The following is a 60,948-nucleotide window of genomic DNA, read 5'->3' on the forward strand; positions in this document are numbered from 1 at the left end:
TCCTGTAGCTGGACCTGGCATCCTGCAGGGAGCGCACACATGACATAAAATCACAAATCACATTCAGTGAGCCTTGCCATGACACTGTGTGAAAGCTAGGGCTTTGACAATAAGACAAGTGAACAGCCTTTCAGTGTACAAACATTGTGACTGCGACACAAACAACTTCCTCACATCCAGCTGCAGCTCCAGCTTGTTGATCATTTCACTGGCCTGGTTGAGATGCTCCAGCTCCTCCTGGAAACACAGGGGGCAGATGATCTGAACTAAGCAGAATACAAACAGAATGGCTGGAAAGATGCTGGAAATAAAGCACTGATAGTGTTCAGAGGGGGTAACAATTGCTTCTCAGAGATGCAGGCTTAAGGCAGATCTCATGACAGATACCAGTCTGTGGAAGGAGCAGCCTAGTGCTTGTATATTTCCATGTATACACAGCTTTGCTTAGTACATATGCCATATGTAATAATATCAAATTGGATTATTTGTGTAAAAAATACAACACAGGCTTAATCTATCTGACTTATTAAGTAAAACTGATAATGTTTAAACATGCCTGAATTCTTGGGTCTAGTTCCTCTTCGTGTTTGCCAGCATCTTCCTCCTCTCCAGTTTTCATCTGGCTTTCAGCATCATCACCGTCATCCTCACGCTGCGCTTTTACCTCCTCCGCGGGGTCTTCATCCACTCCTCTTCGCCTCAACATTACGGTGCGCCCCTCTCCACCTTTCGACTCTTCCCCCGGGGTCTCCTCCCGCACACCGGCCGGCTTAGGGCACTCCTCGTCGGTCGACATTTCACGCGAGCTCCCTGGGTCCATTCGCGGCCTGTTGTTCAGCTAACGTCTTACACGTTAGTCTCAGGGACAACACGGTGGCAGCGTCCACCCTGGAGGAAAGCTGCTGTTAGAAAACACTTCACACCTCAAGCGTTCAAATGCGTCGCTGTGGCTGCAGGACCACCCGGGCGCTGTGACCAGCTCTGGCCGCGACGTAGCCCGGCTGTTCCGCTCATTTACGCTGCACATGACCCTAGTGGCACTCCGCTCCACTCTTCTTCGCTCTGGTTTTGATTTGTATGTTTTACAAATTTAGAGATTTGTTCATTTTATGTCCTGGTGTTTTTATCTACTTATTTGCAATGTATCCAGTAAAAATGAAGCCTGTGGCCAGGACTTAATAAGGAAAAGTCCATGATTTGCACGAGTGGCTGAGGACCAGACCCTGTTCAGAATTAAATTCCACATGGGATCAAACAAGGAGCCAACAAACATTTAGGAAAGAAGGGCAAGACAAGGAGGAACATTTAAAAGGCACTGGACCACAATAAAAGTGAGTAGCAAGGAAAGAAAACATGAAAGGCATTATTTCCATCAAAGATTAAAAAGCATAAAAAAAATTCAGTCCCTAATGGCCATGAATCTTTGTTTAAAATAAGTGATTTTTTTAAATCAAGATCTGCATACACAGGGAACTTCTGTGACCACTGGCTGCACTTTCATTTTCATGCTATAAATACATATGAATAGGTATTGGATATCCCCATAAATTAAGGAATAATTGGGAATGGATGATGGTGATATTAAAAAAGAAAAAAAAACATTGGGTGTGCAATGTCTTCAGGCTGCAGCACAACAGTCTGGACCCTGTGCCTAGGCATTCTCTATGGGCTCTGTGTCCTTTAATTATACAACTGCCAGGTGAAATCACTCATTCACTCACTAACTCACTCAATACCTCACTCATTTCCAAAAAAAAAAAAAAACAAGAAGACCTTCCTACTGCTTTACTGCTTTTTTAAAAAGAACACAAGTAGAACATACCAATCACAACAGAGAGCAGATTTACTGTACGTTAAAGATCCCCTCCAGGCATGATTAAGACATGAGTACGCTCATCTTTGAATACTAATCTGTCTCAGTTTTTCCATGGAAGGTTTAATAAACTGCTTTTAAATTATTAAAAGTATGACCGCTCAGCCTGCCACTCAAGCATTGACCACTCCCTCCAAGGTTATAAAACCCCACCTTGTAGGCCTGTCTTGCCCTTTTTCCCTCCAAACCACTGAGACAGGACAAAGGAGCACCTGAATACCTGCCAGATTGGTGATGCATTACTGATGCAAGTCATTGAAGTTGACCTAAGTTATTTGACTATTATTTATGTTCTTGTTATTGTTTGTATCACTGGTGATACTTTTCATTGAATACTTGAGACTAAATCATCCACCAATCATCTGATGGCAAATAAATAAGTGAAATGGCAAATAAATAAGTGAAACGGCTTTCTGGATCCTGTGTTTGAATGTGCACACCACATCTGATGTTCAATGAGCCACTGAGAACACAAACAAGACACTTTTACACTATCCATGAACCTTCATAAATACAAAATACAAAATAAAAACTTATATGTACATTTTATACACAAAGGACTATATAAAAGAAAAAATACTTGTAAAATACTTCTTACAGAGTGGATGCAGCAGTCTGTTACTGAAGAAGCTGCTGAGGGCCCCCACTGTGTCATGCAGGGGGTGAGAGGGATTGTCAATGATGGCCAAGCCAAGCTGACATCCTCCTCTCACCTACATCCTCAGTGGTGTCCAGAGGGCAGTCCAGGACAGAGCCAGCTCTCCTGACCAGTTTGTTCAGTCTCCTTCTGTTCCTCTCAGAGCATCCACAGCCCTAGCACAGAGTCATAAAAGTTTTCAGTAATGTCCTAAAGGACCTCAGTCTTTTCAGTAGATGGAGACGACTTTGGCCCTTCCTGTGCAGGGCATCAGTGTTGGTGGTCCAGTCCAGTTTGTTGTCGAGGTGTACACCCAGGTATTTGTACTCCTCCACGATCTTAATGTCTAGACCCTGAATGCACACTGGGGCAGTCAGTGGTGCTTGCAGGTGACGGAGGTGGTTTAGTATAATCCTGTCCAGGGTCTTCATCAGGTGGGAAGTTAAGGCTACTGGCCTGAAGTAGTTGGCCTGGTTACACCTGGTTACAGCCTGATTTAAAACACCAATGTTACCTTTTAGCAATATGACAATTTTACTCTACTGAGAAAAATTTAATTAAATTCATCCAATATATGAAGCATACCTGTAGCAGTAAATATACTTCACAGTACAAAGACAGTATAAAGATTAAGTTGTACAACAAATAACAAAATGTAAGTTTCATCTGCCAAGATAGTGTGATTGTTAAAAATCAGTACTATATCAATATTTGTGAGTATGATATCGTTTTCGATAGGTTCTTGTGTAAATGAAGCCAGAAGGGAGCATGAAAACAGACAAACACATGTTCAAAAGTTTCCACCTTACATCAGTGCATCTGTTATAGTTTGTAAGAAATGACAGATTTTGTCTTTAAGGTGGTAGTACCTGTGTACAATGTTGAATAGAACTTCTTGATTTCATTTGGAATTATATGTGAGGGAACAGAAAGATAGTGTTGCATTGTTTGCTATTTAAAAATAAGCTCCAATACTTACATGTGATACAGTAAGATGATTTCTAATAAAAGTGTTTCACTTTCTATCAGATATAGACCCCATTAATAGTAAGGGGACATTCGCGTAAAGATTAAACTTCTCCTCTAGGCCACGGCTGCCCAATCATCAAATGATGAATCTGCAGTAATATTCAATATCTTACTATAATTTGTACTACATGCACAACATTTTTTATTTCATCAAATCTTTAAACAGGGAGGGAGTGGAACTGGAACCTGCAACATCACAATGACCCTAAACATACCAGTAAATCCACCAAGGACTGGCTGAAAACTAAGAATTGGAGAGTCCTGGAAGGGCCCAGTCAAAGCCCAGATCTTAATGCCATTGAGATGCTGGGGGGGCCTGAAACGGGCTGTGCATTCAAGAAACCCCTCAAACATCATACGGGTTAAAGCATTCTGCATTGAGGAGTGGGGAAAACTTTCCTCAGACAGATTTCAGTGACTGGTAGATGGTTACAAGAAGCGTCTCATTGAAGTTATTTCAGCCAAAGGGGGTAACACTGGGTATTAGGTGGTAGGGTGCCCTAACATTTTCCTCAGTTAGAATCTGCTTTGCTTAATGAGAAAAACAGTGTTATTTTATGTTGCCTGTAATTAGATCACTTTCTTTTCCAGAGAGTAATAAAAACAAGATTAGACATCGATGTGTGAACATTTCTTAATGAATAACTGAATATGTAATAGGGTGTCCTAATTTTTGTTTTTATTGGAAATAACACCTGTACTCACATCAGTGTTCAACTTTACTACCTATGCTTCCTAATGTCTTCTCCCTTTCCACACCAGCCTCCACCAGCCTCCAGTAACTATATGGACTATTTGTATACTGTGTGTTATCATTTCAGCTACTTATATTTGTGCATGTTAAAATTGCTCATGTAGCACTGAAACCCTACTACCTCGTTTCAGTATGTAAATGTGTCTTAGGATATTTAAGCCCCCGTTGACTTTGGGCCACGTGTGCATTGATAGACCCGAAAATATTTCTGCTAATATTTTTAATGTGAAATACAGTCATTCAGCAGATTGCTGCTCTTAGTCAGTTGATGTCTCATATGGTACACATCAGGAAGAGAGGAATAGCATATTTGTCAGAATATAGATTTTCATTAAAAGGCAATATTCAGTGTTGTCTTATACATCTTGCATACACAAAAAACAATAAATAAAGTTGTCCCTGATAAATTGTCCCTTAACATTAACAACCAAGGACCAGAAGAGAGACAAGGTTTGTTTTTCTAACTTGTGTCACATGTACGTGCCAAGTATATTGAACCAGGAAACAACTCACTGAAGTCTTTTACATTTAACATGGTAAATGGCCAACCATCTGCAAAACCAGATTAAGAGTGGACAGTAGCATATAGAAAATGTGCTTTCTGTTTAATCTCACTACATTTAGGTTATTCATGATGAGAAAAAAAAAAAACATTTCATGTTTATCGCATTTTTCAACAAAATAGAATTTTTATGCATCATGAGAGAGGAAGGATTTAGATGGTTACAGGAGATAAAGTGCTCCCAGGTGAACATCTAGTTGTTGGCCAGTTTCCTAATCTTGACACTGTTAATCTCAAACTAAAAAGTACTTTTCACTTGTGTGAACTCGTTTACTGGAGTTGTGTCATCCTTGAACTCCAGCCTGCAGTTCTTTAAAGTGTATTTATTAAAATACGTAATGACTATCTGACCATCATGTGTACAGACTTATACATTTAATTGCCAAACCTTGAAATGAGCACATTTTCTCTTAACACTATGGCTGAGTGAATGACACAGTTGTCACATTTAACTTGATTATATGAATAATCATACAGAAAACATTTCTTTTCAGTGTTTTATGAATTTACTGACATCAAGCATTGGCATGAGCACAGGCCTCAGACTTGATCTGTCTACCAAGGTTGTTGCAGAGTGAAGAGGGAGTTCACTTCCTTCTCCTCATATTCAACACGTACTGATTCAACCTGGTTTCCTCACCTACATACAACAAATCAAAAGCCTCCCTAAAACAAGACCACAATATACAGCTGCAGAACTACAGCATTGTGAGCCGCTGACCGGTACAGACTCAGCAAACAGAGACACAAGGTCTCATATTCCACAACAACTGTTTCATGCCAACAAAGCCATGTCAGATGAAAAATTTGGATATGCTGAGGTGAATATAACAGTTTGTATAATCAATCTGTTTCTACTTTAATGAATGAATGAATTATGGTGAGAGAAACAAGCTGAGACGTTGAATGACATTTTACCAGTGAGCTGTGTGTTGGCCACACTTTTAAAACGCAAAGCTTTATAGTCCTCTTACCTGAACGTCAGGCAATCAGGCTCAAGGGCCTTGTCGTTGCATCATCTGAGCACCCTGCAGCACTTGTTCACTACATGGTGGAGGAGTTTAAGTCACAGGTCCTGAAAATGTGTTTTTTTAGAAGAACATCACACACTGAAAGAGCAGCAATTAATTCAAAACAAGAACATTACTCCTTGTTTTTTAAGCTAAAATAACTATCAAAGTAAAAATGTAAAGTAATAACAATGAGTGGTGACATCTTTGCACAGCCATCACCTCCAGCTCCTTGAGGTGTTGGGTCATGGTGCCAGCAGGTGTAGACTCTCTTCATACAGGATGGAGGCACATTTCCTTACATTCCACCCGGAGTGGTGTTGCGAAGCTCAGTGGTACAAAGTCTGTCTACAAACTATCGACTGCTGGTGGCTCTGTGGCATCTTGGGTGTCGTGAACTCTTTCATCAACACCTTTGACAGGCAAAAACTTGATACATGGATGTCCTGTCAGTCCATAAAAGAAAACACAAGATAAGTTCCTAGTCATTTACAACACTGATGCAACTGCTGAAGTCAATACAAAATGCTAACAAAATAAAAAATATATAGTGTATCATAAATATTGGTGGGTGCATGATATGTATCAACATCACTGCATTATTTCTGATTGCAAACAACACATATTGTTAAATGCCTTAATTGGGACATATCCCAAGCTTCCTCTCACTCCTTTTCCTTTACTTGTACTATGAATTATGAACTGATTGGATTAACCAACTAAATAGTAAACAGTAAAAAAAAAAGGATGAATCTACAAGCTTCCTTTGACACTTGCAAAAGCTACTTGGAATATTGTTCACAATACTCACTGTTGTGGTGAAAGTGAACAAACAACACTGGAATCAAGTGGCCCTTTTTTCCACTTGCTGCGTTTGGAGATTGGTGGGTCATGTGGATTATCCCTAACCCATTATCATCACTAAAATATACTAAGCAAGTGACTAGTGGCATTTACCGATTCAGGAGTAAGGGAGAAGGCAGTGCCATGCCCTTACCCTCCTCCAGAGAACACATGTGCCAGCTCTGGTATTGTAGAGCAGCATAGTGTTTACATAGTGTAGACCCTATGAAATTGATATAATGTTTTAATCTTTTCCAGATTCTGCTCTGGTTTTTTCCCCAAATTCCATGTTTTCCATTTTAATTTTTCTGAATACAATTTCAATAATTCAATAACAAAATATTCAAAATTTAATGAATATCAATGAATCTGATTTAACAAAACATTACACAATTTTTTATCAAACTGATCCTCTGCAGGACAGCCTCCAAATGCAGCTCGAATACACACAGTGGGTCTGACGGAGGCTACTCTCACGTTCAGGCCACGCTCCTCCTTGCTTGAACAGACGTAGCTTTTTCATTTTTTCCCAATAGAATATCTGACTCATATACAGCCACCAAGTCTTAAGTGGACTTTCGTCTTGATGTGGTTGTACTTCTGTGAGTTTGTTGAGGTGATGATGAGCTCTTGTTAGTGTGTCGCCTCTCTCGCTCTCGCTCTTGTTATGCATTGTCTTTACATTCATCCTTATTCAATCTCATTTTGACTATTATTATCAAGTGGGTTTTATCTTCCTCTTATTTTACATTGTCTATCCCTGTTTTTATGTTTTAGTCTTGTTTATGTGAAGCACTTGTGCATGTGATTTCTTTGTTGTTAAGCATTGTGTGATGCAATTCTTGTATGAAAGGTGCTATACAAATAAAATGTATTATTAATATTAATATTAAATTATGCTAAGTTACTTTGCTAAAATTAGCTAAAGTTATTAGCAATTAACCTGTAGCCCTTCAGCATGGGGATGTAGATAAACACCAAATGCCAACAGCAGCCTTACTGTAATACAGTATATTAATGGTAAACTCTACGCTGAACATATGGACATTATCTGAGGTAGAAAGCAACCTACAGATCAAGAACAGTGTCAGTGTGGTCGAAGTGAAGTGCTGGCCATTACCCACTTTGAATGAGGAATTGACATCCTAACTGAATACCCGCCTTGATGAGAGGACTGAGACATGCTGTATTTCCATCTGAATTTTGCCAGCTGTCACACACATTCTCATCACAGCGACACATCTGCAACAAAGCCTTTCTAACTTGTGGTTAATATTGTGAAATGGTCACAGTTTGGTTAGGTTTAAGCCTCTAAACTGCTTAGTTTTGTTTTGGAAAAGATTGCTGATGTTTTGGTTTCTCACAGGACAAAAACCCTTGTCTCCCCTGTGAAAGATGTTTGACCCATCCATCACCCCACCTTCCTCCATTTGTGGGCTTTCTTGCTCTTTGTATTAAATCACCCTGCTCTGAGCATCTAATTTTGACACAGATGGGTTTACAGTGGAGTTAGTTGAAAGCCTGGCATGTCTCACGGACCCAGAGCACTGATAGCTCACCTATCGGAGCATCCCAGTGTTGTCCACTTGATATAGTGGAATATAATGTACGTAGAATTAGTGGGTGCTCTCTAGCACCACGTACTGTAGCGGACACAAGAAGTGACATTCAACTCCATTGTGTAGCGTCTAAAACATATGAAAATTCAGAGCTGTGTCAAGCAGTCAATGTCCAGTAATGAGGCCGTGGTTACCACAAACCCTAACGGTGCAAGGACCCATTCATCGTTGCTGCCCGTTGACATTTATCTAATTGAGGGGGAAGATTATCTCTCATCATCACTTGATGTGATGTCTGAAATACATTTGATTAAAATACATTATATTTTTCCCCAATTCCTTGCTAAATTGAATTGCAAATTTCCTAATTTAGTGTTTGAGCTGTTCCCAATACCTCCCAAAGCCATTGTGAGAAAATGTATTATTCCAGTACTGTTCAATAAGGTGTTTTATCACTTCTGTAAATTTCTGATTACATAATAATGTAATAATAATTTTTATATTTTGATTTTTTAGATTCAGTTTGAGTATGATTCTTTTATAATTAATTATTATAGAAGGAAGGATTTCTACTGTCCCTCTCGGAGCTTCCACAGCCCCAGCAGACCACTGTGTAGAAGAGTGCAGATGCATAGTCATAAAATGTCCAAACCCTGAATGCTCACCGGTGTGATCTGTGACACTTTCCTGCGTAAGTCAGTCACCATCTCCTTAGTCTTGCTGTGCAGGTGGTTCAGTCCACACCAGTCAACAAAGTTGGTGATGACTTCTGTATGTGTTCCAGTTCGTTCCCCTGTGATACAAGTCCAACGATGGCTGTATCATCAAAGAACTTCTGGAGGTGGCAGCTGTCAGTGTTGTGTCTGAAGTCTGCTGTGTAAGGGCACAGTACCCTGCAGAGCCTCACATACTGTGGTCTGTTATTATTATTATTATAAATAATAAGAATAATAAAACTACCACATTTGTTAACAGAAAGCAAATTTTTCAAAAATTCAACATTCCCCCTGCAAAAATTACAGGAAATTCCAGCCATGGTCACAGAGACCCCGAAATGATAAAAATTGATGTTAAACAAAGAGCTTAGTCAAATATAGGAAAGAGGTGCTTCCCAAATATGCATGGACCAATTTCAAAAATAATATGGTTCAGAATGAATGAAAACAAACTGCACTAATACTTGTGCGAGAGGAGCCTGTCTTTGATTTAACTTCTTAATACACAGCAGCACAGCAGGATTCTTTTCCAAATATGCTTTAGCCCCAACACCAAAGTGAAGCTTGTTCTTTGCCTTTCTCCAGATTTCTCTAACCACGCGATAGGCAAAGACAATAATGATCCTTCGGGTTTTGTTGCTTTTGTCTCATCTTCCTAGTCCCTGTGCCACATTGATTCCATCAGCAGCTCCTGTTCCCAAGTGCAGGGCCACATTCTGACAAATCCCAGAGTCTGTTTCACATCCTCGTTGTCACATTCAGGCACACCTCAAAGTTGAGGGCTCCATCTCCGTTTAGAATCATCCTGCTTCTGCAATTCACTCCTGTAGTGATTCTATTTCTATGCTTGTTTCTCACATTGTCTTTTCAGCATACAGTTTTCTGTCATTGATAGCTCCATGGGCATATTCAAAAGATTCTTTAAGATATTTGATATCTGATGAGTTGCTATTGATCATGTGTGCCAATTCATCATCTCTGTCATTTATCATTTTCAGGATGGTCATTCATAGGTCATACAATCAGGGCTCTGGTTTGCTAATGTTTTATATTCTTAGCAGCCGGGCTGTTGATGGGAGTGTCTGGTAGAGGCTCCTGTGCACAATCCATGCTTACAAGATACCAGTCTTCTGCTTCACTGCCTTTGTTGGTTTATTTCTCAGTTTCTTGGCACATTACCACCACCAGCTATCAATCAGCAGAATAGTGTGAAACCAACACAGGAATATGTACTAAACTGTCCACCTGCACACACATCCTCGTTCATGTTAGTGTCGTACTAACAAAACAGGGATCCACTTAAAACATTGTTCTATCATGCTACTAGTGGTAAAAAATAGGGTACCTTTAACTAATGTGGGTAGCAATATTATGATCCAAACACATATGTAGACATTGCTTTATGTGTTGTATAAAGGACAGTACTTAGACTGGCTTATTTGCAAATGACATCACTTCTCAAAGAGGAAAGAGGAATGAGCAGACATGATTTTTTTCTTCTTATTACCATTTAATCCAAATACATGGAGGTCAACATTTTATAAAACATACAAAATAATTAAATCATCTCCACTTTCTTACAGTACTGACAACAATGAACAACTGTGGCAGCAAGAAAATCCACCAGCACCACAGGAATAACTGTCATCGGGTAGGATATGAATGCACCTTGTTTGTCTTCCTCCAGTCACATGTGAGACTTCTGTTGTTTCCAGAACCTCTTGACCTCGCTGTGTCCCTGCGGTGTCACCACCATCACCCTGTGAGCAACGTCTTGCCACACCAGACAGCCCAGGCCCTGCACCAAAACAACTCCATTAACCAGCAGCAGGCGACTGGAGTAACAGTCTCAGCACATCACTACCAGGGAATTCATTAAAGAGGTAGGTACAAAGATCATCAACAGGAACTGCTGTAACTGCAAGAGTTGGTGATTGTGCCATTAAATAGAGATAGAGCAGCAGTGAGTTGGAATGGTCAAGGAGATGGAGGGGGTGAATCATTTTCTAGAGCTAGTGTTAAAGGCCAACAACATGCCGTTCACATTAGATGATTTCAGGAATCCCTGTAGGGATTAGTGGACCATCATAACAGAAGAAAGTAACAGCATACATAAAAGAACAAGATCTAACTACGAACAAAGTGATAAGGGTTACCCATTGAAAAGGAATGCAATGAAACTGAAAATACCTAACTCAGCCAAATCACAAAGGTCCTCCACCACTTTTAAAATGTTTTAAATGTTTTTATGTGTCCCATGAAAACACTAAACAGTTTAACTCACTGCCTCAAGATATTACAATGTCAAGATCTCTCTGTATTTTTAAATGAAATTAAAGATAAATACTTAAAAACCAGATTAATGGTTTTTAATTCAGATGAACAGTTTTTAAATTTTAATAGTAGGTTTTTTTACATTATTTTTATCATTATTTTGCATTTTACTGACTTTTATTGTTTTAAGTCTTGCAAAATTATTCATTGTTTATTTTTATTTTTTGTCTGTGTTTTTCCATTTTGCAAAGCAAAGCACTTTGGACTACATGTTTGTATGAAAGGTGTGATATAAGTAAAGCTTTTGTGATGGTATATTTTGACTGTGGTGGTTTTTGTTATTTATGTAGAATTTTGTTGTGTGTGGTCATCTATGAATCTAGTTTCATTAGATAATGGATAAAACTATATGCTGCCAGTGCTGGTAACAAGCTAGCAAGCTTATCTTAATGTTGGCTGACATGTTATTTGTTGTTAAGTTACAGACAAAAGTGTATGTTATGTTGCTTGCTAAATTGAGGTAGCAGAGGAGGTTTGTTTGTCTTGGGGTTTTTTGGCGGATTAGGCAACAGTCTGTAAGTGCTGCCTACATGTTCATTGGCTTAGGTGCTACACAGCTAGGAAGTTACAGTATTGCCTCAACACAGGACTCCCATGCTCTCCTATATAAGTTGGCACAAACACAAACAAATGTATGCACATTTACTTCAGCCCTGCAAGCAAATCCACAAATTAAGTTGATTTTGCTGCAAAATTTGCTGCTGTGACCTGGCCTTAAAGGATAACTTTCGTTTTTTACAACCTGGACTTTATTTGTAGCATTAAATACGACCATTTAAACACCCAGACAACTTTGGTGGCATTTGGAGTAGTTTTGAAGAAATTAGCCCCAGAAGAGCGGCGCGTATATCCGTATAATGCGAGTAATTGGGGCACCCATGAGTAGCCTCTATAAACGCATAATCTGCGGCGAAACTCGTTCATATTCCAATATTTTGTCATGATATGCTGGCACTATTCCCCTCTGAGCCCGTGGTGGCATGTTACCAACGTCCAGTGTCTGTAGACAACTACTTCTGACGTGGATGACATCATTTTCGAGCGCCGCGCGCTGCGAGCAACCAGCCACAACACGGCTAACTCTGCGGCGGTCGGCTAGTTTAGCTGTAGTTTGCGACTGTTATTTTTCACAAAATGGATGAATATTTTTCCGACTCTGAGGTGGTGGACGATGACTTTGTTTACGATGGACGTCCTCACCGTTTTGAGCCAGAGTACACGGACGAGGAGCTCGTTGAAAGGAGGACGAGGAGGCAGAGAGAGGAACAGCTGGCCAAACAACAACAAACTGCTGCGCGTCCACGAGTAGACGGTAACTGGTGGTGCTCTTGTGGACAATGTTCATCGATGATAACAGAGGAGGAATGCCTCTGTTGCTCAGAGCAGGACTTGCGGCCAGGAGATACGCGTCTGGATGTGTCAATAAATGTCTGTGTCACAACACTGGAGGATTTCCGCGCAATGATAAACTTCTGTCAAACAAAACCAAGGCAAATAAACTATAATCTATACGTGTGTAAGCTACTTACTCAATCGAAAGTTGCCCATTTGGTCCAGCAGGCTTTGGCTGGGTCTTCCAGTTCACTTTAGGGACACGAAAAAACGTCTCCACCACAGCCCGGTTTATCATTGCGCGGAAATCCTCCAGTGTTGTGATACAGACGTTTATTGTCACATCCTCCTCTGTTGTCATCGATGGACATTGTCCACAAGAACACCACCAGTTACCGTCTACTCGTGGACGCGCAGCAGTTTGTTGTTGTTTGGCCAGCTGTTCCTCTCTCTGCCTCCGCGTCCTCCCTTCAACGAGCTCCTCTTCCGCGTACTCAGGCTCAAAACGGTAAGGACGTCCATCGTAAACAAAGTCATCGTCCACCACCTCAGAGTCGGAAAAATATTCATCCATTTTGTGAAAAATAACAGTCGCAAACTACAGCTAAACTAGCCGACCGCCGCAGAGTTAGCCGTGTTGTGGCTGGTTGCTCGCAGTGCGCGGCGCTCGAAAATGACGTCATCCACGTCAGAACGTGGTAGTTGTCTAGAGGCGCTGGATGTTGATAACATGCCACCACGGGCTCAGAGGGGAATAGCACCAGCATATCATAACAAAATATTGGAATATGAACGAGTTTCGCCGCAGATTATGCGTTTATAGAGGCTACGCACGGGTGCCCCAATTACTCGCATTATACGGATATACGCGCCGCTCTTCTGGGGCTAATTTCTTCAAAACGACTCCAAATGCCACCAAAGTTGTCTGGGTGTCTAAATGGTCGTATTTAATGCTACAAATAAAGTCCAGGTTGTAAAAAAACGAAAGTTATCCTTTAAGCCTCCATCATCTCATGGTAAGGGTGCTTTGATTACTGGAAAGCAGAGGTCTAGCATAGGTAGTAAGTGCCCCAGAAGCTGATGTTAGGCAAACAGTGTTGGCTTGCTTTACACGAACACACTGCTGAGCCTTCTCAGTGTCATAGGCCCAACAGTGAAATACCCTGTAGACTTGCCTGCACGCTTACACTCACACACAACTTCATTATGAAACCATGTACTTTTCTTTGCAAAGACAGAAAAAGACAGAATAATACATAGATGAGTAAGACAGTGGCGATATAGTTTAGTTTAAGCAGATGCAATGTAGATATAAGGCTGGGTCTGACCAAAAACAAACACATTTTGGTGTGAGATTTAGTGACTTTAGTGACTTTTGGGATAAAAAATTACTTTTTGTGGGACACACTCTTCAATATCTACAAATAATGAAACTGCATACTTATTTGAAATATTGAGTGTAGCTGCTAGAAATGGCTTAAGCCAGAGACCCCGTCTATAGAGGAGTGGTATGATGTCATTCATGAAATCTTGGAATGGAAAAAAAAAACCTCTGTGAGATGTCAGAAATCTAATTTTGAAGAAATTGGGAGAAGTGGAAAATGCATTTTCCCCCAAAAGGCCCTGCTTTTGTTTAGTATTGTTTATTTATCTGTTATTTTTATCTATTCATTTACTGCAAACAGCAAACATCCCATGTTCTATTTTTATGCTCTATGATTATCAAGTTGAAAGGATGGATCACTACAGATGATTGTGTGAACTGCTGCTGTTATGTGATTCCAAATAAAGGGAAACATTGTCTTAAAAAAAATAAATCAATATAATATTGATTATGAAATTTTACAGTATTCAGTCATAGAGATAAGAAACAAACTCCAACCTGAGCTCTGTCTCGCAGCACCTCAAAGTCCGCCTGGGAGAGGAACTGGTTATAGAGCACTCCTGAAGGAGACATGGACATGAGCAAAACAGGCAGAAATGTGAATGAAATGTGAATGAAGCTGAAAATACAGTAAATTCTCAAATAAAAGCCAGTTCTTAAACAATGGTTGAGTCTGGCCATGGCCTACACAAACAAATAAGGCCTGGGTAAAAACTATGGTGAGGGGGTGGAATAACCTCTATTATAACTGCTCATATTGTAAATTTAGGACAGTGTACTTTCCCACAGCACTAATTCCATCAATACAACACCACACTCACCGTTCTGCTGCTCTCACACACTCGTTTTTACTCAAATAATCATTCATCAGTTATTATCAGTCACTTCTATGTGCATTTTCTTCTAATTACCTTTAAGCTACTGTCAATAAAACTTACTTCCAGCAAATGTTTTACATTAAATGTCTACCAGGAAATGGAGAGATTACACCCTTTACACTCCTGGAAGGCCTTTAATGTGAAGCATCTACAATACATGTTGACTTTAACAAATGGTGGCCTAATAATGATAAAAAAGACGGCAATGTAGAACAAACTGCTATTAAACAGTGAATATACATTATAGACTGCAATGTATGACAGCATGTAAAGAACATTAATGAAGTCCTTCAGTTTTATTGCAGATGTCAATGACAGAACTCTGATCTGGAACACTCTCTTGTTTTCTGTTCCTCAAAAAAGATTTTCGAGGACCTGTTACAAGGATGCTGTGGTTTGAACTCATTCAGACGATGTTTTTCATTTAGGCAGGTGGTCTTCCATGGTACGTGTCCTGGTAATATTTGACAATGTCTCTTTCTGTCTGTTCATACAGACCATAACAAGTGAAAAATAAGCATGCTCACCCTCTGTGAACTGCAGTCGATCTCTCTCTAGCTCCCACAGTCTGATCTGATCTGTTATGGTTGGAGGCAGGATTGGGGTCTGAAGCACAGAGATGGAGGATGAAGACGCTGTGCAGACCAGTTAAAGGTCAACCAGTCATTATCATTAGAAGTGTGAGACGAACAGAACAGTGTGATGTACCTGTTTGAGCATGACAGGGTGAGCTCTGGTCCTTAGAAAGTGGATAATCTGGACAGTAAAAGAGACTTTGATTACACATATTGAGGTGGATTAGACAATGTTTACAGGACAATGTGATCTACACACACATGAGTGATAGCATAACACAGATATTAGGTTTGATATGTGCAAGTTCAGTTAAACACATATTGCCCTGGTACCTGCATTGGTACCAACAGTTTGGAGCACTGAGGTACTCTAACTCTCACAGCTGATTAACTGAAATATTGATGATAAACTGGAAATCACATGCATCTTGCTCAGTATAATTGCTGATTTACAACAGTATATTCTCATCAGTATAATTAGGAATTCTGAAGACACACACACAGGGAAAACTGGTTGACCTTTGTGTTGTGTTGTGTTGTGTTGTGTTGCATAATTAACAGGTTACAACTAAAGCAAAAGTAGTGGCTTCACAGTGCAAAATACAGGCCTTGTCATACCTATCATTTGATTGCTGGTGTTGAAATGATTCATTGAATTTGATGTAAAATACTGCATTCAGGATTTCCCCCCTGAATATCCTAAACTTCCCCTGTAGTAGTAGAGTGTGTGCAGTAGTTGAGTACCTGTTGTGCAGTGATGCCATTGGCAATGGCCTGTTGCACTGACTCCCTTGTAACCTGAGCCACAACCACATTGGGGAAGCGATACAACATTTCACTGAAGAGAGCCACCAGGGCGATCTGAAGTTCTGAGTCTGGGAGGGACACACAAACAAGTCAGAACAGGCCAAGCTGGGCATCCTTTCAAAAGCTGCAATGTGAAGCATTTTTTAAACAGCGAAGCTAGTCATTCTCCATTGCATCCAGTCTTTATGCTAAGCTAGGCTAACCGTGTCCTGACTCCAGATCTGTATTTAGCACACAGACATTAGATTGATATCCTTCTGAACATCTCACTCTCAGAGAGAACATAAAATAAGGATCTTTCCAAAAATGTTGAACGCTTCCTTGAAGTCTAGTCGCTGACTATTTCAGAGCTGGGCAGTCTTCATGATTTAACTTTCACTTGTATCAAGTTATGAGCAATGCATCAGAGCAGAAAACACAGCCAGCTGGTGTTGCCGAAGTCCAATATAGAATAAGAACAACACTAAAAGCTTCCAGTCTTCACACTTACTTGTGTAGGCGTAGATACGATAATTGGTTTCTACCACAATGAAGCCTGCAGTTCCAGTACCAGGAGTGGAAGCCAAGTTAGAGGAGGAGGAGGAGGAGGAGGAGCTGGTAGTCACTCCTGCAGCCAGAGTGATGGCCAGTCTGGTGGGGTAGTACCGTCTAGACTTCCTCTGGTGACAAAGAAAGACTGTAAAAATATCTGTTACCTCTGCCCAGCTCCAGTCCATCACCAGAAGAACCTGTAGACTCACCTCACCTACCTGCCCACTCTCTGGATCTACTCGGTACATCTCCCCATGAACATTATCCACCTTTTGTGGCAATAAATCCTTTTTACTATTCAAATCCTCCATTGTCTGTGTTCTGCATTTGGAGTTCAGCCAATATTTCGGACCATAACAGTTTATGCATACATGGTATTCTCTCTTAAGTGGTACTTTTCATTTGTTACTTACTGCCTCAGTCACTTCTGTTGCTATTGTGATGTACAACCTGTTATTGCTACAATCTACCTGAATAAATCTTTCATATTTTCATTTTAACATGTTGTAGATTTGAATGTTGATTATATATATTTATAACTACTATATATACTACTGTGCCTGCTTTCAAGGCAAATATTTAAATTGAATTTCACTTGATGTTTTTTTATTCATACAATACAAGCACAGCTTGGTTTATAACATATGGGTCCTCTTTCTTCATCTCAAAGCCTCACCTTCCTCTGGAAGACCAGTCCAAACTCCCGCAGGTGCTGCAGGAAGGTGAGTAATGACTCACTCATGCCCTCCACTGAGTAATCCTGAAGCACACAGGTGACACACAACCAATAACATCAAAGAAACTGAAATTAAGCAGAATTCATTAAAACCTCAAACCACTGACATTGTTATGTTGCACAAAACACATAAAACACACAAAGTCAAACAGAAGCAAAGTGCAGTGCACTCACTCTGCCGAGAGTAGAGAAACTGAGCTGGAATAAGAATGACAGGATCTCCACCAGGTCCATCCCTCTGGACTGCAAGAGACAAAGTAAGAAACATATGAAGGATAAGATTTTCTCAGTTCAAATCAGGTATTCAAATAATAGCAGCATGAGCAAATACATTTACAAATAAATCTAAGATAAAACCACTGAGGGGGGGTGGAGTTACTCATACTTTAACAGTGCAAATGGTAAATTCTATTTTTTGTACAGCACTAATTACATCAATACAACCATACTGTCATACTCATTATTAACCCACATCACCCTCAGTGTTGGTTGGATTCTCTTCATACACAATTCATTCCAGGTATTTTTTTTTTTTTTCGTTTATATCAGTCATTTCTATTAAAAACATCTCAGTGCAGGTTTTCCTTAAATATTAACATCTTCCCCCTCTTTTTGTCAAAGATGCCAGAGTACTATTCTGGTTGAAAATAATAAAAGCTATTCTAAGCATGAAGATCACAGGCAGTGAACTGAGCATTTCATCTTGCTCATAGCTATTGTTAAGTTCAAGCTACATGTGTGTTTATATTATGTTCAGCCTAATGTTGATTAACATAAATTGTGTTGTTTTGCCTTGATAATTATTCATACCAAATCATACACTAAATCAGTCTGGTTGGGAACCCATGTAGTTATGCATATTTCTCCTTGTTGCATTTATTGTTGGTTAAAATATGACCAGTGCATTTTGACTATAGTTGAAGTTATACCTTTAAAAAAAAGTGCAGTTCCTGGAGATTCCAAGGATAGTGTGCTTCTGTTCCCAGCACAGAAAAAATACTAATCCCTAATATTGATCATTTTCAACTCTTTATTATGAGTCCAGCACCATTAGAGACGTGCAATGCTAAATCTCTGGAATAATCAGTTTTTGCATTAAAATCGTCCTCTGTCAGCCTGCTTTTCACATCACTATCTGATGTCCCCACTCATGTTAATAAAACCCCCTAAAACCACAGTAAATGGTAAATGGACTGTGGCAGACTAGAAAAGCCCGCCAACCACTCAAAGCGCTGTACAACATGAGCCTGCATTCACTCATTGACACGTGGTAGCAAGGCCACCTGCTCATTACGAGCATTAACACACTCACACACCGATGTTGACATTCACAGCAAGATACTGAACTTGAGGTTCTTATGCCATGGCTCAAGGTGCCATGAGCTCAGATGAGCTGGAAACATGAAACCTGGCCCAATAACTTGCATGTGCACATGTTTCCCAAGAAATATGAACTTGGAGTTCAGTATCTGACTGAACTTGGGGTTCAGTATCTGACTGAACTTGGGGTTCAGTATCTTGCCCAAGGATACTTCGACATGTAGACTGCCGAGGGATCAAACCACCAACCTTCTGATAAGTGGACGACCGCTCTACCTCCTGAGCCTAATTTGCCCCATTAAGTAAAAAAGTAAAGTAAAAAAAATGTAGTAAAATATAGAATATACCCTCAATAGTTCTAACTCTGAGAAAATGGTTGGTGAATAAACACCTCTGTAGTACAGTCTCTGAACGTTTAAGGTTAACAAAGCTATAGCAATACTAAAAGGTAATAACAAATATAGCAGCAGCAGTTCCAGGTTCAAGCCCTTTTGTGCTGAACAGAAGGAAACAGCTCAATGAGCCAAAATTAATGCTACAAGCAGCAGTGAGCAGGTTTCAGGCCTCACAAAGGTTCATTCATAGCTTCCTCATTCATAATAGGTATCTCCTGCAATGCTGTTTACCAATTTTGTTGTTCATACAATCAAAGTTCCATTCATATTACTGTTTTTCAAAAAATTCTAAATGGCGGAAACTCAATCACACTTTAATTGTCTTAGAGGCTTTATTGCAGAACACACTGGGCTGGTGTGTACAATGTCAAGTGAATTGGACTTGCAGTGTGAGGGCTATAGCCTTTGCAAAGATGAATTTTTGGGCTTAAATTACAGTGCCACAATCTGGCTGATTGGGCTCATATTTCGTGGGAAACACGTGCACATGCAACTTCAGTTATGGGGCCAGGTTTCATGTTTGTAGCTCATCTGAGCTCATGGCAACTTGAGCCATGGCATACGAAAACAAACAATCAACTAGCACAAAGACAAGTGGGTTCTGCTCTATCAGGGCCTGAACCCTGGCTTGAATAACAATGATGATGATACACTCTGCTCTTTGATGGAATTGGACCATAACATGATTATAGTGATTATATTTAAATGGGTCTGATCAGATGAAGAGATTGGGTCAGCTGGAAATAAAGTTCTTGTATTTGGCCTGTTTCAATTACTGGCTATTCAGAGCTGACAGAACAAAAAGGACTGAGATGAATTTACCTGCAGCTGTATGAATGGTTCTCTGTCAGAATGAGTTTCTCCATGCTGCAGTTTCATGGCAGTTTAGAGTTAGTTAGGCCCACTTTACTTTATTTAGCATCCATTCCACTCCAGGCAATAGACATTCTTTTCTGGCTTACACAGGCCATTAACCAGAGTCTGGCAGGAAGCAGAAATCATAGAAAGGGATCACTATAACCCAAGAGTCTGCAGGTTTTAAATCTAGCCAATGTCTGTAGCAGCTCATGTCACTGATTCGAGCCCCCTCTGTTTGAAGATAATTGAAGCACAGTAATGACAGGCAGTATAGACTCCACAGCCTTAACTGTACATGGTTGATAACGATTGCTTAATCAGATCAAAGTAGATGATGATATACAAGTACCTGAGCTGTTTTGAGGTACTGCAGGGTGAAGTACCACAGTTGAGAAGCTGTGTCCAGTAAGAGGAACTGGAAACCAGCTGAAGTGATGTAAGGCGCCTCTCCTGCCTCACTGACAAAGAGAGAAGATGACAGGACAACATGATGTACAGCACAAAATACAGCACAAAACCTGCTGTCTTTATACGTTTCTTTGTCACTTGAATAACTCTAATTCAACCTATGGCTGAAGTTCTCTGAGTGGAGTCTATAGTAATTTTCATTCTTCTCCGATGATCCTCTAATCCATCCTGTGATGGATTCACATGATGGGACTGTAGTCAGAGAGTTCGCAGTGCGGTGTCTGTTTTATCCCCTTTCTAAAGCCAAACTTAAATGAGCAAAAGTATAAAGAATCTATTTAAAAAAAACATTTATCTGCTTTAATCTAAGCTTCTAAAGCTAATATTCCTGACTGCCCACCTTATTGCTTCCAAGGTCATGAGTTAGCATGTCCCTAGCTAACCTACATTTGAAAAAAGCTGCATTCAGGACAGGAATATCCACTGTCCACTGACATCCACTGACATATACCAAGTAAAGTGCATTTCTACAGTACACATCTGAACAAAAAACATTTGAATACTACATTTTTCTTACGATATTGTTCTTTAACACTAGGGCTAACAAGATACCATCAAATACAACATTAATGCTGCTCCCTTATTTCCATGTGTTCTATAACTGTTGAGGATGCTCATGTTTTTGCCTTGATAAATTAAGCCTCAGTCTTTACTGCATCATTAAACAGCACTGAATTAGCATTATATCATGTGAGTTGGTTATCAGAAGCATATTTAAAACCTTTGTGCAGAGTTCTTACTTTTATATGCATAAGCTGGAGCAATTTAAAAGTGAGCTGAAGAATGTGTTAGAGGTGAGAAGCTGTTGTTGGCTTATGTCTGAAGTCGACAACACCTTGTAACAAAGACAGTGGGCTGACCGAAGACTCAATTAGATGGATGGATGGATGGATGGATGGATAGATAGATAGATAGCTAGATAGATAGATACTTTATTAATCTCCAAAGAGAAATTTGCTAAGTTCTACAGCATTATAGATACTGGATTTCTGATGCCACCACTAATATCATTATTTTAAAAGTGAAAAAAAAGACAATGATATGTTGGACAATATATGTTTATGTGTAGTCAGTAACACATAACACTGATAAGCATTTTGAAAAGGATCTTGAATGAGGTTCTAAATGAAATGTGACCGAGATATATAATAAATGTGCCATTTTAGTGTAAAAACCAACAGTGCTCTGGTGCACTATTACTACAGTGTACCTTTTCATGAGGCCTGCTTGAACCAGTAGCTGAGCCAGGTCCTGACTGACAGCAGCACAGGGAGAACCAACCATGAAATGCAGGATGACTTCCCAGCGCTCCATAGCATAGCGGTCAAGACTCTCAATGTCCCGTGCATGTCGGTCTGGACCCAAAGTGCTGCCCTCATCTGCCCACGCTCTTCCCCTGTGCGACGAAACAGCAGTGGAGTCTTTTATAACAACAGATGATAACTGTAGCTACCGTACTCCAGTTCCATCTCAAATTTGGCTTAAAATAAAATTTAAGGAATCAGGTTTAGAGTCCATAAAGCTTGGTTTATACTATAACATTTTGAATCCTTGTCTTTAACCAACCAACCACGTACTGGCAGGAAATGGCTGAGTAGAGGGTGAAGGGAAGCAAAACCAAGCAGGCATCAAGTGTGGGTTTTTTGTACAGACATTACACCATTTAACCCTGTAGAAACATTAAACAGTTGTGTGCACAATAGCTGAATTTTCATTGTGGAATGAACACTTTTTAAAAAAAAGCAGAGTGAGAGAGAAGAGTGGTGCGAGCCTGTGATTGAACAGTGTGTTCATGAAGAGCAGACCTACCCGCCGAGCAGAGCTATCCTCAGGTTGTCTTTGAACACTGGATTTAAAATGTATCCCTGCAGACCTCCCTGCAGCTGCTGGCTGTGCCAAAGGCGGAGTCCTGCCAACACTGAGACACATTCATCATGATCCCTGCAGATAGACACCAGAGACAAAAAACTAACAATGAGCTGAACTGATTATTTTCTCCCTCTGAACATGTGAGAAAAGTGTTTTTGACCCTGAAGGGGTAATTTATTGTTGTAGCCACAGTTGCAGTTACTTTCTCTTTAATGATTTTTCAGAGGGGTTTTCACTTTACAACAATATGATTCTGGTGACACTATCCCATACATGGATAGATCCCATCATAATATCTGACAGTCATCAGCTGTGGATTTACAAGGCACAGCAACACCAGCAACCAGTCATGCAGTTGCAAGACCAGGTGCTGTGCTGTCCAATCGTGGGTACTGAATGGCCAGTAATATGAAACACATACAAGGGGACGTTGCACAAGGAATGCTATGAAAAGCCTGATTTAAAAGTGATTTAGCATTTAGCTATTCCACAAACACAACTTTCAGCTAATCTTATAAAGTGAGATCAAGCAATGCTTCAATAAAATGGTGTATTTACTGAAGGCTGGGTGATATATATGATATATATGACATATACCCTAAGATGGTACACATTTGCACAAATTGGCCAATAAAGTAAACAGCATAGATTCTAAAATACTGTTTATATCAATGTACTGTATCCATCCCCTCAATATCTCTGGTTGCTTTATGACATTGAGGCAATGTTGCAAATGAAGGAGCAGGGCCTCGCTCTTTATACACTCAGTTGCCAATTTAGGCAGACTAAAACAAGGCTGAAGTATTGTAGTATTATATAACAGCCCTAAAATAAATACTACCTCTATGACAGTTACAGTATAATGTTTAGTGTTGATGGTCAGTTGGAGGCTGTACTTTGTGGTGGTCTTGAATTGTGCTGTGTTTTACAGAGCGGTGTTCGTAGTGTTTATTGTTACCTCATTGTAGAAATGTTGTCCATTCATTTGAGGATAACTCAATATAATTCAACAGCATCACAAACTACAACCTCAAAAATGACCATTAAGTTGACTAACTAACAACTCTCCATAAGTTTACTGACGGCCATGAATTTTTTGCAGGCATGCTGAAGTACACTGCATTCATTTCAGTTAGCTTTACATGACAAACTGGCAACTGGGTGTAAATGAATAAATGGCAGAGCATGATGACACACAGTTACCTGGATGGTGATCAAGACTTATTAGGGTCAACCCAAAACATTAAGTCACCCTCAGCCGGAAGTGATTAACAGATAAATACCTACACATGATAAAAAGTACAACAAATGAAAAATGAATACTTAAAAAAAAATATGTTGCAATACTATAAGGAAAAGAAATAGAAAATATGGCATCTGACTACGGCATTACTATGGGAATTTATTATCTGATCACTGAAATTAATTAAATTTATCTGTATTGTACAGTATGTACAGAATTCATATTTTGAGACTGAAACAATTATTTTGATGCAGTGTAAATCTACACTGAATGCCTTTGAATTGAACTGAACTCCACCATCAGTTCTATCCATTTAGTCATGACAGGCTGCTTGACTCAGTTTTCAGTCCAACAGTGATCCCTGGCCTCATGTTACCATATCCAAAATGATTCCAAAGAGTTCCACACAGAGAGGCTTATCAATCTTGAATCTACGGAAAATAGAGTTCCAATAACGAATCAAATACAAATCTATATATATACGTTGAGTTGAGGTGGCGGAATCTGGATCAGGGAGGAAAAGTTATCAGAGCATCGCTAATTCAGGGACTTGTTACTGAGTACATGACAGCTTCTGCTGCCCAAACCTTTCAGGAGATTTTTTTAAAACTGCTGTGGATGTAAATGAAAAACAATATGAAGAAATAAAACTCCCACTTAGAATACTGCTAGAACTGTAACGAAGACAAAAGCAGTAATAATGACTCACTTCTGACTGTCTTTTTTCACCCACAATGCCACTGCTGCCTGGGGGAGAGGCTGATCCAGGAACAGCATGCGCATCGCATAATTCTTGGCCAGAGAGGGGAGCTCCCTGTAGAGGATCAAACACAATATAAAATTACACACCGCAATCCACGTATGTTCATATCAACAACACAGCCTTCGGTACAACATGAGGTACTGCCATCATACCTGTAGACAGCCAGACATGTTGCTGGATGGTTGTACAGTCTGTCCAAAATCTCAGGACTCAGCTCTCTCAGGTATTCATGCAAATTCTTACACTGCAGCTGGACACGCAGCTTCATTGTCTACCTGAATAGAGAGGGAGTTATTAAACAGTAAACAGTCAAATTCGGCTCTGATTACGTCGTTCATACCCACGAGAGCAGAACATCGCACCATACTCCCTCTAAAAATGTAGCAATTCATAATTGCTTTGGTCATCCATAATCGAACACAAGGATCTTCAAGCAATGACTGAAGAACATTTATTCTTTGGATCTCTAATTTAATTCGGTATATGTATATTCAACGTCTAACTTTTTTTAAGTGTGGCAACAGCTTACTTATTGATATGTGTTCATGTTACATTCATGACAGTAGCGACTCGCAGCAAGCCAACTGCAGAGGACACAATTCTTAAAATAAGCTTATTAGCATATGTATATAAGAGCCATTATTTACCGTGAAGATGAAAATAAATGTTCGATAAATTCTTGACTGACTACAGTTCTTTTATAGTACAAAATAATTGCATTGTTGTTATTCGGCAGCTCCCTTTCGCTAAACAGCCATGTTTCCAAGTCATGTGACCTTAATACGCGCCTTCTTATTGGTCTTGTTGTTCTTCAGCTATTATCAATGACGAGCGTTGAACAACTTGAAGGGCAGTACTGCCACCTGCTGAACGGAGATCGGAGAGTGTGGACAGGGGTTTATGATCGCTGACTCAGGAACTGTGAAGAAAGGTCGTCTGCATAGTAAAATTCCCTACTGTATACTCTCTATCCAAAAAACATCTATAAAGTCACCAGCAGAGGTCCCTATCACACATCATGAGGGCTATAATATGTAATTGCATACAATATGAGATATTATGGTTATGCTTATGATGAAATGTCATTGTAAAAGGTAATGTCAATTTATCATTTATTTATTTGTGACCTGAAATGACTGTTGAACCTTGTGTGCGATCTATTGTGCATTCATTCCTGTTTAATCTGAGCAAATGTTTCACATCAGAGGAGGCAACCACCTTATGTGCCTTCATACTGTATTATTTAACCTTGGGAAGTTTCTTCCCACTGCTTGGTGTTGCTTTAAACTGAAAGCAACATTCATACAAGACTGGATAAAATTCCACTCTTGAACCTTGTTCGGGGTCAGACTTCTAATATCAAACTCTGTCTTTTCAGCTGAAACTTGGTTAATGCTGTAAACCTGATTGCTTTGTAAACCTCTTTTAATCATTATTAAATAATACAAAGACAAGATTTCTCACAGGAAATAAGATCATTTCCACCACAGTTGGGATCTTTTTTTTAATTCAAGATCTTTTTTATTGAAGTTTTGTCAATATAATAAATGTGCAGCACTACATAGGTGTTAAAAAGACAGAAAATGAATCAAGGTGTACATCAATCACAGCATGCACAAATTACAAGGACCTTTTTAAGTAGAAAAGCCTAACAAGGGACGGGTGTTACAAATTAGTCTTTGCTAGAAATCCTTCATGCAACATATCTGTATCATCTTATTGTAACATGTTACAATGTTTCTTGAATTATCCCTGACGAATAAAATAATAAATCAATCAATTAACAGCTTGGAATTTAACTGAGAGGAAAATAATCTCAATGTAACTGCGAGGAAAACCAGTGGAACTATCTCCGCTGTAACATGTCTCTTGTAAGATGATGAGATCAGAGTCTTATACCTAAATCAGGATTTCTGCTTTTTAATCCAAAAACAGATAATCTAAGGTCTTCCAGCATTATATCTGAAATGATTTCATTGTTAAACATGTTCTGTTTTAAAACCAAGATAGATACTGAAACAAATAATAATAACAAGAAGTTAATAACTATGCTAGTAACTAAAAGTTAGATTTAATTAAATTAGTAACTTTGAGGACCAGTTTTGAATATATGAGGTGGTGTTGGTTACCACAGGGGATTTGATCTGATTCCATTGCATTTCATTTTAGATGTATGCAATGTGCTGACTTGGCAGTGTGTTGTGTTGGTGATGCTGGTGATGCTGTTGTGGCTGTGATGTCCTTGGTAACCCCTCTGGCAACCTGGGCTGGTGGTATCTTTGAGGTCTGGGATGTCTAGGAGCTGGCAGACTGCTCCTCTGGGCAGTGGTGAGGTTTGAGTGGAGACGTTCTGACCCTGAGGGGTGTCGGGGGGTAGAGAGCAGCATGTGCACAGTCTCCAGTAGTTCATCTCTCAGTGCTGCTACCTGAGCCTTACAGCTGTCTCTGTCCTTTCTCAGCTGCTTTACCTCCTCACTGATGGAATGCAGCTGTCTGTTTATATTGAGGCTGTCTTGCTCATGAGCTTCTTTAATGACAAAATTCTTACTATTAGAGACAAATCACCTCCAGCCAGTAGCTATTGATGTGCTGATTTATCTTTCAACACAGAAACCACAGAAATAGCCATTAAACCTGTTGTGTAGACTGCTTTTCTCTCATCAAACTACACCAACTAATTTCAACAATTTCTTCATCAAAATGATTCCACTGTAAGGAATCTGGGAGGTATCCTTGAAAGAAATGAAATGAAGTGAAATGTGAGTTGATAAAAAGGAAAGGGGAAAATGGACCCTTTTTATGAGTTGAAAAAGTGAGGGATGCCAAAATTAACATGGAGTCTTTAGCTACAGTCATTAGTTTATTCTTAATTTTCAGAGGCTAAGGATATGATGTTGAGAGGGGAGTTATTGATAACATTAGATAAATTTGGTGTTGGAGGACAATTATATATCCCTAAAATGTATGTGCATTAAACTAGTCCATGCATTTGTTACTTCCAGGCTGGAATATTGCAATTCTTTAGGATTGATTCTACCTCAGTTCATTGTTAAATACTCTCTGGCTGATACAGAATGCTGTGGCACGTTTTCTGACAAAAACGAGGAAAAGAGATCATATTTCTTCAATTTTAGCCGCTCTGCACTGGCTCCCTGTAAAATCTAGAACTGAATTTAAAAATCCTTCTCCTTACCTTCAAAGCCCGAAATGGTCACACACCATCTTATCTTAAAGAGCTCATAGTAGCCTATTAACCCACTAGAACACTGCAATCCCAGAATCCTCTCTACATATAAGAGCAGGCTCAAAACTTTCCTTTTTGAGAAAGCCTACACTTAAGGCTGGCTCAGGCTTGCCTTGGACCAGCCCCTAGTTATGCTGCTATAGGATTAGGCTGCTGGGGAACTTTCAATGATACACCGAGCTCCTTTGATTTTCCCTCCCTCTCCATCTGTAAGCATTCATGTTCTATCCATGCTTGTTACTGACTTGGCTTCTTCCCTAGAGCCTGTGTGCTTTCTCGTCTTGCAGGTTCCCATGGATAGTGGTTGAACCTGGATTGTCGATTATGGTTATATCTCCTGCCGTGGCCCTGCCTGACAACCACTGCAACTGCTATTACTATTAGTTACACTTTCATTATTATTAGATCCACTGTGTTGTATCATGTACATATACTATCTGTTGTTAATATGTACTATGCTATAAGAGTTGTGCCTGTTAGTGTGATTAGATTTCTGTCCACAGTAAAAAACTCAACTCTCACCGACTACACTTCCAACAGCAGCAGGAAACTGTTTTCAGTGAAAAAGCTCCAATATCTGTTCAACACCAGCAGATAAAAAGCCTGATCATTTTCACAGGAACTGCTGGAAACCAAAACAAAGCTAACACAGAGAGAGTATTGGACTTACTTTCATCAAGAGAAAACAAGCACGACTCCAGTTCATGTCTGTGGAGACCCTCAGTCATCCAGGGTTATCCAAGGTGGGTTGAATCGTTGAATTGACAGAATTGCTCTAGATTCAACCCTCCTTAGACTTTAAATAATGTCACCTTGTTTCTGTTCGATGTAGCAACTGTTTTACTAACACATTCACCACAACAAGTTTCCAAGATGATAATATGTTAATGTTGTGTTTACAGCTTGTTTGATGCTCCAACAGGCCAATAATAATAGTAATAATAATAATAATAATATAGCTTTAACAACATTTTATTAGAAACAACTTCAGCTGTATAATTGTTACATCTTAAATAAACAAAGTTTGTTCTGCATTAAAGTTCATTCTTGACTGTAGTTTAAAAAATCCTCTTTGGAGCACTTTCTGCAGCTGTCAGCTATATCTCACTCATTCATCAGTACAAGATCATCAAGGAGATAGGAAAGGAAAGAGTTCTGGGGGGAAAAGCGCCAGTAGTAGACCCTGAGTTAAGATTATTTAGCAAACTTTACACACCATCAGTGTGAATGCCAATAATCCAGGAACAGTCACTGTGATGCTCTGCAGTGCACAGCCTCATTGTACAGAGTAGAGGTGAAAGGCCCAATGACTGTTTGCGTCTTACAATTTTCAATCCAGTCCAATGTGTTGAGAAAGCATCCAACCATCTAAAACCAACACTAACAGACATGAAATCAGATGCATGGAGATGAATGGAGAGATCTGAGCCAGATTTCTTCTCAGGAGTCCTCCTTCTCTTGATACCTGTTACCACCAAAATCAAAATGATCAGCAAAAGCTCACACAGCAGCACAAAATGTTCAAATGATGTTCCATAGCACCCAGTGTGTTCATATTGATTACCTGCAGTGTGTACAGGTGAAGAAGACAGTCTGTCCTTCATCTGCAGATCTCATCTGTCTGGTGTGGTAAATCATCCCCTCTTTATTGCAACGAGAGCAGCGTCTGTCAATCTAGAAGGAGCGGGTAGCTTCATTAATCAGTGTACAGCTGCTTCATTCACACACAGCAGTCAGTGAGCAGTAGACAGCCTGTTCTTACCACAGGTCCCTTCAGTTGAGAGTCCTCCTGGACCTCTGAAGCCAGCGATGACTGCTCCACAAGGTTGAAGATGACTGTAGAGCAGATCTCCTGGCCTGCGAACTCTGGACAATAAAATATATGTATGTTAGGGGGAATTCACGCAAATCTGTGCTGTTCTGACAAAATTATTTATGACATCAACAGTTTGCACATGGACTATTTTTCCAGTGAAACCTGCTCATAGTGAGGCATGTGGATTATTTAGTGTAATAGAGGCAATGTTTCTGGAAAGGCATTCCATTCACCTCAATTGTATTGGGGTGGAGGCAGAAATCTCAAAACCTGGATGGATTAAGCCAAAGCTATCTGCCTTGGATAAATACCACAAGAGCAAAGTAAGACTTTTTTTGTAATGTGTTGAACCCTAATTTGTTGTGACATTTCAAAGTTGAAGAAGAGCATGTCTTCTCACAGGTACATTCCCAAAACTAGTACGGCTGAATTTCAGGGTACTGTGAGGATTTACGTGCTAATGTACATCCTTGTGCAAGGTATGCATGATTAATATGAAAAGTAGCTGAGTCTTTCCATTAATGTTGTCTGTGTTACTTACAGTCACGCTCATAGACTGTGTGGGAGTCCAGAAAGCATGCAGAACTTGACAGAGAGTTGGTACCTGTTACAGGGATGCAGAAGGAGCAGCGGGGGCAGCGCACCGTGTCCTGTATTCCTGGGAGAGGAAGAATGCTCCCACATTCTGGGCAGAAGTTGGGATCACCACCAAAGCACGACATCTCTGAAGAGAAGGAGCACCAGCACTAGGCTTTAGAGGAAACAGGCTCATAGAAGTCGCTGTTTAGCACAATAAACATCAGCTGTTGTACATTAGCATAATTCCATCTGAGCCATAATGCAGACTTTGCAATAAATGTGTTAGTGAGCTAGTGTTAATCCTTGTTTTAAAAGATCTGTCAATGAATTTGAGAAAGGCATCAGGTTTACAGTTTTGTGTTTGGAGTTTGCGGTCGGCCACAAACACTTCTGTTTACATTCACGGATGGCGGTTTTCAAAGTAGGATGTTTGGACTTATCTTCCAATCTAAGTTAAAATATTAACACGAGGTTGCGTGTCCACAAGAATTTAAAGACAAAAAAGCACCGAATTTGTGGGTGCACGTCACCTACGCACATAACAATTAAGAACAAATAAATCTACAACAGACAAGGTTATATTCAAATTTAGCCAAATCTTCAAACATTAAGTTAGCTTTCAGACCAAAACCTAGTTACTTGCCTGTTTACTATAGAAAATAATGATGTTACAGCGCACAAAAGGTACATACCCCGCAATGGCAAGATGAAACGTATCTGTAGCTTGTGTTACGTTAAGCTCGGCATGTGCACGGGCGCACACTGCCGGGTCCTTCCACTCCTCACCGTCGCATAGTGAAACGTCACATGGGTACTGTGGAACGGGAACGTTAGTGCTTTACTTTTACCAGACATTGTGGTGCATTTATATCTCGCATACATAAGGTAGGATGATTGTCAAAACTATATTATTAAATGTGTAAAGTTGTTTGAATTGTAAACTGATTTAAGAGGCGGGTTGATGAGTTGCTTGTTAGCCGTCGACCTAACAACAGCTAGCCATTACAATACTAGAGTCTGATTTTGACAGGTTATCGTTACAGTAACTGCATTGTCCGTTAACCTCCTTCTGTTCACTCAAACTATAGAGATAAGGAATTCCCTTTGATAGCAAGATTAATATGGTTGGATATCTTCAGTTAAATAAAAAAGTTTATTCTTTATAAAGCAGTCAAAACGGTTATATACTTATTAAATATTAATTCAATATTAGAACCACCAAACCAAATCGCGTGTGTTTGATGGCTGACGTTACATTGACCTTCGGCGACGGCGATTAGACTTCCGGGCCATTCCTACAAAATAAAACCGCTGAATTTTACAATTATTCCACATACTTAAACTCTTTCAAATCCATGATATCCATTCCATTAAAACCTGATAACTGCTTTTATATCAAAGGCCAGTCCATGGGGTGAGTTTCATGTTTTGAACACATTTGATTAAAGTGATGGATGTCACAGCACTTGAAATAAATCTGCCTGTGACACAACCACCTCTCTCCAGTCTCAGACAAATTGTCTTGCACATCTCAGGGGCTTTGGAATCCTCAACAAACAAAAGACTAGTTTGGTGCAACTATTAATGTCTAATGCGAGCAATTTATTAGTAGGTTGAAATTTCTGCCATATAAATTCACCTTGTAGACAAATTTCACTGCCACTTTTGTGGACTGATCTAGCAATAACCATCCAGACACTAGTCATAGCTGTCCTTTGTTTAGTGCCAGGAGATAGAAGACATCTGGGTACAAATAAAGGAGATCTTTGCACAATGCACATTTGTGCCACATCTGAAAGATCTCGGTGTAGTCATTGATTCAGTAATATATTTACACGCGTTAGGTTGATGCTATGCCAGATTTATACTGGACTGGAGCTTCTAATGCATATGTGATTGAGCTTAGTAACAGACTAACATTATTAAGTTAGCTAAACTGTGATAATATCCTGACTAAATTAACTCTGAGCCCATTAGCTAATGTTTTGTAACATAATCTACAGTTTCTGACATGGTGACCAGGCGCTCTGTAGATTAGCCACAGCGTGGCACCAGACAAATGGGATTACAGCCAGGTGTTGATTTTATCATGGCAGAGATTGCTTCATTAGTTTCAGAGCTGGAACAGCTTGCACAATCTTTATCTTTGCTCTTTATTTATTGTTATCGTTGCTATTTCACAGTTTCTTGTCATCTATCTACTTCTGTATTGGTTATCGTAGAAACTTTGTTTCAGCCTCAAAACATACCTCTTCTACCGGGAACATATACTATCGCTTTTCTTTATGCCAACATGTTTCAGTGATTTGATATTACCTTTAGCTTTCTAAATATTAAAATGCTAAATTAAATGCTGTGGGATGGACAGGTGCCCCAGCAGCGGATGTTTGACATATTACAACATGGTGTTATATACCTGTGGCCAGGTATTGTCTGTTTTATGTTTTTTGATGTTTTAGAAAGCTCATTTCAATGGCAAAATGTACATCTTCTTCAGGAGATGTAAGCCATTGCTTTTCTTTATGCTAACCTGTGTCTGTGATTTTATATGAAGTTGTTTAGTGGAAGTCTATGGGAGGAATGTTTGAAAGTTGAAATCTCATCAACTACAAATGCAAGTATTCGTATTGTATGGACAGGTGCCCCATCTGGAAATAAGTAATGTTGTACCAATAGAATCCCCATGTGGTCGGTTATTACATGTGTTACGTTTTGGCTATTAACTCGTGAACCGTGAGGAGTAGCAAAGCAGTATTTGCATGTTGTGTTTCTTGGGTGATGATCAATGTAACTGATATAGGCCTCGCCTGCTTGCACCTATGAAATGAAAGCTTTTAGTATTTTTTTTTGCTTCTTTTGGCACACATTTCATCAAATCTTCACCAAATTCAGCACAAACTACATTTAGATGGCCTTGAAAAAAAACTCATGTGGCTGTTTTTGTGTATCGGTTATTGTTTGTATGTAATTGGTTAATAAGCATTTGAAGGTGTGGCCTGATCTACTTGATGTGTCCTTAATTTTTCAATGCTGTATGTTGTATTGCATCCAAATTTGGGAATGTTTCACATACAGCCACATTACACAAGTGTGTAACATCTCATGCAATTCTACCCACAGGGGGTGTTACAATAACAATAACAATAAAACTTGTTATTTGTACAATTCTGTTGACATCAATAAAATGAAACGGTCACAAAAGTTGTCCATGAGCATGTGCATCACACATTGAAGCATGACACCAACAGCCCCAAACCTCGTGTCCATTAGTAACACCACTATACTACTTACTGACTGCTGCATCGGTTAATATTCCATGGTTAACAAATTCAGCAAAGTTGTACAGATGCACGCTTAATAATCAGAGGAGGCTGGGATATTCCCACAGCGTTAGACATTATTACCCCTGTCAGTGATTGTAAAGCAGCTCCAGTTAGACATAAAAGGAAGAGAGAAGGAATAAAGAAATACTGGTTTTGTTAACAATATTTATTTATCCTAAACTCAATATGTTCAAGGAACACTTCGCATGGAACTTTTGAAAATTTGCCTCGGTGAGCATTTTAATTTGACTCACCATGAGCCCCATAAAGCATGCCTATTATCAACGTTGGCTGCTATTTGGAGACCAACAGAAAAAAAAAAAAGTGTGTTCTTTCATTCTTCATCAAAGGTCATTTGACATAGATATGTTGTGTTTTAGTGTGTTTCTCCATGCATCTCCCATAGACTTCGGTTGAACTGAACAGGCATTAACACATTGGCATTATGATGTAAAGACCCTCCCTTTTATGGTTTGCTTGATAAGGAGTAGGAAATAATATTAAGTTTATGTTATCTTGTTTAGTGTGTACTGGGGAAAATGAAAAATCAATGAATGTATTCAATGTGACACTACGACTGAATTTAATATAGCAATTAAAGGAACTTTATGGAAGGTAAGTCTCAGTTACCTCTCAGTTCTAGCTTTGCAGCTTTGTCTGTAGTACCCAAAGAAGGCTAGAACTCCCTGTGAATTGTAGTCCTGTTACTGAAGCAATCTGGTTGTAAATACTTCCTTAAAAAGCCCAATGTCACCAAGGGATTTCATAGAACACGTGTTTTGTAGCCGTGTCAGGATGACTGAGACCGACGTGGATAATGAGCTGTTGGACTATGAGGAGGATGAGGTGGAGGCTGCCGCGGTCGGGGATGTTGGAGGTGCAGGCGACATGTCGATAAGGAAGGAAGGAGTGAAGGGTTCCTATGTGTCCATTCACTCCTCTGGATTCAGAGACTTCCTCCTGAAACCTGAACTGCTCAGAGCCATAGTGGACTGTGGATTTGAACATCCATCTGAGGGTGAGTAGCTCGTGAATCATAAGAAAAAGTTTGTGGATTTTAGAGTTTTTCAAAGTGAAAAGAGGAGACAGATGCTCCTGTTTTCCTTGTTTGATCTTCTCATTCATATTATCTCTCTCTTTCATTTCCCAATAAAGACTGCTGTCAGTTCATGCCTTAATAGAAACATGTTGGATGTGTGTATTCATTGCAGTTCAGCATGAATGCATCCCTCAGGCGATCCTTGGAATGGATGTGCTCTGTCAAGCCAAGTCTGGGATGGGGAAAACTGCAGTGTTTGTTCTGGCCACCCTACAGCAGCTGGAGCCCATTACTGGACAGGTGAGCCTTCCTCCATGCTTCATTTGATCTACATAACAGTAAAGAAGTCATTTTTGCCCTCACACTTTCAGTTTGATTCACTCTCAAAGGTGTCGTCTGACTATCCAGCTGTCAGACTTCCGATGAGAGAATAGAGGAGATGACAAAAATGTTGATATGCACATCACCTTTGATAATTATCCCATGCTCACTGCAATAAGTGGCAGTGACTGGGGGAGCACAGTGCTCTTTTCTTCCTGTTAGGCCACATGCAGGTTGCCCTACCTTATTACTGAAAGAAAAACACTGCAGACAGTACCTAGGGCTACTCCTCCATCTTCTCAATCTCTATTTTTATTTACAGTTAGTGTACTCCTAAAAGACGATACAATGAACATAATATACTACAAAGATATGGCAATAAAGGGTGATTCTCTCCATAGCAAATATGCAAGTACAGCATCATCTTTCTTAAAATATCAGGTCAAATTTTACTCTTGACCTTGAAATAAGCACATTATTAGCATTTCTTAGCTGTTCTGGACCTTCTGGGTTGTCAGATTGTTTTTGGAATGACTTTAAGAAGGATCGGGAGGTTAATGTAACTTTTTATTTGTTTTAATTTATGTTATTATGTTGCAGACTGTCCTGGTAAATCGAATTGCATTAATTCCAAATTTTGAAAACACTGTTACCAGTTTATAGTTTATTGATGCCATGTTTGTCAGATTGTGAGACATTGTATTAAACCTCACCAAAGCTGGTCTGTATCAGGAAGTGTTTTTGGTCACAGGGGCTGATGGAGTCTGCATGTTTAGATATTTGTCTGATCTTACCAGAAAACTTGTTTTGATGCAATATAAAGAGATCCATGAACAACAGGCCATTAACTGAGTGCTAGATGACAGAGCAAACAAAGTGAGTAGGCTACCTAACCTATTCTGTACATTGAAGGTGATGCTAAACCCTGTACTTTGGTTATATTGTGATTTGTTCATTAAAATCCATGAATTTTGCACGTCATTAAAGTATCCCATGTTGAATTGAAAGTCATAAGAGGATATTGATTGTAACTGTCATTGTTTTACTCCAGGTATCTGTCCTGGTTATGTGCCATACGCGGGAGCTGGCCTTTCAAATCAGCAAGGAGTATGAGAGATTTTCAAAATACATGCCCACTGTCAAGGTACGGCACTGTGACCTGATTCTGATCTACTGCTCACGTCTTGACTGTCACGTTGCACATATGATATGTGTGTATGTCTGCCTGCAGGTGGCAGTGTTCTTTGGAGGGCTGTCAATAAAGAAAGATGAAGAGGTCCTGAAGAAGGACTGTCCTCACATTGTGGTTGGAACACCGGGCAGGATCCTGGCGCTGACCCGCAACAAGACACTCAACCTGCGTCACATCAAGCATTTCATCCTGGATGAGTGTGACAAGATGCTGGAGCAGCTCGGTCAGTAAATACCCCTCCATCAATCTGAAGTACACACAGTGTTCTGAAAGAAAAGCAAGGCATTGATATATTACATTTTGGGGATCTAGGCATTATTTTACTGTTACACAGAGTAACTGTGGATGTAATGTGACACCAGTTTATTATTTTTAATGCTGATGCAAATTTTGATTAACTAACATGTAAGTGGTAGACATAAAGTGTTGTCATTTGGCATAAAGCAAGGAGAAGTCTACTGTAGAGAGACAGTTACCTGAAAATCACTGGATACGATACAGCCACAGACCTTGTTGCATTTTTTGCATTGCACAGTTTTGCCATCTTTTGGTACTCAGTGGTGAGGGTATCATTTCCACTGATCTGTCTGATTTTTCTCTGCACATATTGTTCAGCTGTCATAATCCAAATGGAAGAAGAAATGTTACGTCCCTCTAGGTCAGGGGTGAGGAAGATACCTGGGGCCGTATTCACAAACATTCTGACAGTCCGGTCAAAGAGCTCGCAACTTAGCCGCAAAAGCTAAGCTCCAGCTCTAGCTTAGGAATGATTTAGACAAATTCTCAGAGCAACTCTGAGCAAGGAAGGGACTAAAAGTTTTATCTTAGTGAAGAGGCGTGGCTGGTGTCATTGGTTGATAAGAACACATGGCATTCTTAGTGATAATGCACAATGAAATCGATAGACGCAATCATAACTACCATAAACGTAACACTCCCATCAATTATAGCAGCAGCACTGGGGAAGCCCTCAGGTCCATTAATGCCTTTTTGTGAGTTTGCAAGGAGTGGACATCCAGAGGAAATCAGATGAACTGCACCACAATATGAGGCTGTGAAAGTGCTGTAGAAGGTCGCAACAGACCCAAGCAGCATTTTCCAGAGTGTTATGATCACTCTCATTGCTGCGTTTTAGCTTTATTGCATTGAGCAGGAGATGTGAGCGCATCCCGAATGAGACTGGCCACAAATATTATCCCTGCACCAAGAAATCTGTAGTGTCACATTAACTCACTGTCATTCAGCGTTTGGAGAATATTTCTCCTTCCTCTTTCTCTTTCCACCACTTTCTCCTCTGCCTCTGAAAAGTCCTCCTCCCTACTGCCAAGAGTTTTCTAATGGAGCTCTCTTAAGGGCTAAGATGCTTTGTGAATAACCTTTATCTTTATTATGATCTAGTCTTAACTGTAAAGGGAAATCCTTTACAGTTAAGACTAGAATTTTATATTATTTTCTTTTAGTGCTGAAAAAAAGCATTTGTCCTGAGAATTGCTTCTTTGCCTCGCAGGCCAACGCTCTCACAGGCTGTATACAGGCTGTGAGACTTTCCAGCTAATTTTTAACGCAATATTCTGTTTGGTAGTTTAATCTTCAGCAATGCCCCATAGTCTATGTAATATTTATTTTTTAATAACAGTTTATATTTTTAAGCCTTGAATATTGCGTCAGTTTTTCTCTGTTGTATCAAAAATTGTATCAAATATCAATATTTTCCAAGGTATCGTATCAAAGTTAAAGAAATTCCAGTATCCATCCAGTATTCCATATCATTTTTTTTATTCCTTTGAATTACTGTGTGAACACTGATCTGAGTCACTGCTCTCTTCCTTAGACATGCGCAGAGACGTCCAGGAGATTTTTCGTATGACTCCACATGAGAAGCAGGTCATGATGTTCAGCGCCACCCTGAGCAAAGAGATCCGACCAGTCTGCAGAAAGTTCATGCAAGATGTAAATACACCTCTCCACCTTCATCTGCCATGCCATCTCCACTGCTCCTCCCCCTGTTGTGCCACACCTGCTTGAACAGCAGGTAACAGAGTCCCTGTTGCCCTTCGACCTCCATGAATCCAAATTCCAAGCAAGAAAGAAGTTTTGTTCCAAGCAGCCCCTTTAGTGCATGGGGAATGTGGGGAAACGCGCTGTTGCATCATAGCATTAACTGCTGTGACTGGCCACTGCTGTGCCTCTGCCACAGCCTGTAAACATCCTGCATTAGTTAAGCTCACCTTGATATAAAGCTACAATGTGAAACTTTTTGTCTTGAGTTAGTGTTCCTCCATTGCTATTGCAGTGAGTTCATTGCCCAGTAGCCACTTGCCTTGTTTTGAAGCTGGCCAGGGCATCAGTCACAGCCACACTCTCTGGTAGTGTTGTATAAATGCCGTTTATTTGTTGGAATTGTATTTTAATGTCAAGTTCATACTGTAGTATGGCCCAATGATTTCTGCGATGCAGAAAACAAGGACAGAAACGCAGATTTTGATAATGAAATGGAATCGTCTGTAAAAGGTGGAATACCATGAAATTGGTTCACAGCAGCTAAGTCAAATGAAAAGAGAAAAAAAAAACTGTGTGTGTGTGTATGAGACAAATGTCAAAGCTTCCCTCTGAGAGAGAGGCAGAACACTAGGCAGAGCTGATCACTTCAACAAACCTCTGAAGTACAACCACAGAACAAGAGTTGCTTCAAGACTTGCAGGCTGTGTGAGTCAGATATTCGCTTGGTAATAAAAAAAGCTATGTCTGTATCTAGTCAAGCATTGTAAACAAGGAGGAGCGTGGCCTGAACGTGAGAGTAGCCTCCGTCAGACCCACTGTGTGTGTTTGAGCTGCATTTGGAGGCTGTCCTGCATCTGAGCATCGTCCTCATTTCCAGCAGTATCAGACAGCTGTGTTCATTGGAAGAGCTCTGATAAACCCACTGTGTACTATTTGCCCAGCACCAAACAGCAGACAGACACAGTTAGAGACTAGCTGGAGAACACAGTGGAGCATTTAGCAGCTAAAGAGACAGATATTATGATGGAGCCCTTTCCAGGGCAAAGTGTAGTGTGAATGTTGGGCTTCATCAGGACATTCATCAGGTAGAGCACAAGCACACCTCCACATAAATGCTAATGTTGCTCTGTGTGTGCTCGCTTTTGTGTCTAAGTTGTGTCAAGAATGGCTAGAGTGGGCTAATGAGTGTGTGAATTTGGTGTAAAGTGTTGTGGAATTGAATTCAGAGCTCCTAAGATTACTCGATGAGTTGATGATAATCGATTAAATGCCAAAGGTTCTCTGGTTGCAGCTTCTCCAGTCGGTGTTAGCCGGGGTGAGAATGTGTTGGTTTTCTTTGTCGTAATTGATAGTAAATAGTTTTTGGGTTTTGGACTGGTGTGTACAATGAGTAAATGGTACATGGCTTTCCTAGTTGTATGATCACTCAAATGCTTTCGCACACATATTCACTCACACACTCACACAGAGGCAAGGTACCAGCTGCTCATCAGGAACCATTCACACTCACACACTGATGGGACCGCCATCAGGAGCAATACTTCAACATTTAGACTACAGAGCCAGGGATTAAACCACCGACCGCTCTACGTCCTGAGCCAAAGCCACACTAGCAGGCACAAGCAACTTTTATACATCACTTTGAGCTTCAGTCAATTGTACTTTCCATTTTAGTTCCTATTTTCTGTCATTGTAAATCAGTAATAAAAATAAATAAAGGTTCATTACAGATGTAATCAGATTAATTTGTAATTATTGTATTTCCTTGGTCTTACATCTTATATTGGACATACCCCCAAGAGGCAGATAGGCATTAGTGCGTGTTATTAACCTGAATTGATGGAGTCTTGGAGCAAACAAAGTTAGAAAGTGAAGAAATCAGGATATCTGACTGTGTCTGTAATAGGACGAGCTTTGTGTTGACGACCCCTCACCCTCCCTGTCTCTATCTCCTCTCGTCTACCTGTCCTCCACTGCCTCCTCTGCACCTCTCTTAATTATTCTTCTGCTCATCTCTGATTTCGCTCTCTGTGACATGTTGCCTACATTACTGATACATTTCCCTTCATCCCCTCCACCCAAACTTTTATGTTCTGCTATTTTATATCTCTGCTAACCTACAGTGTAAAGCTTTCCCCTCACACCGGCACATTCTAACCTGCTTTAAGAAATTTCACTTCTACATTCTCTTATTTCCATACCCATGCCCTTCCGCCCCCACCCTCAACCCTTTACAACTCCTGCCTGCTCTAGCCGATGGAAATCTTTGTGGACGACGAGACGAAGCTGACTCTGCATGGGCTGCAGCAGTACTACGTCAAGCTGAAGGACAATGAGAAAAACAGAAAGCTCTTTGACCTCTTGGACGCACTGGAGTTCAATCAGGTACGGTGTTCTGTAGAAGTCCTGCCTCATCTCCCTCTCCTACCTCAACAAAGTTGTTTCTAACTTAAAACCCTCCTCTTATCTACTTGACCCTATTCCTCCCTAGGTCCTGAAAGATTGATTGGATGCCGTGGGTCCCTCCACTTTGTCTCTTTTAAGTGGTGCTCTTATTTCCGTACTGGCACCTGTTAAACACGCAAGCGTGCAGCCACTCAGAAACCCCCAGTTTGACCTGAGACATCCAAATAGTAAAAGACTCATTTTAAAACTTTCATTCCTTACCAAGATGCTTGAAAAGGTTGACTTCCAGCAACTTGCATCTTTTCCAGCAAAATGACATGTTTTAGATTTTTCAATCTGGTTTCTGCACAAAGACCTGCACTGAATATGCACCAATGAAAGTCATGAATGACCCACTGTTGTCTATAGACCAGGCATGTCCAGCCTAGTCCATAAAGGGCCGTGTGGCTGGCTCAAGAGATCACCTAATTATCAGCTGAAGTCTGAGATCAGCTGATAAAATAAGTCCAGTCTGGTGTCTTCCACTTTGGTTGGAAGAAAAACCTGCAGCCACACAGCCCTTTATGGAATAGGTTGGACATGCCTGCTGTAGACGTTAAAGACAATGTGCAATATTAATTAGAATTAAGTTACCCCTTAGTCACATAATGAAAGAAGCATAAGAAAGCATATCACTGTTACGCTGATAACACCCCCTCCCTTTGTAACCTGGCAGCCCTGATGCACTGAAACGTCTGTTTGACTGACAGGTCTTCATGCTTTTATTTCTTGTCGCCTGGATTATTGCAATGCACTATGTTTCAGAGAGTTGTCTACAAGATTTTACTTTTTGTCATCAAAGCTTTGGCTAGGCTAGCTCCAGTGTATCTCAGGGACCTTTTGCATCCCCACTGTCCTCCTACAACACTGAGGTTATCTGATAAGATGCTGCTTTCCATCTGAGATTGCTATTTGATGTTTAAAGGTAATTGCACTTGTTCCATGACCAGGCCCAATTTGTGGAACTACCTCCCTCTTACATGTGCAATCAGCCCCCACCATTGAATGTTTTAATTTCAGGCTAAAAACTCACTTGTTTCCTCTGTTTTAGGTATGTCATTGTGTGTTTTTGTCATTGTATCTTTGTCATTTGTCAGTTTCTGTACTTTTTCAGTTACATTTTTACTGTGTAGGAGCATCTTGGTCAATGGCTGATTGTTTCTAAACTGTGCTAAATAAACAAATGAATAGAAAATAATACATTGTGGTGCAGCCATTGCACTCCTTCACTGCACGTCTTTCATCTCAGGCTGAAAACTCCCCCTTTCAGACTACACCTCTGCTCCATGGCAGCCTTTACTTGCACTCAGTGTAACACTCTGAACACCCTTTCAGCTGTTTGTTTGAGACAGAGTCACTTCCAGTTATTGATGACATTTGGCTGTTGTTCCTGTGGAACTTGAATGCATTATGTCCATCAAAGTGTTTATGGAGCATAGGTGTCTGCCAAATGAGTGTAACACTGTGCACTGATGACTAATGTCATGTGATGCTGATGTAATGCATTATACAAATGGATATTAATGGTACAGTGTGAATGTCAGTGTATTGCTGTGTTGTTCAGGTGGTGATCTTTGTGAAGTCTATCCAGCGGTGTGTAGCTCTGGCGCAGCTGCTGGTGGAGCAAAACTTCCCAGCAATCGCTATCCACCGAGGGATGCCTCAGGAGGAACGGTAACTCAGCTGTAAAGTCAAAGAAATAAACTCCGCACCAACACATTGTATATCATGTTTAACATTGTCATTTTGGTTTACCTCATCATTCAGTGTTGATGTTAGCTGATTTTCTTTTTGGACGGGGGTTATTAGAGCCCGAGCACCAACCAGTGTAAAGGCTCTGTTGTAATGCATCGCATTTTTGAAGGCCTAAAGGTGCTTAAAAACTGTCATTCTGGCAAATGTCAGAAGAGATAAAAATTTACTTTTGTGTTTAGTAAAATAAGCATGAATGCGGCAAAAAGCTTGATACCAAATTTCAACGAAGTAGCCCTCATAGTAGATTTCACAGATGTACCAGTACAGACAAACAAATGAATGTGATCATCTTCAGATTGGGTCAGTGCAGTGTGCAGACCTTTGCGATCAAAGGTTTTCCTTGAATGTGATCTGGTGTCAAATTCTATGTTTCACCATGAGACTAGAATTTGTCGAAACTTCAGTGTACATGGTCAAATCTGCCCCAAGCTTCACATGTGAAGTGATTAGAGTCTTGTCCTGAAGACGTCTAAATGGCAACATTCAGTCGTAGTAGCGCTACCTGCTTTCAACTGTAAATGACATGTTTTATACTTTGATGTCTCTGTATTATTTCATTTCATTTGTTCATTTCATTTTCATCATGTCACTCATCTTGTGCTTGTGTCTTCCTTGTTGAGTTGTAATGAAGCAGTCAGTGGAATATAATGGAATTTTGTGTCTGTAGCTTGTCTCGCTACCAGCAGTTTAAGGACTTCCAGAGGAGAATACTGGTGGCTACCAACCTGTTTGGACGAGGGATGGACATTGAGAGAGTCAACATCGCCTTTAATTATGACATGCCTGAAGACTCTGATACCTACCTACACAGGGTAAGGCTGTCATACACACAGACGGAGCGGTGTAGCCCACTGTTCATTTATATTTAGTTTATGATGCTGTGTGTACCTGACTGTCTAATCTTGATATCGACATGTTTGTTACAGCTGCACAAGGTCATATCCAAGTAATACCAAATATAGAACACCAGAGAAAAGTGTACCCATCCCCGATAGCCTCACTCCAGATTAATCTTGTTTTTACAAATTCAATCAGATGCCAGTATGAACCTGAGTAATCCTCTGCACACAGACAGTCACAACTCCAAACATCAGCTCAGTCCTTAAAGGAGAAGGGTGGAATTATTCTGCATTGTTCCTTATTGTCAGGAAATCCTCTGAACAGATCCGTCTCTCAGATCTTTGGGACTTCCCTACCTTGTCTGTGGCTCTCAGCCCCAAGTCCATTGGTTGCTACTGAAGATTGAAATCATGAAAAACAACTTCACAAATATATATATTTTTATGGAAGGCCTGTTTTCACCTGCACATTTATACACATTTGGCACTTGTGGATTTTCGTGTTGTAATATGGTTCATTAATATTTCTTTCCATGACATAGACAAGACGTTATCAGGACGAAACACAAACTGTGACTAAATCTCTGTATACTGTTGTTGGTGAAAACAGAGTACACCTGGTTGGACGTCCTGACAAATTCTTGAAAATGACATTGGTGAAATGAACAATAAAATCATGGACAACAGCTCTGGTGGTCATTGCTTCCATCAGCATGCCAATTGGACACTCCCTCAAAACATTATTTGGATCTGTAACTCTGAAACAGGATTGAAAATGTTCTAAATGTGTTGTGCTCAGGGGTGCATGATAACTATCAGGCCGATAACAGGAAATTATGACGTCATTCCCATAAGTCCGATATCATGACGAACAGCCCAGATAACACATATTTTTGTCAGCACAGCAGTGCCTCGCTCCCACTATGAGACCCAAGTGGCCTGCAGTGAATGCTGCGTTCAAGTGAAGTTGGCATAATCAGAAAAACTCCTTGTCACTGGGAAAAATCAAGAATACCTCCTCATGCCAGAAAACAACTCGTTAACTCGGTCATAATTTTGTTAGTTGCTGACTTGAATTAATATTCGCAGCATTTTTCCACATGTTACACACAAAAAATAGAAACATGAACTTAAAAAGAACGACTAGCAAACGAGGGAATGAGGGAATTTACGTTATACATTGAATGCAGCATGCGGCACAGCGTGCTTATGAAAACAGAGTTCAGACTTCTTCAAAGTTTCCGAAGGAGACAGTTTGCTGGTTATTCGTAACAAATAGTCCAAGCGAGTCAGTCCTCAGAGGGATTCTCACCTGGAAGTAGTCTGAATAAAAAGCTCATACTTAGTCTTTGAAGGTTTTCAATGGAGCTGTATGACAATGAAGAATAAAATACAGTTTTACAGCTTTGGATACACTCACAATATTTGTTAGCCGGATACATTCATTGTGGGTTTGGCTCTGCACTTGAGATTTTACAACCCAATGGCAAAAAAGTTGGGATACAGCATAAAATGAAAATAAGAGAGTGTGATAATTTGATAATCTTGTTTCACATATATTAATTTTATTAAAATATATATTTGTATTACAGTACAAAGACAATGTCTGACCTCATCATCTTCATTGATCTTTGTAAATATCTGCTTATTCTGAATTTGATGCAGCAACACATTTCAAACAAGTTGGGCCAAGAGCAACTAAAGACTGGGAAAGATGTGGAACGCTCCAAAAACACCTGTTTGGATCATTCCACAGGTAAACAGGTTGATTGGTAACAGGTGATCAGTCGTTCACAAGCGAGGATGGAGGAGGTTCACCACTTGATTGTATAAGGGGTGTTATTCTGGAGCATAGTTCATTTGCAAATTATTACATTCTGTTTTTATTTAGGTTTTACACGCCGTCCCAGTTTTTTGGCATCAGGGTTGTATAAGAAAAATATCACCGGACTTTACCTTTGGCAAAAAATTGTTATCCCAGAGGCTCTACCCAGAAACACAGAACTGACCCAATGAGTCTGTTTACATGGAGCAATACAAACAAACTGAATGTGAGGTATCATTTGCCCTTATCCAGACTGAATACTGAGGCCAGCTGTACTGGTCGCAGCAAGTGCAACTGAGGTGTGTGTTGTTACAGGTCGCCCGGGCAGGCAGGTTCGGCACTAAGGGCCTTGCTATCACGTTTGTGTCCGATGAAAGCGACGCCCGCACACTCAATGATGTCCAGGACCGCTTCGAGGTGAACATCAGTGAGCTGCCCGATGAGATTGATATCTCCTCGTACAGTAAGTTAAGTGTCTGCTCATTCTTTGAATCTATTTAAAGCTTGTTCAAAGTTTGCCATCACTAACCTTCCCCGTGTGTCCTTGCAGTTGAACCAGCACGATAGACGAGCCGCATGCTTCCGTGGAGCTTGCAGTTTCACTCTGATGGTAGCTACAGACTGTCTTTATATAAACCCTGGCATGTCAGACAGCAGATATTTTCCTTACCCTGTGACATTTGCTGTTTTAAAGACTGAAAGCAATACAGTGGTGGTACAGCTCCCTCTGCAGGGAGACATCAGGACAGACTTTGTCTCATAATGTTTGTTTTATTTATGTTTTTAATGTCTTTATTTGTTAATGGATATTTAATTTTCATAATGAGTTGTTTTATGAAGGATTGCTGGTTTTCTAGATGTGAGAAGTTGACTTCTAAAACTGTTCACTGCTGTGTGAAATAATAAATCTGTTGTTTACCTGGTTAAGTGTGTCTCATTCTTCATCCACCTGTGCATTCTAGATTTTTAGCAATGTGCTTGCAATGTGTTTTGGCCTCTTATACACACACACACACACAGTTTTAGGGCACTGCAAACAGGCCTGTTGGGAAACTCCTTTCAAATAAGGATATTCATTATTTGGACGAGACCTGGACCTACTACCGGTTGCAAGTTGCCCTCCGGTAATAGCTTTTTCCAGGCTTCTGATTGGCCAACATGGCTTTAGGGTTCAGGTTATATCACCACCTGTTGGTTTGCATGCTCTGACAGATTTTTCTTTTTTAATAAATTGCTTGTATGGACAGAATTTTTTTTGGAGAGTGATGGAGGAAAAACCCTGCGTTAAAAGATACCTGTATGTGTGGACTATGCCTTAATAATATGGCTTAGTCTTTCATGTGGATGTTTTCCCACCACTTGTGGGGTCAAACCAGGCACCTTTAACATGTTTGTGAAAAAGGAAGTAGAGCAGGAATCCAACAGGATAACAAAAGCGGAGGCAGAGACAACTGCTGAGCACAGCTCACTTTGCAGGATGTTTGTATCTCATGACTTCAGGGATGCTTTGTCAGCTATTTGCTAACCTTTCACTCTAGTTGAGTTTAGTATCTCCACCAGCGAGCCCTAAATACACTGGTGCCCCCTAGAGTCGTTATTTCTTATTTGAAATGCAAACTACTGCTACCATTTAAAAATACATATTTGACCCGCAACGATCTGTTTGAATAAAATATCAGTTTGTGAGAGCAGCAGGCTCTACCCTGTACTTGTGTTTGTAAAATGTGTAGTTTCCAGGAACACTATAAACAGAAACATTGTGGATGACGGTGGGACTGACTGCTGACTTAGAGTGACTTAACAGCAGGATGAACAGCAGGGTGTCACTGACCTCTGGCTGAAACGTTCAAGCACGTTTCACCTTTGACCACAGCCAGCATCACACACTGGCGCTCAGCAAAAACCACATTTTGAGCTGGTAGAGACTAATGAGTCACAAGTTACCAAATTCATCAGCATCTTCAAAAGCTCAGAAAGCAGAGATGCTTTCACAAAGATATTTCAACTCCTCCTGTTGTCATTTTGTGAACTTGTCTTTTAAATACAGGACATGGGCATGTGCCACACCCGTGTCACACCTAGTTTTAAATCTAGAGACCACCTTGAACCCAGTAACTACAGACTGATACAGTATCCTACCAATACCCTCAAAAGTTGTTAAGAGAGTTGTCATTGAACAACTGACAACATTTCTTGATACAAGCATTTTGGTCCACATCCTTTGTAGTTAGAACACATCATTCCACTGAAAGTCCTACCTTGCACTGAGTTGGAAGCTTCCAAGTTTACAATTCCACTGGAAAGATCACGTTGGCTTGATCAATCATTTGTAAGTCCTAAACTATACAATGAAATTCAATTCTCTTCTATTTTAATCACATAACACCAAATCACAACAGAAGTTGTCTCAGGACACTTTCCATATAGAGCAGGTCAGGACCGTACTCTTAATGTACAGGGACCCACAGGTTCCCCCATGAGCAAGCACATGGTGACAAGGACAAGAACAAACAAAACAAAAAAAAGGTTTAGTGACCCAGCTCACACACAGAAAGCCTGGCTGTCGAACCTCTCCTGCCAAGGGACTAGAGATACAAATTACCTTGACGCTGTACTTTGGTGTGGTGCATCGAATGGTAACAGCTATGTTTCAGATAAACACTGTCCCTTTTAGATAAACAAATAATCTTAACTAACTTACCTGTTAGCTTGTCAGTCCGCCGGACAGGAATATATTGAAACATAAATTCCGCACCACAGCTGGCTCGCGTGTTGTATTTTATTTTGATAGCCCTAATGCCTTCCTTCGGCAACAGTTAGAAACAGACGACGACATCAGGCTAAACTCCACAGTACGCTGTTTGGCACCTAGATATGCAGCATTAACGGGCCACCAGCGTCTGGTCACGCCATAGAACCCATGAGCCAAGATGGTACATCTGTACACGCTGTATAGCTGACTGCATACACAGATCAAGTGAGAGACTGAATCTGTGCAATTCTTCAGTTTGATCAAGGTTTTCTCAAATAGGCCACACTTCAAGGATAGCAACGTTGTACTGATTATTGAGCCAAAGTAAGCTTCATTCATCACCTACAGACCAAGCATTAACCAGGCAAGATGCCTTGATGTTCGACTGTTCAAAATGGACAACTGTGACCATGACACAGCTGAACGACTGCTGCCAATGAAAGAGTGACTCCTTCAGCATGTGGACAAATATCAAAATAGTTGATTTTATTTATACTGTATTAAAGTTATAAACACATCAGGCAGTGGTTTTACACATCACCATACAGACATGGGACTCAATCAGTCTTGTCGATAATCCCCCGAAGCTAATTACAGTACAGTGATAATCATTTCCATAGCCACTCTTCAGCCTTCTGGTTGCATAAACAAAAAATCAGTGGTTTTTCAACAAACCTAAGCTGACCAAACCATGGTTTGGATGTCATGTGATTACAACTTGCGCTGTATCAGGGCTTCAGGATAAAATGTCAGACTCAGTGATGTTTGAATCTCATTTGCAGCTTGGGAATCCTTAGAACTTCAAGTTCAAGACAGTTAAATCATTTCAAAATAGCTATACCATTATAATTGCATCCTTCATATTAACGATTAATTTGTCTCTACACATTTAGACACCAAGGTCACTCACACAAACAAAAAGGTGTGGAGGAAATGCAGATTCTGTAACCCTCTGAAAGCAGAATGGAGTTGCAGAATTATGGTATTTTGTTCAGTTAAGCAATCCTCTTTAACCATCACATTAATGGAGTTTAATCTGGGCTACTCAGAAACATTAAAGATATTAAATTATCAAAAAAAAAAAGATAGGCCTTCCAAGACTATCTTAAGCACGAGATCAATCATAAAGACCTCAGTATTCTTCAAACAAAGTGCTAAAGGTGTCCGAAAACCTTCACAACATTGAAACTGATGGAGCCGCATCTGAAAATGTTCTGAAGCAGACGAGCGTTCAATCACACCAACTTTATGCAGTGACCGTGCACGAATAAAGCTCTTTTTTCATTCTTCACACAACTACAACACCATGAATCATTCTGAGGAGAAAATGTGCGCCGCTACGGTTTTTTGTGTCGAGACTATAAAGATTTAGTAGTTTTTTTCACCTGTCTTCGAGTGTGGCCATTCAGAACAGCTTTTAACACCTGAGCCTTTGATATGGTCTGAACGACTTCATTTAAAGCACATGGTGGCCTTAACACTGTGAGACCATGTCTCTGCTTTGATTAAGTGTCTGCTTTCAAGGCCATGTTCACAAACTGATCTAAGGACAGCAGTGGTGATAATTAAACCAAACCTTCAGCCTCGCTCCTCTGCTACAAACCCTCTCATGGATATTTTGTTATGGCGCATCAATAAGATCTTGGTGCTGTTCTTCAAACTAATCTGATGACAAATTTTATGAGTCACTCAGTGACTGAAATGTCCAAGTTGAAGGAGATAGTGAAACAGGTCAGTGGCAGTTTGTTGGTCCAGGATCAGGGCTACTGTAGTTTGGGGGGTGTCTCTGCTTCCTTCTGTCTGCTACCATCGCTGACGAAGCCTTTCATGTTAACCATCAGGGCTATAACTTCACATAATGACTCTGTTTAGCACTGGATGTGGCCTTTGTTTACCACCTAAAACATTGTAAAACAGTAACCTGATCTGAAGAGTTGAGTCAATTTCAACAGTTTCTTTCAAACACTATGTAAATGTAAAAAGATGGCCCATGATTTGATACATTACACACATTTTTTTCTCCCAAATTCTTGAGATGGCCACTCTGTTTGTGTTTGGCCTCCAGTGTATTATCCCCATCACAGAAACATGCTCCTCCTGTTGACAATACAAATTATTTTCTGCTACCAAACTCCATTTTCATCTGCAGCAAACACCTGTGAATGTGATGTCAAGTCTATATTTGGCCTGTTGTTCACAGGAATAAAAAATACACCAAACAAAATGGGCCCAGAAAGCAAGGCACGTTGCCAATAGCGGTTTTGAAAAAGTGTTTAAGGGTGGGATTTTCCTTTCCTAAAAGTTAAAGTTAACTCTGTGTGAAGTCTGTGTGGCTGTTGAACTTGCTGATCCTGAATGAGCACCCTATTTTAGAAGCTTCCCTAACAAACAGGCCTCGATCTCCCCGCTCCACTGGTCTGCAGCCCCATCTGTGCTGCTTTAATTTCTTCATGACGCACTGCATCTGCTGATACTCTTTGGTCTGAGAGGGTGTTCCTCTGAATAAGGCTCTCTCCCCTCTTCAACACCATTCACATTGTATAGTCCAGATCAGTCGCTCAGCTCCAGCTGATATCATACTGTGTCCAGCCCTCTGGTGGAGCCAAGAACACTCTTCGACCCCGGTAGAGGAAACTGACTATGCCCCTGTAGCCCGTACGAGGAACTCCAGATTTCAAGTCATCCATCACCCCCAGATTTCGAGCAAAGACTTTAAAACTTTCCCGGCTGGAGTACTGGACCCTGTACGGTCCGGGGCCTCTTAAGCTTCCTCCTTGTTGGAGGTCCTCAATCTTCACCAGTGGGGCACTGTAAACCTCTTTGATAAATTTTTCATCATACTTCTCTTTTAGCAAATAAGACAAATCCTGTTTGGTAAAAGGCACAAATTCAGTGTTTAGCTTAATGTAGCGAAGGTACTGGTCAAAGAACTGACCTAAACTGACGCCTTTCCGGCCAAAGGTGATAGTCCGGGAGATTTCTGGCCGGATGCAGGAGCGGTCTTTGCGCTGCTCCGGTTGACGCATCCAGTCGTCCCAGAAGGCCGAGGGCCATTTGAGTTCCAGTTCGTCCCACATCTCCTTCAGCAGCATCCAGCCCAGCCCGGGGAAGAAGTCTGTTCTGTAAAGGAGCTCAGCTTTGGAAGGATCCACCAAGGCGTCTCTGCCATTATCGTTCCAGGCAGAAACACACCAGAGGGTGGGGTCAGACCGCAAGATCGGGTACAGGGCTCGGAAATATTCAAAGAAGTCTGGTGCAACCTGGAGGAGAGAGATGCATGGGAGTGAGATGGTACTGCCTCAGAGATACAACCCAAATAGATCGAAATAATCATTGTAAGGACTATTTACAGAACTCAATTGAACAGCAGTGAGGAGAGAAGCATCAGTCTGAGCTCATTTTAAAACCTTTAATTCTGGGGTGGCTAAGCTACAGCCTGTGGGCCTACTGTAGCCCGTGGCTTCTTTTTAAATGGTCCGTGGTGAATCTTTAAACTGGAAAATGGTTTGGGCATATTTCTAATTCACAGCAAATGTCACTGACATCTTGAATTTTTTAATGTTGATTCACCTACAATAATTATCAGTCAATGAAAACATGAACCTCACCTGACTAACCGAAAACATGGCCGAACCAAAAGTAGTGTTGTGTAGTTATTTTCATAGAAAATTCATTTTCTATGGCACATGGGGTTTTCTGGTTTAGGAACACTGGTTTTCTTGCAGTGTAACTACCTGAAAACTACGCTATTTATACTATTACTTCTATATTATTATACTATACTATTATTACTATTTGTTATTGTTTGGCTCATGACTCCTTCCATTTTTCAGCATACGGCCCACAATCAAAAATGTTTGGCCACCCCTCATTGAATTAACTTGTCTCTGCTTAACACAACCCTATAAGCCTTTAAAGAATAATTCCGCTCATTAAAATATGGGTCCTAATTTACAGTTTTGGCCATCAATTCTATTAGCAATAATAATAACAGTGAAAAGTTTATAGCTGAAATCTGGGAACACAGCAGGTTGATCAACAACAGTAAGTATAGAAGGTCAAACTGAAGCAGGAAGCGGTCTGCAAATTGTGATGAATGTTCATAAAACGTTAATTGTTCTCTCTTGACTAACCTGGAGCTTTATTTTGAGCCTTTCAGATTGCATGGTTTCTCGTGTTTCTTGATCCATCACACTTCTTGTCAGTAATGTCATCATGTTCCCAGCTATTAACTTGTTGTGTACAATGTCATTATTAATGATAGAAATGTTGGCCAAACCTACAAAAACAAAACCCAAGTTACAATAAACTGAGCAAAGGATAATTCTGAAGCACTGAAAATTACTTTAGGAGAAGTAAACAGAAGCATCCATCCACTAACTCAGTTTTAAGAATAAGAATCAGAATTAGAATTAGAATTTATTGCCAAGTAAGTTTTCTCAAATAAGGGATTTGCCTTGGTAATTTAGTGCATAACAATAAACATAGTCAGAGAAAATAAGAAAAAGAATAAAAAAAGTACTGCAAAGGTCAACAAACAGAAATCTAAAGTAGAAAAAGTTAACAATAAAAATATGAAAAAACCTTTTTTTTTAAATTGTGGAATATGCATGAATTGACTGTGGAGGCACTATTCAAAAGAAAGAAAAAAAACATGCTGACTGTGAAGTCTGTAGTTTCTGTCATGTACTCGTTTGGAAGAAAAGCTTTCTTTTCGTTTTTCTGTCTGAACAGGTCTTACTGAGCTGAATTTTGATACTATTGCAGCTGCACTTTTGCTTATGGTTCCCAAATGACTTCGATTCATAGACACACAGCAGACATTTTGACTTGATAAAAAAACATTCCAACAATTATTGACGCGCAGCAACTACTGTTATTAGTGGCACCTGTGTTTGAAAAATTTAGCCTTGAAAAAGGTCTGTTCAACTTAAGTTTCACTCCTCCTGTGCCACCCCTCACTTTGGAAACCACAGACAAAATGCTTCTTGCTCCAGGTGCTCCAAGTCATTTTTCAATGCCCTGAGGGCCAAAAAAATCAATAAACAGGTGAAAAATAAAAAATAAAAAAAGCAACAAAAAAAATTAATTCACTATTGCATTTGGATTGTGGCAGCAGTTCCAGAGGCTGACATCTCTTGGCACACAAAACCAAAACTCAGTGCATGGCCAGAGACAAACTATGACTCAGAGAGATAATGTGTTTTCTGAATTTGGTCATTAACTTTTTGACAATATATATCATTAAGTGAGTGAATTGATTGCAAGTTAAGAAGAGGTGCATGCATCTGCGTGAAAAGAAGTTTTTTCTGGAAACATGCCCAAACATTCTATAGTTTTATTGGGAATGCTTGGGATTAGATTCATAGCCTCATTCACAGATTCATGGGATCTTGGATAGAATAAAAGTCAAGTCAATTTCATTTACATTTACAACCTGTCAGTGGTGGAAAAACAACTCCTTTTCTTTACTTTCTATCAAAGTGTCAATACAGTCATGAAAAATACTCTCACAAATAACATCCTGCATTTCAAATCTAAGTAGAGCAGTATTATCTAAGTGTAGTGAAAGTATCTACAGTGAAATTACTAACTTCAGAAAAATGTCCCTATGACTAATATATTATTACAGATGACATTATTTCATCGTTAATACTGATCCATCAAGATGCATTTGTGTAAGCACCATTTTACTGCTGAATAAAAATTGAAATTCTCCAGGCACTCAATAGTAAATCATTATTTTGGGTCTGAAAGAGGAAGCCAATGGTGAACAGTTATCTGAGTAAACTTATATTTTCCCTGCTCACTGGCAATTGCTGATTTACAGGGCACAATTTCTTCCTTGAGCTGCTGTTCCAAGTCAAAGTTATATGTTCTAGCAGCAGGAGGGAGGAGTTTTGTCAATTGGACATATTCTCTGTCCAAAGCAAGCACATATGATCCAATTAAATGTGGTAAATGCACTAATCTCAACATGCAAACTGGAATTACAGATGTCCATTCAGAACATCCAATATTCTTTGTTCTCTTTCCAAAGTATTGGTTACTGTTTGTGACATGATCCAAAACACACACAGGCCTACATACTTCAATATGATTAACATGTAGCCCAATGGCTCTGAATGGAAATCAGCCTTTGTGAGAAAACACTAAAATGGGTATTGTGTAATGTGAAAACTTATCTGACTAAACTACTGCTGCACATTTTTAGGAAACTGACTTTACTGATGAATACTTGTGACAAATGTGGAGCAGTAGAACCAGTCATTATTAACCCACATTCGACTGTAAAGCACATATAATTACACCTTGGCTATCCAACCTCTTTAAATCTACCCGACCTACCGTACCAGTGGGAGCATAACTGTGAACTCATGTGTACAGGTACTGTTTGAGCCCCCAGACCTTTACATAGTTTCAATTCTGCTGGAGATCCTGGATTCTGTGGAAATGTGCACATATGAATGCAGGTGAAATGAGCTATTTTTTCATTTGATGGAATTGTGCAGCCATAAAAAATATGTGGTCTTTTTCCACTCAGTGTAAAACATCATGCAGCTGCAATGGACAATGGATGAATACATCGCACTGTCCCTAAGTGGACACAAACTTTTTACTAACCTGAGAGGAAACTGAAGTCAAGAGATCTGTTAAACTGTTCCGTAGCATTAGGCCAGTTATAATTCTACTCTTAGACCAAAGTTAGTGGCTAACTAAGTTAAAGGAGTAGTTGAATCGATTCGATTATTCAGAAAACATATTTTCATGAAATGAATGAAAGGTCTGAGAGGAGACTGGAGCCTCAGAGAAACAGTGATGAGCCACTCTGTTGTGAATTATTAAAATGTTTTTGAGTTCAGGGTAGTGGTTTAAAATTCTTCCTTAACTGGCTCATCTATACTAAATTCATGTCCATGCATCAATGCTGCCACCAGGGAGCCATTTAAAGCACCATCTATACAATCTCTTTAAGCTGTGATAGGTGTGGAAGTGGGTGTCAGTTTACAGTTATAACATGACTACCAACACTGTCACCAGCTCTCTCTGCCTCAAACATAATGGCCTGATGCCATTGTGAGACAGTGGTCAACATATTATGTTTGTAAATAAATTTAGTCTGCATCTGTGATTACATTCAGGCCTACAAACCGAAGTGGATAAAAAAATAAATAAAAGTCACAGTTCCAAAACTGATCCCGATGGCAACAGATAGTTTCAGCCCCGTTTGTGTATTTCTGTATACCAAGTGCATGCTGTCACTGCTTAGCTATCTGCCTCTTCTCTTTCTCAACTTCTCTGTGTTGCACTTGAGGATAGCTGCCAGTGAAACTGCACCGCCAACGTCCTGTTGTGTGACATCATTAAGCAATGCCTTTAACAACCATTAAAAACACTGTACATATGTTCTCTCGTATGTGTCTTTACTGTCAAACTGTACAATAAAGGCAAAATGGCAAAAATGCGTGGTCTGCACTCACCTCCAGGTCATCCTCCACTATGACCACAGTAGACTGGGAGAACGTGCTGAACACTTGGTTGAGTGCCCAGCGGTAATGTCGGGCGATTTTGTAGTAGCCCTGGAACTTCCTGTGCTCTGGCCGGACTCTGATGTCTGACAGGTCTGGTTGGCGTATGTGTGTCACTTGATCTCCAAATGAGCCAATCACACGAGCTGTCTCGGCATGGCCACAGTCCTGACTGACAATGATTGGATTAAGCTCTGGAGAAGGACGGTACTGTATGAGTCTGTCAAGGCTCCGTTTTACCGTCACTCTGTCACAAGCGATAACTAGAATAGGAATGACAACTTCTGGGCTGGCAACGGAAGTCGTCAATTCATTGTTCGTAACAGTCTCTTCCTTTTTTACAATGGCCTGGTGCTGTTCTAACTTAGAGTCTGAAGCTTCTGTATGAGCAGCATTCTGTGTATATTTTAGTTCAGTTTGGTCCCTGTCATCCACACCATCTTTGAGAGGAAGGGGAGGTTTCGGTGGCTGGTGGACAACCTCGTTTTTGAGTTCTTTTGTATCATCCGTTTCTCTTTTCCCAACGTCTTTCTGCTGAGCCCACACTGCCCTATGACTTTCAATCTGCTTCAGTAGCTTTTTCTGGGTCTCGAGCTGAACTTCAACCTCCTCTGCTAGCCGGATCACCTCCCCGGCCAAGTTGACCCGGACTCCTTTTCCTCTGCCCACACCCCACTCCTCCTTTTCTCCTGGTTCGGCTCCACCATCTTCTCCGAGGCGGCCGATGGGAGGGCGACCCCAAAGATAAAGCAGAAGCAAAGCATTCCAGGCGACAAACAGGAAAGCACCACATAGTATAAGAGAACCTTTCTTACGAACCATGGCCCAATGACACTAGATAAGGGATGGGGTGGTGGAAAAGGCTGCAGGTAGGGAACAAGGGATGGAACCAGAGTGAGAATCCCACAGACCAAAGGAATTTGATCTCTGGTCACATTGGTATTATTTCAAATTTGAGAGTCATCCTGTCTTTAGATCAGGAGAAGGACTGTCCAACTCAAAATAAATTTACATGATCCTACTGTGGAATGCATGCATTCTTTGAAATCCCATAGAGATGGGGAAATGAGCCGAGACAGGACTTGCACAAGTTTAGCAAGGGAGGGAAGGTCGCAAAAGTGCAGATGAAAGTAAAATGAGGGAAGGTAAAGAGGGGTCGCTGTGGGTTAAGGGAATGCAGCTCCTTGGATATTATCCTTCAGCCATTATCCTGAAAATAGAGCAAGAAAAAACATAGTAGCAGAATTAATACAGCTCATTTGAATTTTAAAACAGAAACAAAAGCCCCTTTCAGACATGCATTGTATATCTGTAAAATTATGTACAAATGTGAATAAAAGTAGTCACTCTGTTATTTAAAGCACCCACAAGATTATGACATTCTTATGTATCATGTTGGTGCAGGATGTGCAAGCTAGAAAGCAGGGATGAATTACTGTATAAATTAAACTGCTGGCAAAAGACACATTTGAAGAAAATCACAAGTATTCACAGCCTTTGCTCAATACTTTGTTGATGTACCTTTGGCAGCAATTACAGCCTCATGTCTTTCTGAATATGATGCCACAAGCTTGGTACACCAACTGTATCTTTGGGCAGTTTTAGGCCCATATCTCAGGGACTGATGTCTCAAAATCTGAGCTACCCAAAAAACTACATGCCAATTGAGGGAAGTGTAACTATAATTTGGCTGAACTGACCCTCAAAATTAGGCCTCTATTTAGTGCAGGGGTAGGGAGCCTTTTTCCTCTGGCCATACTAAATTAATGAACACATATCCCACTAACCCCTGCAATGGCAGGAACTGTTTCTCTTTGGCAAGAATCAGTTTTGAAAAGGAATGCTCTCACCAGTAGGTTCGCTGTTTTGCAGCTCAATGATTTCGTGTTGTTAGTTGCCTGGCACATCAGCTGGTTCAACATTAAAAGGCGTATCAAATATGTTCAATTCCTTTTGTTTTTTTTTCATGTCCAGAAAGCTCTCACCAAATACCTGAAGGAGTTTTTCACACTCAGCAGCAGAGTCAGATGTCATAGCAGGCTTTTGTTCTTGCAGAGAAGGAAAATGCATAGTGTCCAATTGCACTTGCCACAGCTTTAATTTCCCTTCAGCTGATTTCACATTTAAAAGCAGAGAGCTGAGAAGCTGCTGGAGCTTGAGGTTCAGCTCTCACAGGTACCTGGTGATGTCCACCATGAAGGCCAAATCACACTGACACTTGCCATCACTGAGTTTCCATGCCAGTTTTCTCTTCGTTACTATGAATTATTCCAGACTGACACTGGAACAATTTTTACTTTGTCTGGTGCTAGCAGGTCCACAGCAGCAACTGCTTCACAAATTCTCCTTCTGAATGTGGTTTCGACTTCTTAGCTATTAGCTCACTCACCACAAAACTTGGCTGCATAACACTGTCTCTGTCAGCTCTGAAAGCTGCTTGTTGGGCATCCAAACTCCGCCAAAGAACATTAACGTTATCAAAGTGCATTTGTCCATGCTGCTCATCCAATTTAACATACTAAAGTTGTAATGATGCATGAGATTGGTCTTTTTCATCACTGGTAGCACAACCCAACAAACTAACTAACAAAGTTGTTTGTCCATTTTTCTTGGAAAGCACGATACTCCACATCTACTTTTGTTTTCTTGACAGTCGCCATGATTCACTGATGTAGTATCAACCGCTTCATATGGGTTGCATTCAGGGACCACTTGGAAGAATGTGTTAGCCTACTCATTTACGTTATTTTCTTTACAGCTGAAAAAGTAACTGCATTTTTTTTGGATTTATGAATTGCATTGCAGGCCAGAATTAATGGTCTTGCAGACCATATACAACCTGGAGAACACAGGTTCCCAGCTCCTGATTTAATGTCAATACCTGATCTTGCTGTACAGTCAAAGTCCAACTTCCCATAAACAAACAGACTCCAGCACAAACGTTGAAATACTTACACAGTGATCTACAGTCAAATAAAACTACTGTTGAGTGTCAACAGTGTGTTTGTGACAGTAAAGGGTTTCTATGTTGTTGACTGAAAGAAATGAGTGAGTGGAGGAAGATGAAGAAAGTGATTTATCCGCAGGAGCTCCTCAGCTTTAGAAAAGCTTAAACCAATTAGTGGTGATAAATATAGGCCTGCAATAATCTTGTAAGGATGAATGTTTGACTACAAGGAACAAATGCTGTGATTAGTAATGACTCTCTGGCTGTGCTTCACTGCTCTGGGACAGGACAAACTCAGCTCTGCAAGTTATTAACGTATCAGGACTGTTAATCACCACACTACCATCACCTAACAAAGAACACAATTTTCAAAGTAAGCAGAAGGTTTTACTGGGTCCACGACCAACAGTTTTTTCCATTAATGACTGTTGTTAAATAGTTTTTGGTTTAATAAATTATTTAGTTTGTTAAATGATGTAAAATTGTGAATATGTCTATCACAAGTTCTCAGCACCCAAATTTAAATTGTTTTTGTTCTATCAGTAGTACAAAACCCAAAGATATTCAGTTTACAGTTCAATAAAAAGAAGCTGGAACAAGGCAGAATTATTGCAGTTGTTTCTGACTGATTTTATCAGTTGACTAATCAATTAATTGAAAAATCGTTGCAGCTTTACTTTCTACAAATACCATGAATCTTTTAACTTTTTCTTGCTTTTTCCATGAAAAAGTTAAACACTTTCCACGCTTCATGTTGCAGACAAAAATTGTTAAATGGCCATAAAACTGTTCCTTCACTTGAAACAATTTATCTTTGAAAAGCATAACAACAACAACAACAACAACAACAATTAGTTTTTGCTTGGTCTGCATAATAAACTGGCAGTTGAGTGTATGAAAGTGGCAACACTTTTGTAGCAGACTGGCAATCAAAGGCATTGTACCGTGAAAACTACATGCAGATACACAGTATTTTAACAGTGACAGTGGATCAATTAAAGTAAAACAGGAAATACGAGGAAAAGGAAACGAATCGGGCACATTCAGAACACTTTAAATAGTTGATGTGAGCAGAAAAGAACAGTAAAAGAAAAGAAAGTTTACGACCAACAAATCAAATCCAGATTTAAGGAATAAAACGTGGAAATCAAACCTTACCTGAACTGGGAGCAGCCTAAAGATCTGTCATGCCCTTTCAACACTGTAGTAAGTTAAGCTTTGCAGACAAGATGATAGTGAAAAGGAAGGGAGGATGGGCAGGGGGAGGGAACTGTTGCTCTTCTCACAAACCGTACCAGTTAAAACTCTATTAAACTCTATTCTTCTTTAACCCCCTCCTCCCTCCGTCAGACAACGTGGAGCTGACTGGTAGGATCACAGAGGAACCTGTGGCAGGAACCAGCCAGGGCATCAGACAGTGTACCATCCAGCTAATGGCTCACATGACCACACTGTGGAACGGATATGAGGACTGGCAGGCGATACCTCTTAGTCTGTTAACACTAAATACGATTTACTTTCCGCTAATGTAAACGTTGCATTGCAAACAGCAGATCCCCATCGGTACAACTGTCTGTCGTATGATGGGATGAAGCCCAGCTGCTACACTTCAGATACTTATTTGAAGCTAGTATGCTATCTGACACCAAACTATCGGCTAGCTAAGTTAAAACATTGGACATAGTGAATGTTTAATACAGCAGCAGCAGCGTTTTGTCGTTTCTACAATGATTTCTGAGCGTCACGGACGTGTTGAAAGTCTTAATAGTGTTTACAGCTAGCAAACAGCTGACGTGCTGTTAGCTAGCTGGCTAACGCCGAGCAGTGAAGGTTTTTCATTCATGAGCAGTCCTGTCTGAAGACATGGTGGTAGCAGCAGCCGGAGCCAGTCACACTCACCTTTCACATGCCGTTCCCAATGAGTCGTTGCGGCTTGCATCGAGAAAAGAACTGGGGCTCACATGAAGCCGCGGGACTGACCGGCTACCTAGCTAGCTAACGTTTGCCAGTCGAGCCGCCGTTGTATTTCCTTCGGTGTTACATTCACAGCACATCTCTGTGTTGGTACACAGCAGACCCACTGTTGCCTGCGTCTCCACCTATGTTTTCCATCACTGCCCTGCCTGCTTTTTTATCCAACACCAGTAGCCGCGACTGTTAGCAGCCCACAGTGTCTGCTCCACCGCAAATATTAAGCTTCTGCTGGTTAGTGCATCCACAATGGCACTAAACAGCGAGAAGTCCTTTCCTGTCCTGGTTCAGTTTCTTGCAGTCCAGTCGGGTCTACAACAGGCTGCCTCTTCTGTTGTATGACGATGGCATTTTTCATGTTACTACACAAAACTACGCTTCCGCATCATCGACTGGAAACGATTATTATCTAGGAACGACACTAAGTCCTATCCCAAACTTGATATAAACCTCCCAGCACAAATCACAAATTAGTCACTTAGTCGCATGTAATAAGAAGAAGAAGGAAAAGAAGAAGAATGATGATGATGATGATGATAATAATAATAATAATAATAATAATAATAATAACATAGTCGCAAGCGCTGATTCCTTACAGAATCAAGTCAACACAAAGCCGAAGCTCGATTATCCAAAATGAAGGCAACGACGAGCAGCGAGTGGGATTCAAAGATGCCCAAAGCCACTTCACAGAGTTAAAATGTGTTTAAAGAAGAAGAATCACACACTTGTTTCATCATCACAAAGTCTGCAACATTTGAATAATTGCGCACTCAAAGTTCCGCCATTTGTCCCCCCTTCATCGTATTTGAAAGACATGATGTGTGTATGTTCAGGAGGCAGCAGGATGTTTCCAGTGAGTTTAATCAGGATCGCTCAAAGGCATCTTGAGTT

General features: G+C 40.3%; 5 protein-coding genes across 8 annotated transcripts in view; 1 reads left to right on the forward strand and 4 right to left on the reverse strand.

Moving 5' to 3' along the window:
• sh3bp5lb (SH3-binding domain protein 5-like, b) overlaps positions 1 to 820 on the reverse strand; it is a 14,874-nt gene extending 14,054 nt beyond the window's left edge. The window contains exons 1-3 of the mRNA XM_041955987.1: positions 557 to 820; positions 175 to 237; positions 1 to 22 (exon numbers count right to left, since the gene is read on the reverse strand). The exon at positions 1 to 22 is cut by the window's left edge and continues 107 nt beyond it. Coding sequence (XP_041811921.1) covers positions 1 to 22; positions 175 to 237; positions 557 to 820 — 349 coding nt within the window. The remainder of the gene's footprint in view (positions 23 to 174; positions 238 to 556) is intronic.
• A 9,666-nt stretch (positions 821 to 10,486) lies between these two features.
• On the reverse strand, positions 10,487 to 25,238 carry gtf2h4 (general transcription factor IIH, polypeptide 4). 2 transcript variants are annotated; one of them, XM_041955753.1, is made up of 14 exons: positions 25,124 to 25,238; positions 24,629 to 24,751; positions 24,423 to 24,527; positions 22,411 to 22,542; positions 21,812 to 21,997; positions 20,483 to 20,591; positions 17,735 to 17,803; positions 17,501 to 17,584; positions 16,784 to 16,952; positions 16,231 to 16,361; positions 15,620 to 15,667; positions 15,439 to 15,517; positions 14,532 to 14,593; positions 10,487 to 10,781 (listed from the first exon to the last, which is right to left on the reverse strand). In XM_041955753.1, the coding sequence occupies exons 2-14, from the start codon at positions 24,742 to 24,744 to the stop codon at positions 10,671 to 10,673; spliced, it is 1,401 nt and encodes a 466-aa protein (XP_041811687.1). In that variant the 5' UTR covers positions 24,745 to 24,751; positions 25,124 to 25,238; the 3' UTR covers positions 10,487 to 10,670. The 2 variants fall into 2 exon arrangements, with proteins under 2 accessions (XP_041811687.1, XP_041811688.1); XM_041955754.1 differs by having other exon boundaries at positions 24,629 to 24,747; positions 25,124 to 25,232.
• A 2,822-nt stretch (positions 25,239 to 28,060) lies between these two features.
• On the reverse strand, positions 28,061 to 30,900 carry polr1h (RNA polymerase I subunit H). Of its 2 annotated transcripts, none has more exons than XM_041955002.1 (5): positions 30,808 to 30,871; positions 30,141 to 30,287; positions 29,483 to 29,586; positions 29,285 to 29,394; positions 28,061 to 29,185 (listed from the first exon to the last, which is right to left on the reverse strand). In XM_041955002.1, exons 2-5 carry the CDS (start codon positions 30,256 to 30,258, stop codon positions 29,161 to 29,163), a joined length of 357 nt encoding a protein of 118 aa, XP_041810936.1. In that variant the 5' UTR covers positions 30,259 to 30,287; positions 30,808 to 30,871; the 3' UTR covers positions 28,061 to 29,160. The 2 variants fall into 2 exon arrangements, with proteins under 2 accessions (XP_041810936.1, XP_041810935.1); XM_041955001.1 differs by having other exon boundaries at positions 28,063 to 29,185; positions 30,141 to 30,260; positions 30,808 to 30,900.
• A 16-nt stretch (positions 30,901 to 30,916) lies between these two features.
• Positions 30,917 to 45,779, forward strand: ddx39b (DEAD (Asp-Glu-Ala-Asp) box polypeptide 39B). Its single transcript, XM_041955000.1, has 11 exons — positions 30,917 to 31,000; positions 34,224 to 34,456; positions 34,650 to 34,777; positions 35,850 to 35,942; positions 36,030 to 36,213; positions 37,822 to 37,940; positions 40,245 to 40,376; positions 42,001 to 42,110; positions 42,859 to 43,003; positions 45,171 to 45,318; positions 45,406 to 45,779. Exons 2-11 carry the CDS (start codon positions 34,234 to 34,236, stop codon positions 45,420 to 45,422), a joined length of 1,299 nt encoding a protein of 432 aa, XP_041810934.1. The 5' UTR covers positions 30,917 to 31,000; positions 34,224 to 34,233; the 3' UTR covers positions 45,423 to 45,779.
• Positions 45,780 to 48,076: 2,297 nt separating this feature from the next.
• mgat1b (alpha-1,3-mannosyl-glycoprotein 2-beta-N-acetylglucosaminyltransferase b) lies at positions 48,077 to 60,359 on the reverse strand. Of its 2 annotated transcripts, none has more exons than XM_041955419.1 (3): positions 59,983 to 60,359; positions 55,089 to 56,346; positions 48,077 to 50,867 (listed from the first exon to the last, which is right to left on the reverse strand). In XM_041955419.1, exons 2-3 carry the CDS (start codon positions 55,956 to 55,958, stop codon positions 50,166 to 50,168), a joined length of 1,572 nt encoding a protein of 523 aa, XP_041811353.1. In that variant the 5' UTR covers positions 55,959 to 56,346; positions 59,983 to 60,359; the 3' UTR covers positions 48,077 to 50,165. The 2 variants fall into 2 exon arrangements, with proteins under 2 accessions (XP_041811353.1, XP_041811354.1); XM_041955420.1 differs by lacking the exon at positions 59,983 to 60,359 and adding an exon at positions 59,242 to 59,281.
• Between the last annotated feature and the right edge of the window lie 589 nt (positions 60,360 to 60,948).

The sequence above is a fragment of the Chelmon rostratus genome, chromosome 16 (genome assembly GCF_017976325.1).
Source record: "Chelmon rostratus isolate fCheRos1 chromosome 16, fCheRos1.pri, whole genome shotgun sequence".
NCBI lineage: Eukaryota > Metazoa > Chordata > Actinopteri > Chaetodontiformes > Chaetodontidae > Chelmon > Chelmon rostratus.

Excerpts from the sequence above, each read along its gene's own strand:
- gtf2h4 (XM_041955753.1), bottom strand. The coding sequence starts at position 24,744 with ATGAAGCTGCGTGTCCAGCTGCAGTGTAAGAATTTGCATGAATACCTG. Across the intron at positions 17,585-17,734 it reads GTTTCTCTACTCTCGGCAGA|GATTACTCAGTGGAGGGCAT; the intron begins GTGAGTGCACTG and ends TGTGTGCTTCAG. Across the intron at positions 15,668-16,230 it reads ATGGCATCACTGCACAACAG|ATTATCCACTTTCTAAGGAC; the intron begins GTACTCAACTAC and ends TTTACTGTCCAG.
- polr1h (XM_041955002.1), bottom strand. The coding sequence starts at position 30,258 with ATGTCGTGCTTTGGTGGTGATCCCAACTTCTGCCCAGAATGTGGGAGC. Across the intron at positions 29,587-30,140 it reads CTTCTGCATCCCTGTAACAG|AGTTCGCAGGCCAGGAGATC; the intron begins GTACCAACTCTC and ends TTTATTGTCCAG. Across the intron at positions 29,395-29,482 it reads CTCAACTGAAGGGACCTGTG|ATTGACAGACGCTGCTCTCG; the intron begins GTAAGAACAGGC and ends CGCTCCTTCTAG.
- ddx39b (XM_041955000.1), top strand. The coding sequence starts at position 34,234 with ATGACTGAGACCGACGTGGATAATGAGCTGTTGGACTATGAGGAGGAT. Across the intron at positions 34,457-34,649 it reads ATTTGAACATCCATCTGAGG|TTCAGCATGAATGCATCCCT; the intron begins GTGAGTAGCTCG and ends TATTCATTGCAG. Across the intron at positions 36,214-37,821 it reads CAAGATGCTGGAGCAGCTCG|ACATGCGCAGAGACGTCCAG; the intron begins GTCAGTAAATAC and ends TCTCTTCCTTAG.
- mgat1b (XM_041955419.1), bottom strand. The coding sequence starts at position 55,958 with ATGGTTCGTAAGAAAGGTTCTCTTATACTATGTGGTGCTTTCCTGTTT. Across the intron at positions 50,868-55,088 it reads TAGTGGAGGATGACCTGGAG|GTTGCACCAGACTTCTTTGA; the intron begins GTGAGTGCAGAC and ends TCTCTCCTCCAG.